The following is a 72089-nucleotide window of genomic DNA, read 5'->3' as shown; positions in this document are numbered from 1 at the left end:
AAATAAATGAAATGTAGTCCCCTTCTCTCAATCCAATTTCTCTTGTGGCTGTCTTTGTACGACATGGCTTTTTTATCTTTACATGTTTTAACTAATCTGATTAGCTTTTATGATAATTTCAGATTCCCTCATTATATTTAGGATTCTCTGCCGGTATATGCTGCCGTAAGCCTTTTTGAAATCTAAAAGTAATATGTGGGCATCTGCACTGAAACCCCGCGCATTCTCTGTTATTTGCCGTAGAGTGAATAAATGATTTAATGTGAATCTGTTTCTTCGGAAATCGCGTTGATGATCACCAGTTAGTTCTCCAGTTATTGGGATCAGTCTGTTTAATAGGTAAATAGCTAGAATTTCTTACATGATATCTACTAAAGTAATTCCTCTGCAGTTATCGGTGACAAGAAGTAGACAAATTAATTCATATGGGTTTATTCGGAAAATTTTTCTGTAAGTAGCTGATATGTACTAAGCCAACTATCACCTCCCAAACCTTGCGCTTGCTGCCTTGAAATTCCCAGTGGAGCCCGGTCAAAGTCATGGTTCAGCACTTAGGAAAATCGCCAAGTCTCGTAGAAGAATAGTTAACAGGATTATAGTACTTCGATTTGCAGTAATAATATTTCTTTCGCAACTCATTCCATCCAAACAAGGCCCCATAAAATTTTATCCACTTTCTGAAGACAGAAGCGTATTCTTGAGCACATGGAACACGTGAAAAGGATTTTCATGTTGTTGTTGTTGTGGTCTTCAGTCCTGAGACTGGTTTGATGCAGCTCTCCATGCTACTTTATCCTGTGCAAGCTTCTTCATCTCCCAGTACCTACTGCAACCTACATCCTTCTGAATCTGTTTAGTGTATTTATCTCTTGGTCACCCTCTACGATTTTTACCCCACCACGCTGCCCTCCAATACCAAATTGGTGATCCCTTGATGCCTCAAAATATGCCCCACTGACCGGTACCTTCTCCTAGTCAAGTTGTGCCACAAATTTCTCTTCTCTCCAATTCTTTTCAATACCTCCTCATTAGTTATGTGATCTACCTATCCCATCTAATCTTCAGCATTCTTCTGTAGCACCACATTTCGAAAGCTTCTATTCTCTTCTTGTCCAAACTATTTATCGTCCACGTTTCACTTTCATAGATGGCTACACTCCATACAAATACTTTCAGAAACGACTTCCTGACACTTAAATCTATACTCTATGTTAACAAATTTACCTTTTTCAGAAACGTTTTCCTTTCCATTGCCAGTCTACATTTTATATCCTCTCTACTTCGACCATCCTCAGTTATTTTGCTCCCCAAATAGCAAAACTCATTTACTACTTTAAGCCTCTCATTTCATAATCTAATTCCCACAGCATCACCCGATTTAATTCTACTGCATTCCATTATCCTTGTTTTGGTTCTGTTGATATTCATCTTATATACTACACTACTGGCCATTAAAATTGCTACACCACGAAGATGTCGTGCTACAGACGCGAAATTTAACCGACTGGAAGACGATCCTGTGATATGCAAATGATTAGCTTTACAGAGCATTCACACAAGGTTGGCACCGGTGGCGACACCTACAACATGCTGACATGAGGAACATTTCCAACCGATTTCTCATACACAAACAGCAGTTGACCGGGATGGCCTAGTGAAACTTTGTCGTGATGCCTCGTGAAAGGAGGAGAAATGGGTACCATCACGTTTCCGACTTTGATAAAGGCCGGATTGTAGCCTATCGCGATTGCGGTTTATCGTATGGCGACATTGCTGCTCGCGTTGGTCGAGATCCAATGACTGTTAGCAGAATATGGAATCGCTGGGTTCAGGAGGGTAATACGGAACGCCGTGCTCGATCCCAACGGAATCGTATCACTAGCGGGTGAGATAACAGGCATCTTATGCGCATGGCTGTAATGGATCGTGCAGCCACATCTCGATCCCCGAGTCAACAGATGGGGACGTTTCCAAGACAACAACCATTTGAACGAACAGTTCGGCGACGTTTTCAACAGCATGGACTGTCAGCTCGGAGACCATGGCTGCGGTTACCCTTGACGCTGCATCACAGGCAGGAGCGCCTGCGATAGTGTACTCAACGACGAACCTGGGTACACGAATGGCAAAACGTCACTTTTTCGGATGAATCCAGTTTCTGTTTACAGCATCATGATGGTCGCATCCGTGTTTGGCGACATCGCGATGAACGCACATTGGAAGCGTGTATTCGTCATCGCCATACTGGCGTATCACCCAGCGTGATGGTACGGGGTGCCATTGGTTACACGTCTCGGTCACCTCTTGTTCGCCTTGACGGCACTTTGAGCAGTGGACGTTACATTTCAGATATGTTACGACCCGTGGCTCTACCCTTCATTAGATCCCTGCGAAACCCTACATTTCAGCAGGATAATGCAAGACCGCATGTTGCAGTTCCTGTACGGGCCATTCTGGATACAGAGAATGTTCGACTGCTGCCCTGGCCAGCACATTCTCCAGATCACTCACCAACTGAAAACGTCTAGTCAATGGTGGCCGAGCAACTGGCTCGTCACAATACGCAAGTGACTACTCTTGATGAGCTGTGGTATCATGTTGAAGCTGCACGGGCAGCTGTATCTCTACACGCCATCCTAGCTGTGTTTGACCCCATGCCCAGGCGTATGAAGGCCGTTATTACGGCCAGAAGTGGTTGTTCTGGGTACTGATTTCTCAGGATCTATGCACCCAAATTGCGTGAAAATGTAATCACATGTCAATTCTAGCATAACTTATTTGTCCAGTGAACACCCGTTTATCATTTGCATTTCTTTTTGGTGTAGCAATTTTAATGGCCAGTAGTGTAGTTTCAAGACACTGTCCATTCCGTTCAACTGCTCTTCCAAGTCCTTTGCTGTCTCTGACAGAATTACAGTGTCATCGGCGATCCTCAAAGTTTTTATTTCTTCTCCATGTATTTTAATTCCTACAGGATTTTCATATAAGTATATATGTTATAACAGATTCGTTATCATAAAAGCATATAAGTATATAAGGAGACGATGTCGGCAACTTTTTTATTCAAATTAAATATAAGTAAAACATTTTTTTCTCTTTTTTACGTTCCTTATGTTATCATGTCTAACAATCATGTTTGCTTGTACTTACAATATTTTATTTTTAAATCTGAAACACAGATGTCTGTATCGACATAAACCTCTTTTCGTGATGACTGGGTGTTGTGTGGTGTCCTTAGGTTAGTTAGGTTTAAGTGGTTCTAAGTTCTAGGGGACTGATGACCATAGATGTTGTCCCATAGTGCTCAGAGCCATTTGAACCATTTTTAAACCTCTTTTAAAAAGAATTCGGATTTTCATTGTGATGTTAATAAATCGCGTTCAGTATTGAAACGAGTTTCATTCGTGTAATTTTTATTACCTAATCAATTCAATCGATCATGTTTTGTACAACAATTGTACAATTAAATAATAAACATTAAACACTTCATTGTTGATCTAAAATGCTATTTTTTCCTGCTATTTATCAGAAATCACTAATTCCGACACACACTTGAGGCTATATGGAATGTAGTGAAACGAGAGACAGGGTAACAGCCTCAGCACAGTGTAACATCATGTTTGAAATGTAGTAGAAAGCGTAGGGACAAACAGCCGAAGCAAACAATCACAGAAGTATGTTGAAAAAGTAACTCTCTAAAATTAAGTCTTACGAATTAATCACCAGTGTCTTCTTCTGAATTTAAGAACATTATGTATCCTCTAAAAAATAAAAGGTCATCTGGTTTTGATGGTATTTCCGATAGATTACTAAAGATTTGTTCCAATATTTTATTTTACATTTCACTATGACCGGTTTCGGCTAATGCCACCTTAAGATCATAAAATATTCTGATTTATTAACGTCAAACTAAACATGTAGGTACAGAGCACTTACTATCTTGATCACATAAATTTTTACATTTCACTATGTCCGGTTTCGGCTACTGCCATCTTCAGATCATAAAATATTCTGATGTGGTATTAATGTCAAACTAAACATGTAGGATACAGCACGTACTACGTACCTACATGTTTAGTTTGACGTTGATACCACGTCAGAATATTTTATGATCTGAAGATGGCAGTAGCCGAAACCGGTCATAGTGAAATGTAAAAATTTATGTGATGAAGACGAACCTGTAAAATAAAGTGCCAAAAATATGATCACGGACTCATTTTCTGACGTTATGACTTCAATTGAATGCTCCAATATAATAAGCTCAGTCTTATCTGAAATACGTAATGCATCAGTAACTCAAAAGATTTTCGAGAGCGACAGAAATATGCCGTTGTTAAACCCCTCTTTAAGAAAAATAAAAAGAGAGACGTCAATAACTGCCGACCTGTTTCACTGCTGACATCATTTTCTAAAATTTTTGAGAAGGTGATGTATTCTAGAACAGAGTCTCACCTTTGTGGCAATAATACCCTCAGTAAATCACATCTGAGTTTCAGAAGAGTTTCTCTACTGAGAATGACATTTACATATTCATTCGCCAAATTTTACAAGCATTACGTATTAAAAAAAAAAATTAGATGGTATTTTCTTTGTGAATCATAGTATTCTCTTAGATAAACTGAAGTTTTATGGGATTGATAATATAGCCAAGCAGTGGATAATGTCACATCTAACCAATGGGTAATTCAACCAGTACAGTCTAGTGACATAATTCTGTCTAGGCAGAAATAATGTTCGGGCTTCCCAAAGGTCCAGTCTTAGGTCCACTACTTTTCCTCACACATGTGAACGATCTTCCACCTAATATACAACAGTCAGAATCAGAATTAGTAATTTTTGTCGATGACACTAGTATTGTAATCAGCTCATGTTACAAAAATAGAAGAAAGTCTGAGGTGAAGAGGTTAGGTCAGGAGAGGAATTCCTCACGGAACGCTTGAAACAGTCAGCAGACTAATGACTAAAATACACTGGTATACAAAGTTAAAGCAACAAACCGCTATTTCCCCATTCTGTTCTAATTCACGATATAATCATGCAAACTGACAACAGGTGTCCATACGATTATGTTCTGGGCGGGAGGTGGCACTCCGGTCAACGGACAACCACGCCAACAATATCGCCAGGACATTTATCAAACGGGGTAGTGTTCGTAGGGTAATCCCTCATCCACAACTGCTGTGTACACAGTCACAGATGGTGCAGTATGGCACAGAGAAGACGCCTACCAGACTCTCGGCCGTGGAGAGCCATATGAAGAATGGAAGCAGGAGTGCAGCAAACTGGTGTGTCCCAATGGCTTAATGTGAATCTTTCTGTCGTTTCTCGGATGCGGCGACAGCTTATAGAGACCGAAACTGTATCCCGAAGACCAGGGCAGGATCGACTATTTGTGAGATCAGAAAGAGAGGACCGTTATTTGGTTGTAAGTGCACGGCGGTACCGCCTCAGTAGTGCACTGCAACTGGCGTCTGACCCCAGAACATCGACTGGCCTTGTGGTATCGAGACAAACGGTGGACAGAAGGCTTCGGCAGAGTGGTCTTTATTGTCGGAGATCTGCTGTTTGTGTACTTCTGACGCGACTACACAGAAGGGAAAATCTACAGTGGATTTGCCGGCATACCGCCGGACGGTCGAACAGGGGGGCCAATGTTCTTTTCACAGATTGTAACGCTGGAAATGCATATCCTCCTATTTCCATCTATTGTACTATAAATTTTTTCCTTATTTTGTTACCTGAAGATATGACATTTCTGTGTCTTTATATATTGTAATTATTTTGCTATTTGTACATATATATGTCGGTGTATAATTGGTTTGTTTTGTAAATATTATTTGTATTTTTAAGCTGGGTCTGGCCTAGGGAAAACTATGCTATCGAACGATTACATCGATAGGTCGTGTGGAGAACCAAAGTGTTTAGGATCTTTGGTAGTGTTAACTCTGCCGCATGGAGCGCGGGCAGAGAGGGGTCTGTCGGGAGTAGGGCGGTGGAGCAGGTGTGTAGAGTGACGCTCCCGCGAGTTGACGCGCTTCCGGTGTTTGGCAGCATGTAATTGCGCTCGACTTGCTTAGATAGTTTCTGACGCGGTGTCGTGGACGGGAAGCATTAGCTGGCGCACATCAAGAGCCCGTTTCGCCTGGTGACCATGTCGAGAAAGAGATGCGCCGACATCCAGCTTCTGCAACAGCGACGGCCGACAATGAGTGACTGTCGCCACCTCCTCCATCGACGGCTTCAAACCTTCAATCAACCAACAAGGAAGACTGGAAGCACGTAAAGTTTTAGAACTGTATGGTAGACCTCAGCTATTCAAACTGTTTCATTTGCATAACTAAAATTACAGCAACTTAGCATGAACATTTGTTGCTCATTGTCCCAATTGCATTACCAAGCAAGGTAATTTTCCGAAATGAACCCGAGGGTCGTTGAAATTCAAACGCCAGCATTAAAGTAATATCGTTACATTTCACTGCTTTAATTTCAAAGTTCAGTTAAAGTATTCATAGTTGGCTACAATATTTAGATTACACAAGCACAAATTAAGAGTGCGAGTTTTGTTACCATATTTTAGCTTACCTGTGACTGCAGCTCAGCTTGGTATGTACTAAATTTTACTATTGTTAATTGTTCAGAATCATTTAATTCAGGTTCAAAGTTAAATATCTTATTTCTAAATTTGCGTAGATTCAAGTAGCTTTTTAAATGATTGTTGAGGTAGCCCAAGACTAACCTTATTTAATTTAATTTCGTAGTGCTTCAGAAACACAGCTCACTATTAATTTCAGTCACTAAATTAACTTTCAATTTTCCGGTTTTATTAATTCTTTTGCTAAATTAAGTCAGAGTGTAGAGAAATTTATTACTTCTGACAAACATTCAGTTTTCACACAACACGTGTCAACCTTCAGTTGCCACGCTTTTAGTGCTAATTATATGTGCATTAATCTTTCATTTTCAGTAATTATAGTAGTTGTCCATAGGACTGGCGACCGTAATTTTCTCCAAATCTCAAATATCCGATTAACGCCAATTAATTGTTAACGTAACGACCGCACATTTACTTTCTTTATTAATTTTACCCTTTTCTCAAAATTAATTTACACAGATTTCATTTGCATTTTTCCTTTCATTTAGATGTAACCCTTTCCTCCCTCTTTACCGACAAATTAACTTCGGTGACGATTGCTTTTCCCAAAATTCCATTAGGTGCTCGCGGTTTAATTTTTCACTGTCATTAAGGTCGATAAGTGAGTGGGAGGTTACAAGATGAGTCCCCATTGGGTCTCGAGAGTGCTTCACGACGGATTCGCATCTGGAGGGAACGTGGAACTCGATTTCGGAACTCACACTTTCTGGAAAGAGACGGACTGATGTGGGCAGGGATTATGTTAACCACGCGTACACCTCTTCACGAAATTGTACGGGTGAACCCGCAAGGTTTAACTGCCATCAAGTATCGTGACGAGATATTAGGACCTCATGTACGGTTCTTGCGAGATGCTGTGGCCACCGACTTCGTATAGATGGACGATAATGCTCGGCCTCGAAGACCACAGGTGGTTGGTGTTTTCTTGGAAACGGAAAATGCTCCACCATGGCGTGACCTGCTCCCTCTCCCAATCTGAGGCCCATCGAGCATATCTGAGGTGCACAAGGAGATGGGTTGCATCACGTCAGCATCCACCAGCCACTCTCTAGCAATTTTGAGCAGCCCTGCAGGAGGAACGGGCGTAATTGCCTCAGTATGATGACATCATACACAGTGTGTCCCGTCGTTGTCATGCCTGTATTGCTGCCGACGGCCGGGGTGGCCGAGAGGTTCTAGGCGCTACAGTCTGGAACCGCGCGACCGCTACGGTCGCAGGTTTGAATCCTGCCTCGGGCATGGATGTGTGTGATGTCCTTAGGTTAGTTAGGTTTAAGTAGTTCTAAGTTCTAGGGGACTGATGACCTCAGAAGTTAAGTCCCATAGTGCTCAGAGCCATTTGAACCATTTTTGGATTGCTGCCAGAGGTGATCACACCCCATAATTTACATATTAACAGTTGTCAGAATGTGTGTACAAACCATTAAAATAGGAAAAAACGAACATTTTTGTCTGCCTTCATGCGTTATGCAGTTGTTTATGTTCTGGATTCTGTACATTGTTTCTACTTTACTGTTACCTGTGCATACTCTTTCGTGGCAAAATAAACGCAAACTTGTAAAATTTCTGTTTGTTGCTCTAATTTTGGACATCAGTGTAAACAAATAAATCAAAATAAAAACAAAAAAGTTGTATATGAAATCTCCCTGTTGCCCTTCATCCATATTTCACAGAATATTGTGCAAGAGTGCAAGAAAGTGAGAAACTCAGTTTTACACGAGTTATGTTTTCTAAATCCATGTTTATTTGTGGCTAGAAGCCTTTTTCCCTCGAGGAAATTTATTATATTCGATCTTGGCACATGCTCAAGAGCAACCGACGTTAGAGATATCGGTCTGTATTTTTGAGGGTCCGGTATTTTAGCTTCTTATGCACGGGAGTCACGCACTGTTTCTTCGAGTGGCTTGGAAATATGGACTGGGCGAGAAATTCTCTTGAAAGACAAACCAAATATACGGGCACTGTCGAAGAGCACTCTCTATATAACCTAATGGGGATTCATTCTATCTGGACCCGGAGAGTTCAGCTCTTTCAGCGGCTTTCAAACGCAAGAGATCCCTATTTCTATGTCATCCACGCACTGTTCTTGTGTCAGTCAAAGTATGGAAATTCTGTAAGATCCACTTACGTGAATGTTTTTATAAACACGAAATTTAAAACTTAAGCTTCATTTTTGCTGTTTTCTGTCGTCACGCCGGACTGGCCTTACTATAGGGGAAAGGGATGCTACGTTGGAATACTTTTCAGACTTTAACCTTTATCCAGCCTTGTAATAGAAGATTAATACATATTCTTGTTCCGTTTGTGAATAGTATCATTCAGATGTTTTGACAACATGGTTGTGGAGTAACAGCGATTGATATAAAATTAACTCAGTACTAAGAAAACAGTCATAATCGCGTATTTTTGGAGCCGACGGTTTTCAGCCCATCGTAGGGACCATCTTCAGGGCGAACATACTGTGAAATACCAATATACAGGGTGGTCTATTGATAGTGACCGGGCCAAATATCTCACGAAATTAGCACCAACCGAAAAAACTTCAAAGAACTAAACTTGTCTAGCTTGAAGGGCGCTATGGTAGGCACGCTAGATGGGGCTGCCATAGGTCAAACGGATATCAGCTGCGTTTTTTAAACAGGAACGCCAATATTTTATTACATATTCGTGTAGTACGTAAAGAAATATGAATGTTTTAGTTGGACCACTTTTTTCGCTTTGTGATAGATGGCGCTGTAATAGTCGCAAATATATAAGTACGTGGTATCACGCAACTTCCGCCAGTGCGTATGGTATTTGCTGCGTGATACATTACCCGTGTTAAAATGGATCGTTTACCAATTGCGGGAAAGGTCGATATCGTGTTAAGGTATGGCTATTGTGATAAAAATGCCCAACGGGCGTGTGCTATGTATGCTGCTCGCTATCCTGGACATCATCCAAGTATCCGGACCGTTCGCCGGATAGTTACGTTATTTGAGGAAACAGGAAGCGTTCAGCCACATGTGAAACGTCATCCACGACCTGCAACAAATGATGATGCCCAAGTAGGTGTTTCAGCTGCTGTCGCGGCTAATCCGCACGTCAGTAGCAGAAAAATTAGCGGAAAATCGCGAATCTCAAAAACGTCGGTGTTGAGAATTCTACATCAAAATCGATTGCACCTGTACCATATTTCTATGCACCAGGAATTGCATGGCGACGACTTCTAACGTCGTGTACAGTTCTGCCACTGGGCACAAGAGAAATTAAGGGACGATGACAGATTTTTTGCACGCGTTCTATTTAGCGACGAAGCGTCATTCACCAACAGCGGTATCGTAAACCGGCATAATATGCACTATTGGGTAACGGAAAATCCACGATGGCCGCTACAAGTGGAACATTAGCGAGTCTGGCTGGTTAATGTATGGTGCGGCATTATGGGAGGAAGGATAATTGGCCATTTTATCGACGGCAATCTAAATGGAGCAATGTATGCTGATTTCCTACATAGTGTTCTACCGATGTTACTACATGATGTTTCACTGCATGACAGAATGGCGATGTACTTCCAACATGATGGATGTCCGGCACATAGCTCGTGTGCGCTTGAAGCGGTATTGAATAGCATATTTCATGACAGGTGTATTGGTCGTCGAAGCACCATACCATGGCCCGCACGTTCACCGGAAGTGACGTCCCCGGATTTCTTTCTGTCGGGAAAGTTGAGGGATATTTGCTGTCGTGATCCACCGACAACGCCTGACAACATGCGTCATGCTCATTGTCAATGCATGTGCGCACATTACGGAAGGCGAAATACTCGCTGTTGAGAGGAATGTTGTTACACGTGTTGCCAAATGCATTGAGGTTGACGGACATTTATCGCATTCATGTGGTATTTACAGGTAATCATGCTGTAACAGCATGCGTTCTCAGAAATGATACGTTCACAAAGGTACATGTATCACATTGGAACAACCGAAATAAAATGTTGAAATGTACCTACGTTCTCTATTTTAATTTAAAAAACCTACCTGTTACGAACTGTTCGTTTAAAATTGTGAGCCATAAGTTTGTGACTATTACAGCGTCATCTATCACAAAGCGAAAAAAGTGGTCCAACTAAAACATTCATATTTCTTTACGCACTACACGAATATGTAATAAAAAATGGGGGTTCCTATTTAAAAAAAAAAACGCAGTTGACCTATTGCAGTGCCATCTAGCGGGCCAACCATAGCGCCATCTTGTTTCCCCCTTCAAGCTAGGCAAGTTTCGTTCTTTGTAGTTTTTTCGCTTGACGCTTACGTCGTGAGATATTTCACCCTGTCACGATCAATGGACCACCCTGTATATCTTAGACAAAACTAATAACCTTTTTATAAGAGTGGATTACGTAAATATAATGTTTTACCCGCTGGTCAACTGTTGGTGGCGTTACGTCTACCAAGGTGTGGCAGGAGACTAAAGAATTTACTTATGCCTGGGTTTATATAGCAAGCTATGAGCACATGAGCGTAAGCAACGCCTCCAGCGGTGACCAATGGTAGAGGTCTAGGCTTAAACATTGAAGTATAAATACAATTTGTGTTGAGTTAACAATTTCAAGAAACCATGTCCATTTTAAAAAACACTGTTATATAAATAAACATAAAAAAGTATGTGATATAACTTTTCAACGTCAAACTTATAAAATAAGGTAAGTAAGTTAGCTTATCTTCATTCGTAATCTACTAAGAGGGAAGGTAACAATTTCCTGTCTGTATTCTATTGACTTTGTGCTTATTTTTATCCTATTTCTATTATTTAATAACGTAGCAAGTTTAAGTGTGCCTATTTGTAATTGTATATACAGAGCCCTCTAGCCAGGTACTATGGACGCCAGTGCTATGGTAGCGGCGCAATATGGCTGCCCCCACTGCCGCGCTGCTGTCCGTCGCCTAGGCAACGATAGGATCGATGCCACACAACAGAGGGAATCCATCATCTTAGTGCAGAAGATATTGGCAGCCTAGATTGTGTATAGAAAATACGAACATTTTGCTTTTATATTTAATATGATTGTATAAACGACATTTAGTGAGTGACGATGTATTGGTTTTTATTTTAACGGACGTCGGTGCTCACCTGCATAAAGCGGCGCAGCTTGACGGCCGTGGCTTGGTAGCGCGCCCGGTGTCCGGCCTTGTCGGGGAACCGCTGGCGAGACACCGCCAGCAGCCGCAGCAGCTCCGTCAGGCGCTGACCGTCCAGCGAAAACGAGAACATCTGCACAGTGCATACCAAAACATACGCATCAGTTCCCACAGACCACGGAACAATCTCCAAAAGCGGTACTGCAATTGTCACGAAACTCGAGCAGCTTTTTATAACACTGCTGCAACCAAAAACACCACAGGTAAAACCAGCCGAGTTGCATTGTTCTGGTTAATGCTGTCACGCCAAGCTGACTGTTGATGCTGTTAGATGTATGTATGCAGACTGAAAAGACGAATGAAAGTTTTTACCAAGGCCGGAATTCAAAACTGCATCTCCTGCTTACTAGGCAGATTCACCAAGCAGTAACCCACCCTCGCACAGTGACACTGCACAGCTGCATGGACTACGCAAACACGCCACAATCCTCAGTCCCAATACCCATTCACAACCACTTGGTATTTCCCCCTTGAACTCCAACAGTATTGTAGAGGCTCTCCAACTATAACGGGGGAGCCTGCCTGAAACCCAGGCATATGTTCCTTAATCAAATGAAAGTGTATGGTCCCAGGGTGGCAGGGGTAAAATACAGGGAGCGAAAGGCTATTTACAATTTGTACAGAAGCCAGTTATAAGAGTCGAGGGACATGAAATGGAAGCAGTGGTTGGGAAGAGAATGAGACAGGATTGTAGCCTCTCCCCGATGTTGTTCAATCTGTATATTGAGCAACCAGTAAAAGAAACAAAAGAAAAATTCGGAGTAGGTATTAAAATCCATGGAGAAGAAATAAACACTTCAACACCGATGACATTGTAATTCTGTCAGAGACAGCAAAGGACTTGGAAGAGCAGTTGAACGGAATGGACAGTGTCTTGAAAGGACGATATAAGATGAACATCAACAAAAGCAAAACGAGGATAATGGAATGTAGTCGAATTAAGTGGGGTGATTCCGAGGGAATTAGATTAGGAAGTGAGACACTTTAAGTAGTAAACGAGTTTTGCTATTTGGGGAGCAAAATAACTGATGATGGTCGAAGTAGAGAGGATATAAAATGTGGTATGGCAATGGCAAGGAAAGCGTTTCTGAAGAAGAGAAAATTTGTTAACATCGAGTATAGATTTGTCAGGAACTCGTTTCTGAAAGTATTTGTATGGAGTGTAGCCATGTATGGAAGTGAAACATGGACGATAAATAGTTTGGACAAGAAGGACTGAATACCACAACAACAACAAGGTGGTCCCAGAGACCTTTTCAAGTCGCAAACAGCTATGATGTATGCATGCAGACTGAAGCGACGAATGAAAATATATATCAAAGCTGGCAATACCAAATGGGCTGAGGCGTCAATGGGAATTTGGACTGAGGAAGGAGACGTGCTCGGTAGTCCATGCAGTAGCGCTAAGCTACTACGCCAGGGTGGCGTAGTGGTTAGCGCATCTGCCTAGTGTACAGGAAACCCAGGTTCGAATCCAAGCCTTGTAGAAATTTTCATTTGTAACTTCAGTCTGCATGAATACGTCGTAAGTTTGAGACTCGAAAAGGTTTCTGGAACCATATAGTTTGATTTGATGGTGTTAGATTATAAGGTAGCAGTTAGGACAAACAGCTTGGTCGAATGGTGACCGTGCACAATTTGTCAGGTGAACTGCGGTAAAGTTCCGTAGCGCAAGTTGGAAGAAGGAACAATCAGCAGAATTGTTTGTCGTTAAATCTTCATGTCGTTCGTAGGCTGTGCAATTAGTTCGCTACACACAGGTTTAGCAGTCCACAAAGTTCAGTCAAGGACAGTCCAGGCCTTCCAAGGGCGTTGTCGAACAATTTTTGCTGATAAACACTTGAAAGAATAAGACTGCGACTCTATCAGTACTTGCTGCACCGAGTGGAAAGACATTTATTTTTCGTTCATCGTAACTTCGTACACTACGTGATCAAACGTATCCGGACACCTGGCTGAAAATGATTTAAAAGTTCGTGGCGGCTTCCATCGGTAATGCTGGAATCCAGTATGGTGTTGGCCACACTTAGCCTTGATGACAACTTCCACTCTCGCAGGCATACATTCAGTCAGGTGCTGGAAGGTTTCTTGGGGAATGGAAACCCATTCTTCACGGAGTAATGCACTGAGGAGAGGTATCGATGTCGGTTGGTGAGGCCTGGCACGAAGTCGGCTTTCCAAAATATCCCAAAGGTGTTCCATAGGATTCAGGTCAGGACTCTGTGCAGGCCAGTCCATTACAGGGATGTTATTGTCGTGTAACCACTCCGCCACACGCCTTGCATTATAAACAGGTGCTCCATCTTGTTGAAAGATGCAGTCGCCATCCTCGAATTGCTTTTCAGCAGGGGGAAGCAAAAAGGTGCTCAAAACATCAAATGGTTCAAATAGCTCTAAGCACTATGGAACTTGACATCAGAGGTCATCAGTCCCCTAGACTTAGGACTACTTAAACCTAACTAACCTAAGGACATCACACACATCCGTGCCCGAGGCAGGATTCGAACCTGCGACCGTAGCAGCAGTGCGTTCCGGACTGAAGCGCCTAGAACCGCTCGGCCACAGCGACCGGCGCTCAAAACATCAGTGTAGGCCTGTGCTGTGATACTGTCACGCAAAACAACAAGGGATGCAACCCCCCTCCATGAAAAACACGACCACACTATAACACCACCGCCTCCGAATTTTACTGTTGGCATTACACACAGTGGCAGATGACGTTCACCGGACTTTCGCCATACCCACACCCTGCCATCGGATCGCCACATTGTGTACCGTGATTCGTAACTCCACACAATGTTTTTCCACTGTTCACTCATCCAATGCTTACACGTTGTACACCAAGCGAGGCGTTGTTTGGCATTTACCGGCGTGATGTATGAGTTATGAGCAGCCGCTCGACCACGAAATCCAAGTTTTCTCACCTCCCGCTTAACTGTCATAGTACTTGCAGTGGATCCTGATGCAGTTTGGAATTCCTGCGTGATGGTCTTGATGGATGTCTTCCTATTACACATTACGACGCTCTTCAAGTGTCGGCGGTCTCTGTCAGTCAACAGACGAGGTCGGCCTGTACGCTTTTGTGCTGTACGTGTCCCTTAACGTTTCCATTTCACTATCACATCGGAAACAGTGGACCTAGGGATGTTAAGGAGTGTGGAAATCTCACGCACAGATGTATGACCAACTGACACCCAATCACCTGACCACGTTCAAAGTCCGTGAGTTCCGCGGAGCGTCCCATTCTGCTCTGTCATGATGTCTAATGACTACTGAGGTCTCTGATGTGGGGTACCTGGAAGTAGGTGGCAGCACAATGCACCTAATATGAAAAACGTATGTTTTTGGGAGTGTCCGGATACTTTTGATCACATAGTGTACCTTCAAGTTAACCACAGATTGTAATCATCTCTAATGATGTGCTTCCGAGTGAGAAATAGGGCCTGCTACCTTTTCTCGACGTGTTATGAGAAAAGCGGACACATTCCAGAGTATATGGGAAACCCACGGACACTGACCTCTACCTCCAAGCCTTCAGTCAGTACCACCAGTCACCATGAAATTCGGGTCTAAAGACTCTGGTTGAATGGGCTCGAACACTTTCAGACAAGGAGAATGGCAACACAGACGAACAGTGTTCCGAAGGAATGGCTACTCATATCGTCAACTTGAGCAGACATTGCAGTAAAATCAAGAACGTCTGAGCAAGAGGTTGAGACTGAGACAGGGAAGGGGAAGCCCAGAATCGCTTATCTACCCTATGCTGCCCTAGTATCCGAAATGACCGGTAACATGATATACTCAGTATTTCGCTCTCATCGACAGATGTAAGAAGTCTTCTTTGTAATGCTAAAGAAGATCTACGTCTCCGAATGGCGGGTGGGTACCACGTTCCGTGAGAATTTGACGTGTCTTACGAGGGGAGAGTAATACGGTGTGTCCACAAATTAATACTTTAAGAACTTGGAAACTATACTATATATTAAAAAATGGCTTTCAACATGTGATAAGATACTGTCCTAAAATTTTTTATCTTCGAAACGCCTCAATTTTAAGTAAAACTGAACTTGAAAAACTGATGAATTGCGGACGCCACAGGGAAAGCTGAGTGTGTGGCTTGGTTCATACAGACGACTTCCGATACCCAAGTGCAACGAAATTTTAGAACACGATATGGAAGGCAAGCACCGTCCCGGCCATCTATTCGGGCTTCGCATAGGTCGTTTATGGAAACAGATAGTGTTCGCTATAAAAAGGGCGGGGAAATCTGTTTCAGGAGCCGACGTGGACAAGATGCGCCAGGCGTTTGCAAGGAGTCCCACAAAATCGATGCGAATGGCGGCCAGAGAGCTGGAAATGAAACGATTAACAATAAACAATGTCTTGCAGAAGAGTTTGCTGTGCAGCTGCTTCAGGCATTAAACCCTACGGACAATCCTCTGCGCGACCATTTTTCAGTGGTTATGATAGGCAAGACTGACGCAAACAATGACCTTTTGGAAAAGACTTGTTTCTTCTGTGAGGCGACGTTTAATGTATGCTGAATTGCCATAACGTTCGTATATGGCATTCGCAGTGTCCTCGTGAAACACATGAAATGGAAAGAGGCAGTCCCAAGGTCAATGTTTGGCACGGACTGATGCACAATTGCCACATTGGTCCATTCTTTTTAATCGAGTCTGCTGTCAACGGTGGTGTTTACCTGGAAATGTTACAAGAATGTGCACAATTGGAAAACCTGCAACCTGATGTCATACTCCAACAGGATGGGACACCGCCCCACTAATTGCACCATCGTCCTGAGGCATAAATATATTTCTATTTCTGGATGATAAGTTCCCGTATAGGTGGTCTAATTCGATGGCCACTACGATATCCTGACCTTACACAACTATTCTTTCTGTGGGGTTTTACAAATAATTTGGTGTGCCGAATTAAGGCTAGAGACCTACAGGACTTGAAAGCACGCATTCACATTGGATCTGAACATGTCACCGTGGATATCTTGGCTCAGACGTGGAGAGAAATATAATTCCAAAACACATTATATATGCCTCTAGAGGTCCACATGTTGATGCGTATGAAAGAGGAAACAAAACTTAATGAGTTATCTTATCGCATGTTGAAAACCATTTACTAATATCTAGTATAGTTTTAAAGGTATTAAAGTCTTAGGGCGGGACGTTGATGAAACACACACACTGTTTCAAAAATGCACCATATCCACAGTTTTGGAGACATGGCATTGAAATTTTGTACCAAGCTTTGCAAGAAAGTAACACATTTACATATAAAATCGTTTGATTATATATATTCAACTTTTTTTAAACGAAATTTGAAGTTTTATTTTCAAAAAATAATGTGTGTTCCTTTTTCTCAGAAAGTATTCAAGAGATTTCTACAAAAATTTCTCTGTTTCATCTCTTTATATGTTATAAGCTTCTCTCATGAGGTTTTTGGAATAGGTCAAATAGGAGAATTTTCATAATTTTTTAATTATAGTACGACAAGCATAATTTTAAATTCATGCAAAATTTCAAGCACTTTGCCCCACATCTCAACTTCCAATCAGAATTTCAAAATTTTCTCTTGAGACAACGCTTATTCGGTTTACAGAAATATGTGTACAAAATTTCATAACTGTAGCATTCATAGAATCTAAGGAAAAGGTACATAAACTTAAAGAAACAAACTTTTCAGGAAATGCAATTTAAAGTTCTACCTAACTTTTTTCCTTATGTCACTTCTTCAGAAAGCACCACATTTGTACTCTGGGTCGTCTTTGCTTTCAGGGCTTCTGGTTTCTTGTTGTCTGTCTTCTTTCCTTTACCAGGTTTTCAACTGACTTTTCAGATGTAGAGACGCGCTGCAAATCTATTTTTATCAGGATGTCTTGAGTAAAATTTCCTATCTTGAAGCCCATTCTTTCTAATACCTTTATCCTCCCGACGTTCCCATCGTTAAATACAATAACTGCATCATAAGTTGCAATTCTGACTACTGTAACAGATGCAAATGGGATTTTAGGGCATCGTTTCCATGTGAGTGAATTTAGAGACTGATTTGGATTTTGGCTTTTGCCCTGAACACACTTTTTGAGAAGTGCAGGATCGGTCAGAAACCTGTAAGTGGGCTTGACGAGATCCAGGATACAATTTGGACGACTCTCCTTGTGAATGGGGTTGTTATCCCTCTGAGCTTGGCGTGGCAGAGAGGCCGCGTCACAATTTTAATTAATTTTCAGGCATTTCGGATGCGATTTCAACATTGAAACTTTGGGAACTTATTGTCCATGAGTTATAATAACAAATAAAATATAAACAAAAAATTGACATTTTTGGTCAATTTCATTAACGCCCCCCCCCCCCCCCCTTAAGTTGTAAAGTCAGTTTATGGATACCCTGTAGAACAGTTGAGGAGAGATAGAAGAATCATCAGCGACCATCCCACTAAAACAACCAATCAAGCCAGCTGTTGCTGGCAGCTGACTCGAACAGAATCAGCAAATGAGACCAGCATCGTAATGTAAACGTTAAATTTCTGAGAGAGCGAAACTAAGGAGTCTATTGAAATAAGCAGGTTGGAAGACCTAATAAACATGGATAGGGATTTTAGTTCAAACAAGTCTTGGGGTCTGGCACTCAATTTATTAGAATCTCGCCAGCCATTATGTAGAACATAACTGACAAGCGCGGAAAGAATGTGTGTTTCGCTCAATATGAGTGCAGTATCTGAAAAACAAAAGAGCATGAAACGACGCAGTCCGGCTGGAGTCCAGACAGCGAGTACACGCGACAGTGCAACTGGAAGAACCAAAAGAGGACAACTGGGTCGGTCGACGAGATGTTGTGCAGAAAATGAATACAAGAACTCTAATGGTCACCTGGAAACACACATGCATTAACCACGTCGAGAAAAGCTGAGAGATACTTACTAACAAGGGAACCTCCCCATCGCACCCCCCTCAGATTTAGTTGTAAGTTGGCACAGCGGATAGGCCTTGAAAAACTGAACACACATCAATCGAGAAAACAGGAAGAAGTTGTGTGGAACTATGAAAAAAATAAACAAAATATACAAACTGAATAGTCCATGTGCAATATAGGAACATCAATGATAGCATGCGCTCAGTAGTACGGTGGTCCCGTGGTTAGCGCGAGCAGCTGCTGAACGAAAGGTCCTTGGTTCAAGTCTTCCCGCGAGTGTAAACTTTACTTTCTTTATTTTCGCAAAGTTATGATCTGTCGTTCGTTCATTGACGTCTCTGATCACTGTAATAAGTTGAGTGTCTGTGTTTTGCGACCGCACCGCAAAACCGTGCGATTAGTAGACGAAAGGACGTGCCTCTCCAATGGGAACCGAAAACATTTGATCGCAAGGTCATAGGTCAACCGAATCCTCCACAGGAAATCACGTCTGATATATTCTATACTACACTGGTGACGGAATGTGCGTCGCATAACAAGAATATGTTGTCGACCCACCTAACTTCTACAATTCGCGAATGGGTAAAAAGATTCTTCTACCTTGCCCGATTTAGGTTTTCTCGTGGATGTGATAATCACTCCCAAAAAAGTGATGAAAACATAAGAGTTTGTCACATAAGCTGCAACAAATGAATGCAACAGTTTCACAGTCGCACAGTTTTCTCTGTGCTCTGTCAAAACATATTTTTAACGTTTTCAAATTTTCCGTGTATAGACCGTCAAATCCTACATATGTCCAAGCAAATCTGAACATGCCCTGGAATTTTGGAGAGCGAAGTTGATTATGTGAAAGTGCTTGAACTTTGATAATTGTCTGAAAATAAAAAAATAAATTTCTCACTCGAGGGAAGACTTGAACCAAGGACCTCTAGTTACGAAGTTGCTCACGCTAACCACAGGACCACGGTGCTCCTCGGCCCATATTACCCTTGATGTTGCCTATCTTGCGCATGGACTATTCAGTTTGTATATTTTGCTTATTTTTTTCATAGTTCCACACAACTTCTTCCTGTTTTCCCGATTGGTGTGTGTTCAGTTTTTCAAGGCCTATCCACTGTGCCAACTTACAACTAAATCTGAAGGGGGTGCGATGGGGAGGTTCCCTTGTAAGGAAGAACCGTTAAGATTTAATGTCTCAGCGACGATTAGATCGTTAGAACACGGAACGAAGATTAAGGTTTAACAGCCTATCGACCGCAGGGCCAGTACACATGGTGCACTAGTTTAGCTTGACGAAGGACGGGAAAGGAATTCGGCCACGTCATTTTCAAAGGAACAAAACTAGATTTCGCTTCCAGTTCAAGGTTTTATCTACAGTCGTCAAAATATCAGTGTCTTAACCGCGGTGTCAGCTTGCTCGGGTGAGTTACGAGGAATAAGATGTGGAGCACAAGCTCAGATAGGGAAGGAAATCAGAAGTGGCCTTTCCTAATGAACCACCCTGGACAGGAGCCATTACATTTCCGACGCGTTAAGGCTGGCGGTTGTGCCCTATCTTCGAAATCTGCGTGGCGTTATCGCTCAACGAAATAACGCAGCACTGCGTGTTACCCATGTTGTTCTCACCAGAATGTGTTCGACTGTCATCCTGTTGTGCACGTTCTACAGATCTGTTATTCAATTGGAACATTTCGTCATGGGGAGTCGCTAGACAGACACGTCATCACTCGCGAGCCACTGTGATTCATGGCAACATGGATCCAACGACGTATCTGTCATTCAAGCTCAGTTCGACTCGACATCGGGCAGTGTTAGAGGCTTCGTTGCTGCCAGAACCGGTAACTATGTATCAATTCTCACACCTTTTGTTCCTCCAAGCGACCCACAAATTTACTTACGTATTCTTTCTGCAGTACTAGAATAAGTAATATTCGTTACTTGCTGTCTTTCATTGTGTAGTTTTAATGGCAAGTAGTGTAGTTGCCATTATCATAACCATTTCTAGCCCTAATCAGTGCTTCTGCTCCTATAGTTAACGATATCCAATACTGCTCCAGTTTCATTACTGTTTCTGTAGTCTGTTCAAAATCCATTGTAATCTGTGTTAGTAAATTTTTTGTAGTTCAGTCCTCAAAAGCACTTATATTCCATAGACACATTCTAGTAATTCCTTGGGCTTTATGGAGGGCGTTGTGGTGTGATATGCTTCTGTTCGTCTCTTCTAGTAGCTTCATGCTTGTAGGAGATGATACCCCCGTTGGAAAATGCATCACTATTGCCCGTACGGAGCTCCGTCACTTTCCGACCATCATCACATATATTTTTTGTCTTTCGGGTGGTGAGAGTCCAGCCTAAAGCTGCATTTCCGCCCTGTAGTTGCAGTTATCTGCGCCTAACGTGCTCTGCTAGTTATCGGTCTCCGCCAACTGTTACCCTCAACATTCGTCACACACTTGTTTCTCGGTCTTAAAAGGCAAGTTTCCGCAGTTCATCGGAAGTGACTGGGTACAGACGTCGGGCAACGCAAACAATTTTTCGATGTGGCACGAGCAATATCATCCAACGACAAGGCGATATAGTAGAATATAGAACACACAAGACTTCACGAAGTGGGTGCATATGTAGGCCAGCTTTCGAGAGGTACATATATTACCACTCGTCATAGTTGAACATGTGTGCAGGATTCGTGCATGCAATAACTTTACCAGCCAACACGACCAGGTCAGGTGACTGGGTTCGTAGATTAATTTCTGAAGTGTGTACCTCTTTGTTATTGTATCCATAGAAATGTTGTTCTTCAGCAGCATCCACAGTTGATTTTATAATTACCTGTCATTATATAATTACTAGTTGACAAGCCAATTTAAAAGCGGCGTTCAATAAATACCGCAATATATTTTCTCCTGAAAGCAGTTTGGTTTTACTCAGGTTTCTAATGCACCGTATTATTCCTCACTCTTTTAGCTACAAAACCCTATTTTTCAACGTACACTCCATTCAAATCAAGGGCCTTGCGCCACTTTACTCAGACGGCCTGTATGTCGGCACGGTACCAGTCTACTGGTGGACGTCGGAGCCAATGTCTTGTTGCATTTATTACTTCCCCTTCAGCCACGTGCTGCTTCCCACGGAGTGTATCCGCCATTGGAACAAACAGATGGAAGTCAGAAGGTTCGAGATCCGGTCTGTAGGATGGATAATGAAGAACAGTTCAGTGAAATTTTGTGAGCTTCTCCTGGGAGCACAGACCTTGCGTTGTCATGGAGATGGAGACGTTCGTTTGCATCACCTCGTATGAGAGTGGCCACACGTTCTGATATTGCAGGCGTTACAGCTGTGTGTGTGTGGCCGGCACGTGGCAGATCAGGTAGGTTTTCACGACGTGGTTGCGATGATGACTAATCATTATTTATTTCTATTTTCTGCTACCAGTCACTTTTTTATTTTATGTTTATTCTAACATAATACAACGCGTTTCGAACATGTTCTGTTCATCTTCGGGCGTATATACATACATACAGAGAAATGTTACTTAAAAAGAAACAGTCTTAAACTAGATTAATCTAGAACTCTTTGTCCATTGTTTGTTACTGTAGCGGCTGGTGTGTGTGGCATTTGGGGGGGGGGGCGGGGGGAGAGGAAGGGGGCAGTGTATGGTTGGAAAATCGAAATGTCTTCTGCTGGTTTTCTTCCTTGTGCTTGACTATGTGTGAGATCACAGGCTGTATAGGTTGCAGATAGATTTGCATCAGTTATATGCTACGAAAATAGTGTGAAAGGCTTTTATATGACGGTTGATCACGATTTCATCATCTTGCTGCTTCACTTGGATCACTGGTGTAATGGCGGAGCTGTTGACTGACATTACACTATTGCACATTGTATTTTGTCACTGATTGCCAACGTAATTCATTGCACAGATTGCTTCGACGTTATGCACATAACACAAGATGGCGGACTGTAGCATGTGAGTCTGTATCGATTATCGAGGTTTTGCATCGATATTCTTGGTACTGACAGATTTGTACTCAATTATTTACATTGACATATCTAGAAGCTATTGAGTTACAACTGGCTTAAGACAGCTGAAAAATGTTGAGTTTTTGAATTCGGTTATTTCATTAACAATGTTGTCTCCATGCTTTGTATTATGTATGAAAATATCCATTTCTTCCATGATATCCATTCTTTTACTTTTTTCTACTTTGTGTAAAATTTCGAGCTTGTCTTCGATTTTCAAAGGGTGGTCTGTGTCTTTAATGTGAGATGCTACTGCTGATTTGTTACATTTATCAAGCCTGTAGCAGCCTAAATGTTCTTTGAATCGGGTTCTGAAATTTCTGCCTGTTTGGCCGATATAATATTTATTATATTGGCTGCAGGTAATTTTGTAACTGCCAGATGCATTAATACTTGTATCTGGTGGTTTTATATTGTGGATAAGCTTCCTACTTAGGTTGTTGTTGGTGCTGAAGCTGATTTTTACTTCCGTGTTTTTGAATAGTCTTGCTTATTTGTCAGGTACTATTCCAAGGTATGACATTTTAACATATTTGACTGCTGGGACACTGTCAGTTGTGAGTGTAGTTTGATGTTGTTTGTTTAGTTTATTTTTTATCTGTTGTGATATGGTTTTAATTAGAAAAGGGTCATATCCATTGTCTATTGCAGTATATGTTAGGGTTTATATTTCTTGTTGGAGTTCTATATGTTGAAGTGGAAATTTGTGTGCTTTGTACAGCATTGATCTAATCATACTTTTGTTCACTGCCAGGTCCTCGCAGACATTCTACAAGTGCCTATGAATATCTCTGATGCTCCGATTTTCCTCCAAAAGAAACTCGATGACAGCTCTCTGCTTGGAACCCATCTCCGTTACAGACGCCATTTCGAACGCTACGTACAGCGCAGCCACCTTTTGGAAATTCGTCAAACTAAAGCGGCTGGAGTGGGGCTGTTCCACGATGTCCCACAATAAATACCACGTTTTTTCGACCGAAACTGCCCGAGAAAAAAGTGTTGCGTTACTTATTGAACGCCTATCGTATGAATGTTGTATATATGAAACGATCAGCAAATCAGCAGAGGATCATTTGGATGTGCCTACAGTGAGTTGTACCGTTACCTTAGAGAGTGAAAGACTACACATCTCAAGAGTGTATCGCATGAACTACAAAATAACAATTGTCTCCTTTGACATGGGATGAGCCATGTGCTCCACCTCGCCTATCGCATCCGCCTACCATCCCCCACGCGGATCCCCTACAACTTAATTCCTTTCCCACATCTCCTCCTTTTCCTTGAATGGATACGGATCCTTTACACCTCCTGCAAACCTAATCCCCCTCACCCCTTTGTCTCTCCCGCCCTTTATCCTTTCCCATCCCCATCAGCTGCCGCGCCTGTACACCTGCATCCCAACCGCTCTCCAACTTACCACACTCCATACCCTAGCCCAAGGTGGCTTCCGCCAACTTTCACTCCCGGATGATGCCCTCGCCCCTCCATCTACCCCCTACCAGATTTAATCCTTGGCAGGCCGGTGTAGCCAAGTGGTTCTAGGCGCTACAGTCTGGAACCGCGCCACCGCTACAGTCCCAGGTTTGAATCCTGCCTTGGGCATGGATGTGTGTGTTGTCCTTAGGTTAGTTAGGTTTAAGTAGTTCTAAGTTCTAGGGGACTGATGACCTCAGAAGTTAAGTCCCATAGTGCTCAGAGCCATTTGAACCATTTAATCCTTCCCCTCCTCCTCCTGTGTTTTTCCTCCTGGGCACCCTCTTTCCATTCTCTCCCTCCTCACTTTCTCCCTCCTCTCTCCCTGTCCTCCCCCCTCTCCCCCCTCCCTGGGCTTCCACGCCCCCGATACCCTGTCCCCTCTCTCTCCCATCTTCTCCACCTGGCATCCATCCCCCCTCCCCCCTACCCTCCTGTATTTCTCTGTAGCAACCCCTCCTCGCCTTTTTTCGTGCAGCAGTGTGTTTATAGTGCGTCGAAGATCGTCATCACTGTGTTAGTGTTTCTCTTCGCCTTAGTGCAACAGTGTTTCTTCATAGTGCTCCTACGTTCACGTGTTCAACCGTCTGTCTACGTTTGTGCACTGAGCTGACCTTCCCTGTGCGACCAGTGCCTTCCGTGAACGACTTTCTTTCTTTTTCATTTGTCTGTCTCCTATTTTTATCCTACTTGTACATCTGTCTTTATGTCTTCATGTGTCTTGTATGGTTTTTTCTGTGGCCAAAGAGCGGCGTGGATAGGCCACTGCCGGGCTACCTTTTGTAAAGGTATAAAATAACAATAAAGTAAAAAAAACGTGGAATGAGATCTCAAAATGAGCAAAACAGGCTCTGATTAAGCAAGTCGGAAACGTAGTAAAGAGGAAGAAGGAATCTACAACTGCGTTACTTACTTTGCAAGTGAGACCAGCGTCAGTGAGGCAGTTGTAGGCTATGAAGGAGAGCTGTGGAAGATCGCTAGGTGCGTCCATGACGATGCAGGCGAGGGCGCCGAGGAGGAGGGCGATGTGTGAAACCATGACGAAGGCGAGTGCCAGACGGTGGCGCAGTCGGTGGCCTGGGGGCGGCACCCACAGCCCCAGGAGTCGCAGCTCCCCCAACACCGATGACAGTGGCCACAGAAGTTCCGAATCCTTCACCTCCATCTGCTGGTCAAACCACTCATCTTAGAAGTCAACTCTTTTTTGAAGCAAAACACTGTAGCAACGTAGTTACCTTTGTGAAGAAGATGAAATGCTATCTGCTTCTAGAGTCGAGATCCTTACGACATTCTACACTCATGCTCATAATTGAAGGATAATGCTGATACATCATAAAACAAAGCTCTAGTGGGCGGTTTGCGGGTTTAAATCACCTCGGGGTATGACCATGCGGTGCATTTGACCTGCGGTCGTCGCACAGTGGCGCTGACAGCAGTCCACACACATAGAGGTGTGTTGGTGCATGTCAGAGTACGGTGCAGCGGGTAAGTGTGCAGACGATTTCAGACGTGATAATGGTGACTGTGCGTAGAAAATGGCTCAAAGAGCACATATTGATGACGTTATGAGGAGTAGAATACTGGGGCGACTGGAAGTTGGTTAAACACATCAGGTCGTAGCACGGTCCCTCCCTGCGCCACAAAGTGTGATCTCAAGATTTTGGCAACGATTCCAGCACACAGAAAACGTGTCCAGGCGCTACAGTACGGTGTGTACAACACCACAAGAAGACCGATATCTCACCATCATTTCCCCCAGACGGCTACGGAGTACTGCAGGTAGCCTTGCTCGGGACCTTACCGCAGCCACTGGAACAGTTGTCTCCAGACACACAGTCTACGGACGACTGAACAGACATGGTTTATTCGCCTGGAGACCTGCAAGGTGCATTCCACTGACCGCTGGTCACAGGAGAGCCCGTAATGCCAGGTGTCAAGAACACGGTATTTGGTCGTTGGAACAGTGGTCCCAGGTTGTGTTCACAGACAAGTCCAGGTATGGTCTGAACAGTGATTCTCGCCGGGTTTTCATCTGGTGTGAACCAGAAACCAGATACCAACCCCTTGATGTCCTTAAAAGGTACATGTTGGAGGTCGTGGTTTCATGGTATGGGGTGGGATTGTGATTGGTACACATACACCCCTGCATGTCTTTGACGGAGGAACTGTCACAGGTCAGGTGTATCGGCACGGCATTTTGCACCAGTATGTCAGCCTTTTCAGGAGTGCAGTGGGTCCCACCTTCCTCCTGATGGATGATAACGCACGGCACCACCGAGCTGCCATCGTGGAGGAGAACCTTGAAACAGAAGATATCAGGCGAATGGAGTGGCCTGTCTGTTCTCCAGACCTAAATACCATCACATCTGGGATGCTCTCGGTCGACGTATCGCCGCACGTCTTCAAACCCCTACGACACTTCAGGAGCTTCGACAGGCACTGGTGCAAGAATGAGAGGCTATACCCCAGCAGCTGCTCGACCACCTGATCCAGTGTATGCCAGCCCGTTGTGCGGCCTGTGTACATGTGCTTTTTTATGTCGGGGTACATGGGTAGGAAATAGTGGCGTTTTGTAGCACATGTGTCTCTGGAAGGTTTTCTCAACTTATTACCAACACCGTGGACTTACATATCTGTGTCGTGTGTGTCCCCTATGTGCCTATGCTATTAGCGCCAGTTTTGTGTAGTGCCACGTTGTGTGGCAACACATTCTGCAATTATCCTTAATTTATCAGCATGAATGTAGAATAGCCGACATGTATGGAGGACGCTGAGGGGAAAAGTGCATTGTGAAAAACACCGTACCACGCACGCTTCAGTCAATAGCTTCATCCGAGAATTACACATGCTGGAGAAGCATTACTGATAGTTTCAACTTTTAGCATTCATTTTCATGTTACAACACATAGGGGTACGACTATTATTGACATGAAGAATGCGGTATCACCACCCTATCGGCGTCAAAATTGGCAACAGAATTGCAAGTTTTCCTCAGACGCCGATAGTGGTCGCGTGGGATCTGGCAGACACAATGGCGGGCGTTCCTGAAGCACGCCTCCAACCGCTCTGGAGTACAAGCACCCACCGTCGCGGCAATATAGGACGGCCGGTAAAAGCCAATCGTGCTCACAGCCACTTCGCTATGCAGACGCCACCTAGGAGAAGCGTCGTTCATGCTTAAGGGGAGGTTTACTATCTTTTGGTTCAAAAAATCGTTTTTTTTTTAAATTGCATTTTTGGATCCATCAAAATGTTCAGAACCCACCCCTGAAACGGTTTTTCCGAAAACAGAACGGAAATGTTTGTTATTCGCGGTTGAACGAAAAAAATGCACCTGCCTGAAATCGACCTTTTTCACGCACCAGTTTTTTTCTTTCGGAGGACGAGTTATTGTACCGGTGCTTGGGAGGAAACACACAAAATTCAAATGAAAGTTTGAATGCGTGTGTTTGGAAGTTATCCCCCAAGCATTTGCATTCAGTTGCGAAGACTTTGGAGATTGCGACTTTCGTGGCAGTGAGCAGCTTCAACGAAGGGTATTCAGCAATTCTGAAGACCATGACAACGATGGACATCACCCTGGGACTCTATTCGACGCAGTTCGCTAAGCTTTCGGAGGACTACAGGATTCAAGCGGCCGAAAACCGCTTGTCACCGGCCGTATGAGTGGCTCTGGAGCAGCGCAGGATAGCCCAGATCAAGCAGAACGCCCTCTTTGAGGAAGAGTAAGGACTAGTTTATGGACCCGGAATAGCAGATTGAAAGTAAATTGCATAATATTGCATTTATATGTAGTCAAAAATTCAAACGCGTTTTTCTCGAAATGAATTTTTTTTATCGCGCGTTATGGTAACTTCAAATCTACTGAACCGATTGGCATGATTCTTTGTTTCCGACTTAGCTAACTAAATTGTCTGGGAGTTGTACCACTTTTATTCCGATCCATCAACTATAAAAATTTATACTTTGCCGACGAATTCGAAAAATCGATGAAAACAACCCTATTTTTTTTCAAATGGCCACCATTTTGTTTCCTCTGGTCCAAATAACTTATGCGAGGTACAACTCCTAAAGAATCTTATATACTTCGCTAACGTCAACTCAATTTTGATTTCAGAAGAGCCATCTGACTTGAGACATACCGCGCGTGGAGGCCTACACCGAAATTTTGTTTCCTTCCGACGGCACTTCCGCCTTTGCTCTTCGACAGTTGCAGTCGAAAAAATTTCAATTTGTAGAGGAAATATCATTAACATTTTGACCAAATTTGACATTGATATCTATAACACATCCCGAGAAAAAATTCTCGAAGAACATGCTTTTATCGGGCCAAAGATAGTAAACCTTCCTTTAATTCGGAGAGCCTCATCCTTGTTGATATTGTGGTAGCTGGACTTTGTTTCTTGCTGCAATATTTATAATGAGTCTTCATACACTTAGAGAAAAAGAATAAAGTAAATCTTCTGTTTACTGCGTTAAGTTGTTGGCAAATCATTTCTGCTCCTGTCCAACTTTCCTAGAGTGAAAGTCGCCGAAACCCAACTCTCCTTACAGTTGCGTACGAAATCATTCTCAACAAGGGACACACAAGAAAAGTGTAACGATCTTAGGGACGGTGGTTGAGTCGTGGGGGCTCGCAGTAGACTTCGCGTGTCTTGATTTTGGGCGTCATTCAGTGGTGCTACCACTGGCGCCGCGAATCAATCGCTGATTATTCATGGCAGAGCGAGTGCCAAAGAAGGCCTTGAGTGGTGCTGGATGGGCAGTAAGAGCGAAGCAGCGAAGGACGCCGAACTAGAGACTGTCGCAGGCTGAGTTCAGGACATAATGGGTCAGTCGGCCGATGCTCTGTTTATTTGAAGAGTTGGTGAAGTCGGAGTTATGAAATTCTGCTGAATACGGCGTCCTGAGCCCTCTGATTTGTCCGGCTTTGATATTCCATGCTGTGCAGGGCTGGGTGCTGGGAGCCGCACTGAAAAATTCCAGGATTATCAAATATCTGCCACATCGTGCGTTGATGACAAGCAATTCTCACACTACGATACGTCCATCTCTATTGCCTGCGCTTGGTGGCTTGCTGAAATATTTGTTTGATTGTAATTGCCTGAGTTAAGGTTCAATTGCTTCAGATTATTTGCATTTTTTATCAGCCGAATATTTGGCTCTGTATGTAATTGCGCCTGCACCAGAACTGCTGCAAGCAACTGCTGATCACGTCGTTTTACGGATGCAGCATATCGTCAACGTCTCCGGTACTCGTATTGAACAATTTCACATTTTCTGCCCACGTCCAGTTCCGAATTTCTTACAAGACATTTCTACACCTCTTTCTCGCATTAACAGCGCCAGACTGTCACATCATGGCCAAAACTGGAACTACTTTTTTCCAGAGTAAGTCAATACCGCATTAACGCATTACAACACCTGCCAAGTTTCAGTGCCACATCATAATTGACGCCAACACTGAGCTTCTGTGTCTAGCTGCACTTTAAATATAACCACCCGGCAGTATTCCAGCCTTCCTTTCCCCGTAATACACATGTATTGCTCTTCCACTTCATTTTTATTCGTATTAGCAGATAATGTTGTCTGTTGAAGTGCTAAGAGATTTGTCTTCCTCAGTATTGTGCCAGTTACTGCAGAGCAAATAAAAATATTTCAAGTAGTGCAATGCTGTGTCACTAAGAGAGTCTAACGAGGAAATGTATTGTTGAATCTCAAGAGATGTCTTCTTTCATTCATTTGTTCACTATGGATTAAATTTTCTTCCCCTGGCACTTAGTTTTATTATTATTTGCCATAGAAGGTAGAGCATCCAACGTTGCACGATTCAAGCACTGTCAATTTTTGATTCTATATTTAATTCCTCTATCGCCACATCAGATTTCCTAGAAAGAATGTGCTCCCTGTGGTCATTATCATTGTCGCTATTATCTGCTGGTATTTCAGACTCCGTCTCCTTATGAATAGCCATCCGACAGATATGAAGATTCAGGAAACACTGTCAACACAGTGTCGTTTCCTTGTGCCATAGGCGGCCTGCGTGGCCGAGCGGTTCTAGGCGCTTCTGTCTGGAACCGACGGCCGCTACGGTCGCACGTTCGAATCCTATCTGGGGCATGGATGTGTGTGATGTCCTTAGGTTAGTTAGGTTTAAGTAGTCCTAAGTTCTAGGGGACTGATGACCTCAGATGTTACGTCGCATAGTGCTCAGAACCATTTGAACCATTTGAACCTTGTGCCATAGAAGGACTGTGCATTTGTTTCCTTCTGTAAAAACCGATCACAGATCGGCAACGTTGCCTACAATCAACATGCTTTTTACGATCGCAATTAACAAAAATTTATCATAAGTAAACGATGTTGCCCACGAGGAACATTCATTTTGTGATCAATTTTATGTTCTTTACACTACACAGCCACAAGATTTTTAGCATTACAACTCACTTTCAAAACTTCTGCTACTAAATAAATGCAAATATTATTGTGGATCAGAAGGTACAATAAGTAAAAAAAAATATGTTCGCTGACACCTGGTACAGCCTATAGAGGCAGCTATGCAGAGACAGGTAACTCGAAAGTTTCCTGCTGACACTTTTTGCAACTAGAGTGTTAAATATCTCTGAACCACATAGAGTAAACGTTGCTTGAATGCATCATTGCCAAAGAAAGGGCCGAAGAACGCATTCATCTCTCTAAACCACCCTTAATTTCTTTGTTGCTTCAGAGCAACATCGCTTAATGAAGGTTTAATATGTGGGCTTTCCCGGAATAACTAGCGTATCTCTGCTGGATTCCGTTAATTTGTAATTTCCAGAATTTCCGTTTGGCTCTGCTGCGGGTGAAACAAACAGGTGAACGTTCGTACCGTCCTTCTCTGTGTGCGTTTAGTATCACCTGCTGGTGAAATTTGATACGTGTCCCATACAGTTGAGCAATGCTCTAAAATGTGGTGCACAACTGATTTCCAAACGGTCATCTTCGAAGACTAACTATATTTTGCAATGTCAGAGGACCGAACTGTGGCACCTGCCTTACAAAGGACTGAACCTGTCTGATCGTTTCACACTCCAACAAAATGTTATGCTCCCGTATTTGTAAATTGACTGATTAAAATTTTCAATCATTAAAATCATTGTCATAGAATATTTAGTTTTCTAGATATCTAAAGAACATAATTCTACACTTCTGTGTATTTGTTGCAATCTGCTAACGTTTGCACTGTTTTGAAGTCTTATCAGGACCTGGCTGAATATTTGAGCAGCTCTTTCCTAAGAGTATTTCAGTGCAGATAAAGGCATCATCTGGCAGAAGTCTCAGATTGCTGGTGCACAGAATGACCGCGTCCGTCAGGCGAACGAAGATTTTGAGTACTGCATTCTCAAATTCGATCACGCGGATGCAGAACCAAGATCTCTATCCAAAATGAGTAAAGAGGGTTTGCTGTTGTAACGTAATATGAGAGAAAGTTAAGATTTATATTTCACTGGATGTGTGATACTTGGGATTTTTTACAGTTGCAGTAGTGCCTTTTTAGTGTAGTAATCTAGAATTCTTAGGTAGCAGATATGAATATATTGAAAACACGTCATTGCACTTCCCACGTTATGCGCTGCGAGGCTAGAGTTACTGTCTATACACGAAAAAGTGAGTGAATGGGTCTAGTTAAAACCCTCCAACTATTAACTTCTTCCGCTGTTGTAATCACACAGGAAAAATGTTACGCCAACTGCTGCAATGTGAGTTACTCTTGTGTAATGGTTCCTAGTTCACCTACTCGGTGAACAGATGTCGTGCTGAGGCTATTTCTGAAAATAAAGTTGTAATCGGTCCCACGTAAATATAATGAGGTTTTGATTCACTACAGGTTAGATACTTACATCACCAGCAGAACACTCTTGTATTGATTTCTGTTTAAAACTAAATGGCTTAAATCGAGTTTTACAAGTAAAGAAACCCTCTGCAATCTGATTAATCAAATGGAAGAACTAATTACTTGCACTATACTTAAATTTAACCTTAATCATGATACATTTGTTATTTACATTCCCCTGATATAAATGTTTCAATGCTTAATGATCTTTCCTTCCTAAATGTTTTAAATGAAGCCCTTTTTCGTGTCCGCAACCTCACAGGAGGCAGGACATTTCATTTGTCCATCAAAAAAACTCGAGAGTATTCTTAATAATAAATATAATAAATTAATACATCACCATATTAAAGAATAATATTCTTTTTTATAGTTATATCTATGCCGCTCATTAAAAAAAGTCTCTGACGCTCCTTGGGTTTCCTCTCTCGTGCACAGATGTCACTCTCGTTGACAGCTGAAGTCCTCTCTACAATCCCCAACAAATGGCAATACTCTCGTCTGTCGTAGATTGTGTCTCTCACGACCTCTGTCGTTTGCGGCATGAGAAATTTAACAAAAAAAATTTTAACTACAACTTCCTCATGACCTACCTAATTTAAAACATTTCACTTTATTTTCATTCCATTTCTGCGCTGCTAGAAATCATCTGCATTTCATGGCGTACAAAATACACAATGCTTGTGAACTAAACTCGTGTGAAAATATATACGCGAAAATTTGTTAGCTTACAAGGTTGCTATTAACATTGTCTGCCAGGTCGTTAATGTACGACAAGAACAACAATCGTGCCAACACACTTCTCTGGTGCACACCTCAAGTTACTTCTACTCACCGAGCGAGGTGGCGCAGTGGTCTGCAGACTGGACTCGCGTTCGAGAGGAAGACGGTTTAAATTCTCTTTTCCGTTATCCAGATTTAGGTCTTCACAAATTGCCTAAATCGCAGCAGGCAAATGCCAGGATGGTTCATTCGAATGGGCGTGGGTTTGTTTCCTTCCCCATTCTTAAAACAGGCCGCACTCCGTCTCTAATGACCTTGTTGTCGGCGTGGTATTAAACCCCATTCTCCCTTCCTACCTTCGATGAATCTACACCCAAGATTATATTGTTGCGTCGTAACTGCGAAGGAATCATCAACTCTTCAAAAATTATGGTATATGCCGGCCTTGGCCAGAAATAAAAGACACAATTGGGAGTTCCAGATGGCAAAACATTTAGAAAAAATACTGCTCGGGTGAGGCATGAGACACTTACGTTAGCGAGGATTTCGGGCAGCGGCTGACGGAGCGGAAAGAGTGCAGAACAGTAAAACGAGGATCGTGGGCCCTACCCCCTACACGAAAAATTTTTTAATTTTCAATTTTTTACCCTGTTTACTCTGCAAATAAACCGAAATAATGTTCAGTATATTGTTTTTATTTACATTTCCATTAAAGGCATGAAAAGGAAATGCGAAGGAAAAGTTGAGATTACAAATAAATTTCCAAGGAAGAATTGTACTTACAGCATCCACGAGGACTCTGCAAAGATCTTTGAAGAAGTAACTGTAATGTGTAGAGGACTTTGTTTTATTTCGAACTTCACGCAGCCCTCGGCAGCTGTACACGAGTAGTAGGTTCCAGCTACACCTAAAATCGGTCCCTCGGCCGTTGGATGATAATGATGATTTGGTTTGTTGGGCACTGCCGGCCGTGGTGGCCAAGCGGTTCTAGGCGCTTGAATCCGGAACGCGCGACTGCTACGGTCGCAGGTTCGGATCCTGCCTCGGGCATGGATGTGTGTGGTGTCCTTAGGTTAGTTAGGTTTAAGTAGTTCTAAGTTCTGGGGGACTGATGACCATAGATGTTAAGTCTCATAGTGCTCAGACCCATTTTTGTTGGGCACTCATCAGCGGTGTGGTTATCAGCGCCCGCACAAATTTCCCATGTTTTACATTCCAGTCTCGCCACTTTTCCGAAAAGATGATGAAATCTACATCTAAACCTACATGATACTCTGCAATTCACACCTAAGTGCCTGGCATAGGGTTCCTCGAACCATTTCGATACTACTTCTCTACCATTCCACTCTCGAATGGCGCGTGGGAAAAAGGAACACCTGAATCTTTTCGTTCGAGGTCTCATTTCTCTTATTTTATTATGATGATCATTTTTCCTTACCTAGGTGGATGTCAACAAAATATTTTCGCATTCGGAAGAGAAAGTTGGCGATTGAATTGGCTCTGAGCACTATGGGACTTAACATCTATGGTCATCAGTCCCCTAGAACTTAGAACTACTTAAACCTAACTAACCTAAGGACAGCACACAACACCCAGCCATCACGAGGCAGAGAAAATCCCTGGCCCCGCCGGGAATCGAACCCGGGAACCCGGGCGTGGGAAGCGAGAACGCTACCGCACGACCACGAGACGCGGGCTAAAGTTGGCGAATGAAATTTCGTAAATAGATCTCGCCGCAAAGAAAACCGCCTTTGTTTCAGTGACTGCCACCCCAACTCTCTTATCATATCAGTCACACCCTCACCCCTATTGCGCGATATCACGAAACTAGCTGCCCTTCTTTGAACTTTTTCGATGTCCTCCGTCAATCCTACCTGGTAAGGATCCCACACGGCGCAGCAATATTCCAGCAGAGGGCGGACAAGTGTAATATAGGCTGTCTCTTTAGTGGGTTTGTCGCATCTTCTAAGTGTTCTGCCAACAAAGCGCAGTCTTTGTTTCGCCTTCCCCACAGTATTATATATATGGTCGAATTGACAGCCTTTAGATTTGTGCGATTTATCGTATACCCAAAATTTATCGGATTTCTTTTAGTACCCATGTGGTTGACCTCGCACTTTTCTTTGTTTAGTGCCAATTGCCACTTTTCGCATCATACAGATATTCTCTCTAGATCAGTTTGTAATTTGAATTGATCGTCTGATTATTTTACTATACGGTAAATTAGAGCGTCATCTGCAAACAATCTAAGGGGGCTGCTCAGATTATCACCTAGATCATTTATGTAAATCAGGAACAGCAAAAAATGGCTCTGAGCACTATGGGACTCAACATCTTAGGTCATAAGTCCCCTAGAACTTAGAACTACTTAAACCTAACTAACCTAAGGACATCACACAACAGCCAGTCATCACGAGGCAGTGTCTTAGAATCATAAACTTTGGCAAGAAGCAAGGTTTCACAGTACAAGCAAAAGGAAAAATAATCTGCAACTCGTTAAACTGTAAAATAAAATGTCTTTTCCCATTTGAACATACACTGCATTCCTCGTACATCAGAAGCATAAGAGACGAACGTTACTGCATGCAAACATAAAATGTAAGTTGCTGTCACGTTTCAGTACGTAAAGAAAAATGGTTTTATTAAATTTTCTCACTCCACATATACAAACTGAAACCCCTGTACGCTTCTTTTCGTACTTTCGGGCTAGTCTGAGAACTGTGGTGATTTTGATGCGGTCCTGAAATCTCTGGGACCAATATCTTACCAATATCTATATCGATAAAAGGCAAAAGTCATTGATATTCTCGAATCCCAAGATGTATGAACTACATATATACAAAATTAAGTTTGTAAGAACTTTCAGTACGCGAGTGTTACGCGCACTTGGCCATTTTTTTCTAGCCTCTCCTATTTCTGTCACTTTCATTTTCGTCGATGCCCTGCACGTACCATAAATTTGGACGAAATCTCTGATGACCAGTTGGCACGGTCCCCTTCTCAGTGACAATTTCGTTTGTTAGTCAGGTACTCGCAAACTGAAGCTTAAGGGACCAGGCGTGAGTGGATTCGGGTATCTCAGATGCAACGAATGGTACTGGATAGGAAATAGTCCGGCTTCGTGGTCCGACTTAAAGCATAGTTTAAATCCTTCCAGAAATCCCATGGTTAACTTAGTAGCAAGTCTGCCTCTCCACGTCCACATACAGCCTACCTGTGTGCCTCGAACGACAGAACAATTATTCTGGCAGCAGCTGGGTCTCTTAACGCGTCCAGACGTCGGTGAAGAATCTGAGTGGTGGCATTGCTGCGTGCTGTTAAAAAGGAAGGGCTGCCCACGTTACGACACAATCCTGTCTCCGTTCGCGTGACCCTCGTAGTCTTTAAAACACGATGTCATTTCAAAAGCTTGCTTTGACTCTTGTTACTTGTACGTCGCCTTGTCCCTCCAGAACTTAAAAATTTTATACTGAGATTCCGCCGGTTACCTTGCCTCTGATCAGAAACAGTCGTTCTCGAATTGTCATTCCGTTGTTTATTATGTACGGATCTGATTTCCAACGTCCCACCTGTGTTGCGAGAGACCGCCCCTTGTTTCCAAATCGAAAGCGTGCCGCACGAATTGTTGTTGCCGCCCGAAAGTCTCGTCTGTTCGTTTCTAATCACATAACCTCGGGAAAAAAATCTATAGTTGTTTGTTCAGCGTCCTTCTCCAGCAATACATTGCGCAACTAAACGATACAAAATCCAGGAGGAAATGAGAAATTTTTCATTTGGTGATAAGGCTTGCTACTAGTGACACAGACTAGAGTAAAGAGCACGTTCTTTCTGTGTACTGAAAAATTCAAAACATGGACTTAATCCCACTTCCCCACAAAGGAGTCCAGTGTAAGAATAGTCTTGAAATAACTCCTTTTTCTACATATGTAGTCTCTGCACCATTGATGTTAAACCACAATCACTTTATACTAAACTATACGTATAAAAGCTTAGTGGAGGGGCTAAGTTACTATATCAAATAAAGTTTCAAGAGCAAATAACAATAAACTAATTGACAATCAACTAACAATGGACAAAGACCTAACAGAAAACAGGAAAGCTAGACAAATTTAAAATAGGACAACATTTCAAACAATCTGTACGTTAGAGTTCTCCCAGTGATATGCAACTCTCTTGCTAAAAGGTTATCTACGGTGGAATCACAACAAAGAAGAAGCTATATAAAATACATTTGTCACTCAGTAATCACTGCCATACTTGTAACGTGGTGGACAACTTGCCACACAAGTTTTATGAGAAGAAGACTTCAAGAACTGGTTAAGGACCAGTGACGGAGTACAGAATTTTGAGTGTCTGTCTCGACTTCCACTCCCACGCCGCGTGCTAAATGTGAGGGTGCGGAACGTTCCTCCCTCATCTGACGTGAAGTGGGTGTAGGAGCATTCTCCGGGTCACCTCCATGCTCCACTAACGCGGCCTGCTCTTGCATCAACACGTCCGTGTCACGCTCCGAACTCAGCAACACCTCCCGGCGGGCCACAGACACGTACGTCATGAGCAGTTGCGTGGGAACTTCTCGCTGTGACGTTTCTCGACATCCTCCAATATACAGGGAGGTCCATTGGTCGTAACCGGGCCAAATATCTCACGAATAAGCGTCTAACGAAAAAACTACATTGAACGAAACTTGTCTAGCTTGAAGGAGGAAACAAGATGGCGCTATGGTTGGCCCGCTAGATGGCACTACCATAGGTCAAACGGGTATCAACTGCGGTTTTTAAAATAGGACCCCCCATTTTTTATTTCGTATTCACCTTATACGTAAAGAAACATGAATGTTTTAGTTGGACCAGTTTTTGGCTTTGTGATAGATGGCGCTGTAATAGTCACAAACATATGGCTCACAATTTTAGACGAACTGTTAGTAACAGGTAGGTTTTTAAATTAAAATACAGAACGTAGGTACGTTTGAACATTTCATTTCGGTTCTTCCAATGCGATACATGTACCTTTGTGAACTTATCATTTCTGAGAACGCATGCTGTTACAGCGTGATTACCTGTAAATACCACATTAATATAATAAATGCTCAAAATGATGTCCATCAACCTCAATGCATTTGGCAATACGTGTAACGACATTACTCTCAACAGCGAGTAGTTTGCCTTCCGTGATGTTCGCACATGCATTGACAATGCCCTGACGCATGTTTTCAGGCGTTATCGGTGGATCACAATAGCAAATATCCTTCAACTTTCCCCACCGAAAGAAATCCGGGGACGTCAGATCCGGTGAACGTGCGGGCCATGGTATGGTGCTTCGACGACCAATGCACCTGTCATGAAATATGCTATTCAATACCGCTTCAACTGCACGCGAGCTATGTGTCGGACATCCATCATGTTGGAACTACATTGCCCTTCTGTCATATAGTAAAACATCTTGTAGTAACGGTGGTGTCACCGCCAGACACCACACTTGCTAGGTGGTAGCCTTTAAATCGGCCGCGGTCCGTTAGCATACGTCGGACCCGCGTGTCACCACTGTCAGTGATTGCAGACCGACCGCCGCCACACGGCAGGTCTAGAGAGATTTCCTAGCACTCGCCCCAGTTGTACAGCCGACTTTGCTAGCGATGGTTCACTGACAAATTACGCTCTCAATTGCCGAGACGATAGTTAGCATAGCCTTCAGCTACATCATTTGCTACGACCTAGCAAGGCGCCATTATCATTTGCTATTTATCTTGTGATGCATGTACCGTCAGACCGATGTTCACCAATTATGGATTAAAGTTAAATATTCCAGAAGCTATTTACTATTTTTGCTACTATAAAGACCTTGTCCTGTTCCAGACCTCCTGCGTGAGCTTAAACGCGTGCCCTTCGGCCTCCCGTCCTAGTGGATTGGCTGTCTTGCCAGTCCACAAAAGTAACATTCGTAGAAGATTACGAAGGAAATCACCATACATTGCACCATTTAGATTGCCATCGGTGAAATGGGGGCCAATTATCCTTCCTCCCATAATGCCGCACCATACATTAACCCGCCAAGGTCGCTGATGTTCCACTTGTGGCAGCCATTGTGGATTTTCCGTTGCCTAATAGTGCATAATATGCCGGTTTACATTACCGCTGTTGGTGAATGACGCTTCGTCACTACATAGAACGCGTGCAAAAAATCTGTCATCGTCCCATAATTTCTCTTGTGCTCAGTGGCAGGACTGTACACGACGTTCAAAGTCGTCGCCATGCAATTCCTGGTGCATAGAAATATGGTACGGGTGCAATCGATGTTGATGTAGCATTCTTAACACCATCGTTTTGAGATTCCCGATTCTCACGCAATTTGTCAGCTACTGATATGCGGATTAGCCGCAATAGCAGCTAAAACACCTACTTGGGCATCATGATTTGTTGCAGATCGTGGTTCTACATCTACATCTACATCTATACTCCGCGAGCCACCTTACGGTGTGTGGCGGAGGGTACTTATTGTACCACTATCTGATCCCCCCTTCCCTGTTCCATTCACGAATTGTGCGTGGAAAGAACGACTGCTTGTAAGTCTCCGTATTTGCTCTAATTTCTCGGATCTTTTCGTTGTGATCATTACGCGAGATATATGTGGGCGGTAGTAATATGTTGCCCATCTCTTCCCGGAATGTGCTCTCTCGTAATTTCGATAATAAACCTCTCCGTATTGCGTAACGCCTTTCTTGAAGTGTCCGCCACTGGAGCTTGTTCAGCATCTCCGTAACGCTCTCGCGCTGACTAAATGTCCCCATGACGAATCGCGCTGCTTTTCGCTGGATCATGTCTATCTCTTCTATTAATCCAACCTGGTAAGGGTCCCATACTGATGAGCAATACTCAAGAATCGGACGAACAAGCGTTTTGTAAGCTACTTCTTTCGTCGATGAGTCACATTTTCTTAGAATTCTTCCTATGAATCTCAACCTGGCGCCTGCTTTTCCCACTATTTGTTTTATGTGATCATTCCACTTCAGATCGCTCCGGATAGTAACTCCTAAGTATTTTACGGTCGTTACCGCTTCCAATGATTTACCACCTATGGCATAATCGTACTGGAATGGATTTCTGCCCCTATGTATGCGCATTATATTACATTTATCTACGTTTAGGGAAAGCTGCCAGCTGTCGCACCATGCATTAATCCTCTGCAGGTCCTCCTGGAGTACGTACGAGTCTTCTGATGTTGCTACTTTCTTGTAGACAACCGTGTCATCTGCAAATAGCCTCACGGAGCTACCGATGTTGTCAACTAAGTCATTTATGTATATTGTAAACAATAAAGGTCCTATCACGCTTCCCTGCGGTACTCCCGAAATTACCTCTACATCTGCAGATTTTGAACCGTTAAGAATGACATGTTGTGTTCTTTCTTCTAGGAAATCCTGAATCCAATCACAAACCTGGTCCGATATTCCGTAAGCTCGTATTTTTTTCACTAAACGTAAGTGCGGAACCGTATCAAATGCCTTCCTGAAGTCCAGGAATACGGCATCAATCTGCTCGCCAGTGTCTACGGCACTGTGAATTTCTTGGGCAAATAGGGCGAGCTGTGTTTCACATGATCTCTGTTTGCGGAATCCATGTTGGTTATGATGAAGGAGATTTGTATTATCTAAGAACGTCATAATACGAGAACACAAAACATGTTCCATTATTCTACAACAGATTGACGTAAGCGAAATAGGCCTATAATTATTCGCATCTGATTTATGACCCTTCTTGAAAATGGGAACGACCTGCGCTTTCTTCCAGTCGCTAGGTACTTTACGTTCTTCCAGCGATCTACGATAAATTGCTGATAGAAAGGGGGCAAGTTCTTTAGCATAATCACTGTAGAATCTTAAGGGTATCTCGTCTGGTCCGGATGCTTTTCCGCTACTAAGTGATAGCAGTTGTTTTTCAATTCCGATATCGTTTATTTCAATATTTTCCATTTTGGCGTCCGTGCGACGGCTGAAGTCAGGGACCGTGTTACGATTTTCCGCAGTGAAACAGTTTCGGAACACTGAATTCAGTATTTCTGCCTTTCTTCGGTCGTCCTCTGTTTCGGTTCCATCGTGGTCAACGAGTGACTGAATAGGGGATTTAGATCCGCTTACCGATTTTACATATGACCAAAACTTTTTAGGGTTCTTGTTTAGATTGTTTGCCAATGTTTTATGTTCGAATTCGTTGAATGCTTCTCTCATTGCTCTCTTTACGCTCTTTTTCGCTTCGTTCAGCTTTTCCTTATCAGCTATGATTCGACTACTCTTAAACCTATGATGAAGCTTTCTTTGTTTCCGTAGTACCTTTCGTACATGATTGTTATACCACGGTGGATCTTTCCCCTCGCTTTGGACCTTAGTCGGTACGAACTTATCTAAGGCGTACTGGACGATGTTTCTGAATTTTTTCCATTTTTGTTCCACATCCTCTTCCTCAGAAATGAACGTTTGATGGTGGTCACTCAGATATTCTGCGATTTGTGCCCTATCACTCTTGTTAAGCAAATATATTTTCCTTCCTTTCTTGGCATTTCTTATTACACTTGTAGTCATTGATGCAACCACTGACTTATGATCACTGATACCCTCTTCTACATTCACGGAGTCGAAAAGTTCCGGTCTATTTGTTGCTATGAGGTCTAAAACGTTAGCTTCACGAGTTGGTTCTCTAACTATCTGCTCGAAGTAATTCTCGGACAAGGCAGTCAGGATAATGTCACAAGAGTCTCTGTCCCTGGCTCCAGTTCTGATTGTGTGACTATCCCATTCTATACCTGGTAGATTGAAGTCTCCCCCTATTACAATAGTATGATCACGAAACTTCTTCACGACGTTCTGCAGGTTCTCTCTGAGGCGCTCAACTACTACGGTTGCTGATGCAGGTGGTCTATAGAAGCATCCGACTATCATATCTGACCCACCTTTGATACTTAACTTAACCCAGATTATTTCACATTCGCATTCGCTAATAACTTCACTGGATATTATTGAATTCTTTACTGCTATAAATACTCCTCCACCATTGGCGTTTATCCTATCCTTGCGGTATATATTCCATTCTGTGTCTAGGATTTCGTTACTGTTCACTTCCGGTTTTAACCAACTTTCCGTTCCTAATACTATATGCGCACTATTTCCTTCAATAAGAGATACTAATTCAGGAACCTTGCCCTGGATACTCCTGCAGTTTACCAATATTACGTTCACTTTTCCTGTTTTTGGTCTCTGAGGACGGACATTCTTTATCAACGATGATAATGTCCTCTCTGGTAAGCCGTCAGGTATTTTATCGTTTCGCCCAAGGGGGGGTCCCTCTAACCTAAAAAACCCCCGTGTGCACGCCACACGTACTCTGCTACCCTAGTAGCTGCTTCCGGTGTGTAGTGCACGCCTGACCTGTCTAGGGGGGCCCTACAGTTCTCCACCCAATAACGGAGGTCGATGAATTTGCAACCATTATAGTCGCAGAGTCGTCTGAGCCTCTGGTTTAGACCCTCCACACGGCTCCAAACCAGAGGACCGCGATCGACTCTGGGCACTATGCTGCAGATATTAAGCTCAGCTTGCACTCCGCGTGCGATGCTGGTTGTCTTCACCAAATCAGCCAGCCGCCGGAAGGAACCAAGGATGGCCTCAGAACCCAAGCGGCAGGCGTCATTCGTTCCGACATGTGCTACTATCTGCAGCCGGTCACACCCAGTGCGTTCAATAGCTGCCGGAAGGGCCTCCTCCACATTACGGACGAGACCCCCCGGCAAGCACACCGAGTGCACACTGGCATTCTTCCCCGACCTACCCGCTATTTTCCTGAGGGGCTCCATAACCCGCCTAACGTTGGAGCTCCCTATAACTAATAGGCCCGCCCTCTGTGACTGTCGGGACCTTGCCGGAGAATCGGCCACTGGCCCAACAGGCGAGGCACCCTGTGGTGGCTCGGAAACGATGTCATCACCACTAGGAAGCACCCCGTACCTGTTAGAAAGGGGTAAGGCAGCTGCCACGCGGCCAGATCCCACCTTCGCCTTTCGGCCAGGCACGCGCGAGCCCACCACTGTCCGCCATTCACCCTGGAGTGATGGCTGACCGGTAAGATGCTCACTGCCGGAAGACGCAGCGACATCAGGGGTTCCATGTGATTCCAAGGCCACCGAAGTAGGCATAGGTCTCACCACAGTTGCCCCAACGCCACTACGAGCCGACGCCTGCGCCTCGAGCTCGATGAGCCTAACAGACAAAGCCTCCACCTGCCCCCGAAGAGTGGCCAATTCTCCTTGCGTCCGCTCACAACAACCACAGCCCCTACACATGACTATGTTTACCCTACTCTATACGGTGACAAATTCCCAAGATAATCTTCTGATGAGCTACTCTGATAATCAAGAAACACTCACTGAAATACGAGACGCGAAAACTACGCTAGGTTTTCCCAGAAAAACTATTTAAAAGCTAAGCGCAGCAAATAAGTACAAAAACGCTTTATACAAACAGTACGTTTCACATGTGGCTGAACACTTCCTGTTTCCATAAATAACGTAACTATCCGGCGAACGGTCCGGACACTTGGATGATGTCGTCTAGGGTACCGAGCAGCATACATAGCACACGCCCGTTGGGCATTTTGATCACAATAGCCATACATCAACACGATGTCGACCTTTTCCGCAATTGGTAAACGGTCCATTTTAACACGGGTAATGTATCACGAAGCAAATACCGTCCGCACTGGCGGAATGTTACGTGATACCACGTACTTATACGTTTGCGAGTATCACAGCGTCATTTATCACAAAGCGAAAAAAGTGGCCGTACTAAAACATTCATATTTCTTTACGTACTACACGAATACGTAATAAAAATGGGGGCTCCTATATAAAAAAAACCGCAGTTGATATCCGTTTGACCTATGGCAGCGCCATTTAGCGGGCCAACTATAGCGCCATCTGGTTTCCCCCTTCAAGCTAGACGAGTTTCGTTCATTGTAGTTTTTTCGTTTGATGCTTATTTCGTGAGATATTTGGCCTGTTCACTATCAATGGACCACCAGTATAAATACGAAGGAATAATGTTTGTTAAGGACGATCCGCACCTGTCGGACGCCATTTATCGCGGGATGGGTGCTAAGACTCCCCGAGAGTTCAGGCGTATGACTGAGTACCGTTCCATATAGTCACAGCGATTCAAATATCCGAATGACCGTCACACCCAAGCCTGAAGGAGCTACTACGGCCATCGGAGCCTCGAAATTTTAATCCCTTTTGAGCAGCGGCGAGAGTTCTTTCACACGCAGCTTCTTCAGTCATCTTGACGTACATTGTACTGCTTACAGTGGATTGGTATATTTCAATTAGGTCTGTAGTAGGTAAACGAAATACTTCGCTCAAAAAACGCTCTATTTCGAAAGCCCTGGGCCTGGCATATTTGTTGTTAAACGTAAATTGGAGCGTAGTTGAACCGTAAAATTACTACAAGCACACCAAAGGTTATTAATCACAATTAATACACAAAATGTAAAGTGGAAGTAGGTGCCAAGGAATAACTGGTGAAATTACACACACTTTTCAGTAACACTCTTTATTCAAATTTGGTGCAAGACCTTATGATATTCTAAAAAAACCAACGATCATTTAACGATTAAGTCACAATGTACGATAGGAAAGGACTTTTAAGTTATTAAATTATTATAAAAAATTTCACGCCAGTAAAAGGTACGTACAGGCAAGCAATAGAACGTATACAATGCGACGCTGTATAATATTTCAAGCGCATCTAAATTACAGGTGAATTTCACTCCATTAATAAATGAAATATAATTTGAATGTATGACTTCACTTTTGGGCAGACAAATTTCCCATTTGGTTACAACAGCCGTAGCTACGGTCGCCCACAACAGCCTTACTAGAAAAACCAAAACGCATGAGTCATGCAGACGGGAGGGGGGGGGGGGGGGGGGGGGGCGGACCACTCACAGTTAATAACATTAACATTTCCAAAATATATAAAACAACAAATTTTACAAATTTCTGCCAGTTAACTTACGGCAAACACACACGCTCGCAAAGTAGAACTTGCGAACTTTTGCAACATTCTCCTTTCAAGGCAACAATTTCTACCCGTAATGAAATGGCAAATTTTTGCATGGCAAGAAAACACACTAATAACCAACTACCTGTATAAAACACATAAGCACATTGAGTAAAAGCCTTAAAAGGTACTGAATTGGAAAAAAAAACACACAGCAGTTTATGCTGACTAGAAACAATACAAAAAATCCACTACGCCGTACATTAACAACCTAGCTTGATTATAGCCAAATATACACAAACACAAATTTACGTACGTTACAGCTTCCAGATGAGCAGGAATTTGCTATGGAATTGACTAGTTCCTACCATGAGGCAAAAGGAAATTTTCTTCCTTCTTAGAGGACCTTTTACACGTAAGTCTAGTAATACTAGTTATGGCAGGCGAGAGAATGGATCAGGTCTTAATGCCTTGCATTTTAAACAGTTCAGCCATTGGTGCCTTCGACTTTCACAGACATGGCAGAGGCTAACAGTCGAATAAACCCGTAGGTAAGCTGGGAGGGTAAAGAAGCAATCCGAACCACAGATTGACTCCTCCCCCCTCCCCCTTTCGTCCTCAGAAGGGGACAAACGGACCACCCTTTCTAATATTACCACCTTCCCGCGGTTGGGCAGACGAGAATGAATGGTGGGAAACCCCAAAATATACGGCTGGTATAATTGACAAAAATAAGTAAATTGAATTCAGTTAAACTTGATAAAATCTGTTAACAATCAATACTCAACTTCTGGTGCGTTACGACTCCCAGGACTGAACCAACGCAGCACCTCCAAATGCACTCTCGAGCCGCCCGGTGCCAGCCGTTTCAACGGACGCAGGAAGGCGCGCCGATTTTCAGAACCTCCTCGCCGGTCGACAGCATACGGCCTAGGCCTAGGCCCCTCGCGGACCCACGCTCAGGAAGATTCGTTTCGCGACGAACAGTTAACGCCCCATACCACGGAGCCGCTGCTTGCGTCGCTTACGCTGATGCCGCGGTCTGCGCGCTGTCCCTCTAGCACCGGTAGAGAAGTCGCTTCTTGATGCCTCGACTGCCAACCCTCCACGAGAGCCCATACAGCCACTTCTTAAACCCACGCGAACAGCCCACTTTTCCCCTTTCCCGCTAGAGGGAGACACCAAAGCCTTCAATTGCGACAACGGCGCACCGCCAGGAAACGGAGGGCGACTGCTTCACGCTACGCGCTGCGGCGCGCTTTTCAACACTAACTTTACTACGGCTCAGTAGTCTCTCTGACATTGTGTGCCATGGCGATCTATTCAGACAACAACACGCGCGTTTCAGTACAAATATGAAATACTGATTTCTTTACGTGAATACGATGAAAACATATTTATTTTCATGAGTAACAGTGAGATTCGCGGGAAAGGGTTACAGCTTAAACTGTGTAATGTAAATGACAAGCTCTAAATTACACACTCTTCACTTAAGTTATAGTGACATTATTACGCCACAAAAAGGAATCATTAAGTGTGTGTGACAGGTGGAAAACCTGTAAAAGGCACAAAGTATCTTACAGGCTTTTGTTTGTTTTGGTTAGTATAGCTCAGTGTCGGATAGACTGTCATAGACAGAGCACCTTGTCTTCCTGCTTCTAATAAGGCGAGTACACTGTTCGTTTGTTACATATTTTTACGAGCTTCAAACGGGTGCGACTGCAGTAATGGATAGGAACTGTGATTGCTGTGTGTAGATCCGAGTTGAGTTAGCGACCCTTCTCTCACAGCTCCAGGCTGTGTTGGCTTCCGTCACACAGCTTGAGGCTGCTGCCAAGGGGCATCACTATATGTGGTCGGACGCCGGGATGCGAGGGACGTCGAGTACTTCGCACATGTCCCCCGATTGGTCCACTGCTGTGGCAACCCCAGTTACTGCCTGCACTGAGGTTGACGCCTCACCTTTTGTTGAGTGGGAGACCATTCCAAAGTCTGGCAGGCGACGAAAAACTTTCCGAGGGGCCGATAGCAGGGCCTCCCTAGTTCGTTTGACGAACAGGTTTCGGGCGTTGTCTGTCACTGACGATGTCCCTAAGCCGGATGCAGTCGTCCGCCCTGTTCCAGAGGAAGCTTCTCGGTTCACAAAGTTTGGGAATTCGCAGAGAGTGTGTTTTCTGGTAACTGGGAGCTCCAGCGTTAGGCGCGTAATGGAGCCCCTTAGGAACATGGCTGAGAAGGAGGGGAAGGAAATTCTCTCTGGATTCGGGCGGCTAGTGGAAGTGGTAAAGGTTGCCATTCTTGCTTGCGAGATTAAGGCGGAGCTCACCATCTGCAGCATCATCAATAGAAACGACTGTGGTCCTTTGGGGCAGAGCCAAGTGGAAGATCTGAATCAGAGGCTCAGGCGGTTCTGTGACCGTGTAGGCTGCAGATTCCTTGACTTGCGTCATCGGCTAGTGGGTTTCCGGGTTCCACTTAATAGAGGCCACTATACACAGGAAGCGGCTATGTAGCAGAAACGATCGGTTTTGTAGTTGTTAACTGTCGTAGCTGTGCTGAGAAAGAACCAGAGCTCAAAGGCCTCATAGATAGCACTGATGCTCAAATAGTTACAGGTACATCGGAGCGTGGAATGTCAGATCCCTTAACCGGGCCGGTAGATTAGAAAATTTAAAAAGGGAAATGCATAGGTTAAAGTTAGATATAGTGGGAATTAGTGAAGTTCGGTGGCAGGAGGAACAAGACTTTTGGTCAGGCGAATACAGGGTTATAAATACAAAGTCAAATAGGGGTAATGCAGGAGTATGTTTAATAATGAATAAAAAAATAGGAATGCGGGTAAGCTACTACTAACAGCATAGTGAACGCATTATTGTGGCCAAGATAGACACGAAGCCCACGCCTACTACAGTAGTACAAGTTTATATGCCAACTAGCTCTGCAAATTGAAGAAATGTATGATGAAATAAAAGAAATTATTCAGATAGTGAAGGGACTGGAATTCGGTAGTAGGAAAAGGGAGAGAAGGAAACGTAGTAGGTGAATATGGATTGTGGGTAAGAAATGAAAGAGGAAGCCGCCTGGTAGAATTTTGCACAGAGCACAACTTAATCATAGCTAACACTTGGTTCAAGAATCATAAAAGAAGGTTCTACACATGGAAGAATCCTGCAGATACTAGAAGGTATCAGATAGATTATATAATGGTAAGACAGAGATTTAGGAACCAGGTTTTAAATTGTAAGACATTTCCAGGGGCAGATGTGGACTCTGACCACAATCTATTGGTTAAGAACTGTAGATAAAAACTGAAGAAACTGCAAAAAAGTGAGAATTTAAGGAGATGGGACGTGGATAAACGGAAAGAACCAGAGGTTGTACAGAGTTTCAGGGAGAGCATAAGGGAACAATTGACAGGAATGGGGGAAAGAAATACAGTAGAAGAAGAATGGGTAGCTTTGAGGGATGAAATAGTGAAGGCAGCAGAGGATCACGTAGGTAAAAAGACGAGGGCTAGTAGACATCCTTGGGTAACAGAAGAAATATTGAATTTAGTTGATGAAAGGAGAAAATATAAAAACACAGTAAATCAAGCAGGCAAAAAGGAATACAAACCTCTCAAAAATGAGATCGACAGGAAGTGAAAAATGGCTAAGCAGGGATGGTTAGAGGACAAATGTAAGGATGTAGAGGCTTATCTCAATAGGGGTAAGATAGATACTGCCTACAGGAAAATTAAAGAGACCTTTGGAGAAAAGAGAACCACTTGTATGAATATCAAGAGCTCAGATGGAAACCCAGTTCTAAGCAAAGAAGGGAAAGCAGAAATGTGGAAGGAGTATGTAGAGGGTCTATACAAGGGCGATGTATTTGAGGACAATATTCTGGAAATGGAAGAGGATGTAGATGAGGATGAAATGGGAGATATGATACTGCGTCAAGAGTTTGACAGAGCACTGAAAGACCTGAGTCGAAACAAGGCCCCGGGAGTAGATAACATTCCATTAGAACTACTGACAGCCTTGGGAGAGCCAGTCCTGACAAAACACTACCATCTGGTGTGCAAGATGTATGAGACAGGCGAAATACCCTCAGACTTCAAGAAGAATATAATAATTCCAATCCCAAAGAAAGCAGGTGTTGACAGATGTGAAAATTACCGAACTATCAGTTTAATAAGTCACGGCTGCAAAATACGAATGCGAATTCTTTACAGACGAATGGAAAAACTAGTAGAAGCCTACCTCGGGGAAGATCAGATTGGATTCCGTAGAAATATTGGAACACGAGAGGCAATACTGACCCTACGACTTATCTTGGAAGCTAGATTAAGGTAAGGCAAACCTACGTTTCTAGCGTTTGTAGACGTAGAGAAAGCTTTTGACAATGTTGACTGGAATACTCTCTTTCAGATTGTAAATGTGGCAGGGGTAAAATACAGTGAACCAAAGGCTATTTACAATTTGTACAGAAACCAGATGGCAGTTATAAGAGTCGAGGGACATGAAAGGGAAGCAGTGGTTGGGAAGGGAGTGAGACAGGGTTGTAGCTTCTCCCCGATGTTATTCAATCTGTATATTGAGCAAGCAGTAAAGGAAACAAAAGAAAAATTCGGAGTAGGTATTAAAATCCATGGAGAAGAAATAAAAACCTTGAGGTTCGCCGATGACATTATAATTCTGTCAGAGACAGCAAAGGACTTGGAAGAGCAGTTGAACGGAATGGATAGCGTCTTGAAAGGAGGGTATAAGATGAACATCAACAAAAGCAAAACGAGGATAATGGAATGTAGTCGAATTAAGTCGGGAGATGCTGAGGGTATTAGATTAGGAAATGAGACACTTAAAGTAGTAAAGGAGTTTTGCTATTTGGGGAACAAAATAACTGATGATGGTCGAAGTAGAGAGGATATAAAATGTAGACTGGCAATGGCAAGGAAATCGTTTCTGAAGAAGAGAAATTTGTTAACATCGAGTATAGATTTAAGTGTCAGGAAGTCGTTTCTGAAAGTATTTGTATGGAGTGTAGCCATGTATGGAAGAGAAACATGGACGATAAATAGTTTGGAAAGAAGAGAATAGAAGCTTTCGAAATGTGGTGCTACAGAAGAATACTGAAGATTAGATGGGTAGATCACCTAACTAATGAGGAGGTACTGAATAGGACTGGGGAGAGGAGAAGTTTGTGGCACAACTTGACTAGAAGAAGCGATTGATTGGTAGGACATGTTCTGAGGCATCAAGGGATCACCAATTTAGCATTGGAGGGCAGCGTGGAGGGTAAAAATCGTAGAGGGAGACCAGGAAATGAATACACCAAGCAGATTCAGAAGGTTGCATTAGATACTGGAAGATGAAGTAGCTTGCACAGGATAGAGTAGCATGGAGAGCTGCATCAAACCAGTCTCAGGACTGAAGACCACAACAACACAACAGAAAGCTGACTAAATCCGGAAATAAGTTCAGCCGAATTTTTTTCAAACGATCTAACAGTGTTCAGAATGGATAGATTAAATACAGTTGGTGGTGGAATATTTATTGCTGTCAGAAATAGTTTGCCTTGTAGTGAAATTGAAGTAGATGGTTTCTGCGAAATAGTATGGGTAGAGGTTATACTCACACTCGGACTAATTGGGTCGTTTTATCGACCCTCCACCGCCCCCCCCCCCTCCGCCACCCTTCCTTCGTCCACGCCTGGTAGCTGAGTGGTCAGCGCGACAGAATGTCATACCTCACGGCCCGGATTCGATTCCCGGTTGGGTCAGAGGTTTTATCCGCTTGGGGACTGGGTGTTGTGTTGTCCATATCATCATCATTTCATCCCCATCGACACGCAAGTCGCCAAAGTGGCGTCAACTCGGAAGACTTGCACCAGGCGAACGGTCTACCAGTCAATGAGACAAAGAAAACGCGAGTCTTATTTCAAATAGGTACCGCACCCATTCAGTTATGGTCGGTGGTGACTTCAATCTATCGTCGATGTGCTGGAAAAATTATACGTTTAAAGCGGCGGCAGGCATAAAACATCATCCGAAAGTGTACTGAATGCTTTCTCAGAAAATTATTTTGAACAATTAGTTCATGAGCCCCCTTGAAGCGTAAGTGGTTGCGAAAGCATACTTGACCTCTTAGCAACAAATAATCCTGGACAAATAGCGAGTATCGTGATGAATACATAAGGCAGTTGCTGCTAGGCTGAATGCCGTAGCAACTACAACAATAAAAAAGAAACACAAAGTGCCTCTATTTACAAAAGCTGATAAAAACGCTCTTAACGCCTTTTTAAGAGACAGTCTCCACTCATTCCGATCTGATTACGTAAGCGTAGAAAAGATGTGGAATGATTTCAAAGAGATAGTATCGACGACAATTGAGAGATATATATCACATAAATTAATGAGTGATAGTACTGATCCCCCATGGTACACATAAGGGGTCAGATCGCTGTTGCAGAAGCAGCGAAAAAAGCATGCCAAATTTAAAAGAACGGAAATTCCTCAAGACTGGCAAGTTTTGTAGAATTTCGAAATGTAGCGCGTGCTCCAGTGCGAGATGCTTTTAATAATTTCCATATGAAACTCCTGCCTCAGAATATAGCACAAAACCCAAGGAGATTCTGGTCATACATAAAGCAAACCAGTGGCAAGACGCAATCAATACCTTCACTGCGCGATAACTACGGTAAAGTCACTAATGACAGAGCCACTAAAGCAGAGTTACTAAACACGATTTTCCGAAACTCCTTCGCCAAAGAAGACGAAGTAAATATTTCTGGATTCCAGTCAAGAACAACTGCCAAGATGAGAAACACAGAAGTAGACATCCTCGGTGTAGCAAAGCAGCTTAAATCACGTAATAATAAATGCAAGGCTTCCGGTCCAGATTGTGTAACAGTCAGATTCCTCTCAGAGTATGCTGATACAATAGCTCCATATTTAGCAAATACATACAACTGCTCGCTCACAGAAAGGTCCGTACCTAGAGACAGGAAAATTGCTCAAGTCACTCCAATAACCAAAAAGGGAAGTAGGAACAATCGGTTGAATTACAGGCCAATATCACTAATATCGACTTGCAGTATGGTTTTGGAACATATACTGTATTCGAAAATTATGAAGTACCTCGAAGAAAACGATTTATTGACACATAACCAGCACGGATTCAGAAAATATCGTTCTTGCGAAACACAACTAGCTCATTATAGTCATGAAGTAATGAGTGCTATCGACAGGGGATGTCAAATCGATTCCATATTTTTGGTTTTCCACACCACAGCTTTCGACACCGTTCCTGACAAGCGTCTTCTAATCAAACTGCGTGCCTATGGAATATCGCCTCAGTTGTGCGACTGGATTCTTGATTTTCTGTCGGAAATGTCACAGTTCGTAGTAACAGACGGAACGTTATTGAGTAAAATAGAAGTAATATCCGGCGTTCCCCAAGGAAGTGTTATAGGTCCTCTATTGTTCCTGATCTATATTAAAGACACAGGAGACAATCTGAGTAGCCGTCTTAGATTGTTTGTAGATGATGCTGTCATTTACCGTCTTGTAAAGTTATCAGATGACCAAAACGAATTGCAAAATGATTTAGATAAGATATCTGTATGGTGCGAAAAGTGGCAGTTGACCTTTATAAAGAAAAGTGTGACGTTATTCACATGAGTACTAAAAGAAATCCGCTAAATTTCGATTACGCGAGAACTCACACAAATGTGAAGGCTGTACATTCAACTAAATACTTAGGGATTACGATTACAAATACCCTAAATTAGAACGATCACATAGATAATGTTGTGGGTAGAGCAAACCAAAGACTGCGATCCATTGACAGAACACTTTGAAGGTGCAACAGGTCTACTGAAGAGACTGCTTATACCACGCTTGTCCGCCCTATTCTGGAGTACTGCTGTGCTTTGTGGGATCCGCATTCGGTGGGACTGACGGATGACATCGAAAAAGTTCAAAGAAGGGCAGCTCGTTTTGTATTATCACGAAATAGGGGAGATTGTGCCACAGACATGATACGTAAATTGGAGTGGCAATCATTAAAACAAAGGGTTTTTCTTCGCAACGAGGTCTTCTCATGAAATTTGAGTCACCAGTTTCTTCTTCCGATTGCGAAAACATTCTGATGGCATCCACCTACATAGGGAGAAATGATTATCACGATAAAATAGGAGAAATCAGGGCTCTCCCAGAAAAATTTAAGTGCTCGATTTTCCCGCCCGCCGTTCGAGAGTGGAACGGTAGAGAGACAGCTTGAAGGTGCTTCATTGAACCCTCTGCCAGGCGCTTTATTGTGAATAGCGGATTAATCATGTAGATGTAGATGGTAGGTGTAAAGCGGAAGTGAAATCCCTTGTTTGGTACGCGTTATTGTCTGTAACTTGAAGATTTAGGGAACACGGACGTTTAAGAAGAAGGTGAACACTCTGCTTGCCTGGAGTTGATTGACTGAGCAGCTGGCTGGCTGTAGTTTATTGTGTGGAAGAGGGATATGCTTGGAAGATCCAGCAACGAATTTCATATCAACACACTCACACGGGTATCTTAGCCATCCTACGCTAGTTCTGAAGAACTTTTGGTTGCTTCTGCGTCGGGCGAACCTTAACGACAATCCCAGCTGTGCAATACAGACTTCACTGTCGAGACAGACTGTTGCCTGCGCGGTGACGTTATGAAGCCGGCCTGAGTGGCCGAGCGGTTAAAGGCGCTACAGTCTGGAACCGCACGACCGCTGCGGTCGCAGGTTCGAATCTTACCTCGGGCATGGATGTGTGTGATGTCCTTAGGTTAGTTAGGTTTAAGTAGTTCTAAGTTCTAGGGGACATGACCACAGCAGTTGAGTCCCATAGTGCTCAGAGCCATTTGAACCATTTTTTTTTTTTTTTTTTTGACGTTATGAAAATTCAAATGATGTAAATAGAATGAGCAAAAAGTGCAAACTTAATACAGACATGAACTGCGCCTAATGCAAATTTTCGTAATATGTTACATTATCCAGATATTTCTTGTGTAGTGTGATTAAAAAGAAATTCGCATCACTGAATAAAACTGAGCGCATCCGCTACGATATTATAGAATCTCTTAAATTCGCTTAGGATTTACCAAAATTTATGTCTAAATGTGTGTATATCTATCTTCGTCCTGTTCTAGGAATGGAAATCTTGCTCCCTCTGTACTTTAAAACCTTTATTTCGGCACAAGCGTCTTGAGTAGTGCAAAAGCATCACTTATTCTATCGGACAAGTGTTTCATGTTCGTGGCCGAGCGGTTCTAGGCACTTCAGTCTGGAACCGCGCGACCGCTACAGTCGCAGGTTCGAATCCTGCCTCGGGCATGGATGTGTGTGATGTCCTTAGGTTAGTTAGGTTTAAATAGTTCTTAGTTCTAGGGGACTGATGACCTCAGATGTTACGTCCCATAGTGCTCAGAGCCATTTGAACCATTTCTTTCATGCTCCCAGCCGATGTGGGAGATTTGACGACTACCTAAATTACGTTCTGGTAGAGCCGTGACGTCCAGGAAAAGTACGGACAAGAAACTCGTCTCCTGGATCCCATTCCACTAAGTGCACTCGTAGGGTTGCCATCCGTCGTGGTATATCGGGACCGTCACCGTTAAGGACCTTCTTGCCCCGACATCCCGACAAGACACAATTTTGTCCCGATTTTGCAATACACTGTTACGAGCTTGGCTCAGGTACTGAAGTAACACCATCCGTTAACGCAACATGTAAATGTAGGCCTCAATTTTATTTATGTCAACAAATTTATGTTCACAAGGTCGTCACACAGATGTTGTTGCATGTCTTATAAATACGTAAAAGGGAAGAAAGACCTGCACAAAAGGTGAAATCTTCCGGAAAATATGGTGCACCAACTACTTCTGCCGCAACAAGTTGCATGTAAGTGTGCTCTAAATAAAATATTAAATAAATTTTTACTTCATTTCTACACCCAATCTTTGAGTGTCCCGACGAGGTCGCAGCTAGATATGTGTAGTAAATTTGGTTTTTTGGTAGGTAGTTTATTTTTTTAAGTTTAGGGGGATAGGAACTCGTGAATGACACTACCCCTAATTTTTGATCCGAAGTAAAATTGCCAAAAGAAAATTTATTTCTATGTGAACAAATTTCTATTAAAGTTTTCTAAGTCGCCAAAAGAAAGTGTTTTTAATGCAGTATTGAGAATGTAACTTTTCACGACCGTATCGGACAATATGGGTCAATTTACTACAGAAATAACAACCTTAGATAATTTTTGAGATTTAACAGAGTGAATTTGCTTTTAGAATCCCTTTTTACAGTAGGCTGCGTATATCTTCGTTTTCTCTTGATAGCTGCTGGTCAGGCTATTGTCTCCGTTGATTTTCTCCCTCCGATTCTTGAAGTAGGTAGGTATGGAAATGATTTCTTTCTAAGTCTTGATCTTGCTGTTTTTCATATTCATTTATTGCTTGTACTTATTTACGACCATACGAAATTGAGTTGCAATGAAATCTGACATTATCGAATCTTCAAACTGGTCAATATCACTTACAAGAATACATCAGTCACTTGCACTGTTGCTATGAACTGCTCTACGTGTTATCACAGTAAGAGATCTTAATAGCAACTCCTGCCGCTCTCGACTGGCGAACGTCTATCAACGCTACCGCACCTCTTTGGTCAGAGATAGCAATGCCTCGTCTTCGCTGCTTCCGACCAAAGAGCGCGTTTACAAGAAAATTTATTTATTTATTTTAATATTAATTTATAAAAATGATAATTTAAATAATTAATTGCGTAATTTCATTTGAACAAAAAAAAACATTTTCCTTTTTCGTCATTTGCGTCAGTGGGGAGGGGTCTGTTCCACTACATATGGCAATTCAGCCTATACGGAACAGTCCGCCAACCTCCATCGACTCCTGTCATCTGACTTTCCCGGGAATGTGGTCTACCTTTTCATCGATAAGTGATAAAAGAAGACTGTGTCAATTAGTCTAATATTCTTAAATACTGAAACGTGTTAAGACACGAAAAACTATTCATTCAAAAGAAAATTAACATTTTCCTGTCTACATGAACAATTTCTAACTAAATGAAATCAGTATATGTGTTACTTTGTGTGTGTGATAAAATATACTAAGTGTTATATGTGAGTTCAAGGGAAAGAGGGAATGAATAGACATCATATAGTGACATGCTGAGTGGCGTTGTCAAATGCATTGTGAAAAACTGTACCTACGTCACGGAAGAGGGCTGTGTAATCCCACAGTTAGTATCACAGCTTCCTTATCGCAGAGACGTTCTGTGATTTATTTACGTTATGATTTTGTTTTATGAAACATGCTAGTGTCTCAGTATTGTCTTGTACTCCCTTTCTTCTGTCGTAGGCGTCTCAGTGAACGGATGTAATAAAAGATTGTGTCTTACGATATCAACTTAGATAAGCAAAATTGGAATATTACAAATTTACTCCTTGTCCTCATTTAACAATTTTTAATGTTTTTCAGCAAATACTCGTTTCGAGTCGCCTTAATACGATGATGCAATAGACAGGCCGCAGTTGTCGCCAATTTAAGTGCTCACAGTACGTTCCAGTAAACAAACCTACCCTCATTCAGTTTCATGAGAATGACGTCCCATGGCGATTTATAAGCGTCATTCTATTCCAAAGCTAATTATGACACACAAAGATGATCAATCATGTTTCTTCGGTTACGCACCATCGTGTTAAAGACAGGCCTACAACACAGACTTCTCCAATTTACGTCATTCGTCCCATCGTTAAAATCGCCATTTATCTCTTCCGACATTTATTTTTACTTGAAACAATATTAACAGGTTACTAAACTGAAAGAGCGATTACACTGCCTATGCCTCAATGAAATTTCTAGGATACAAAATAATTTGCATTTATCCAGATAGAGCAGACATTATTAATCAAGTCCCAAGACCATGTAATGTTAAGGCGGAAGTTCTCAATGATTTACATCGGAATGGATGTAAATTCAGTTGGTATCCTTCCGAGGAAGACTGTATCATACACTAGTTTTGAACGAACTGTGACAGAAGCCTCAACAACAGGGGACTGACTACCAGGAAATAGTGAACTGATCATGGCTAGGCACTAGCTGAAATCTAAATTTGCCTAATGAAACCTGAAAGAGAAGGACGACTGACTGCTGTGCTCTATCATTTGAAAGCCATATCACAGACGCTGAGTGCATCCACATTCTTAATGGAAGATAAACTGATGGAAAGATATATTTTGGTTTGTATGGATGCATTCACTAGGTTTGTGTGGTTGTTGCGCACTAGGGGGGGGGGGGGGGGGCAACAGTACAAATTGTAGTCCACAACTTCAGCGGAATTTTTGGGACCATTGTACAGCATAGTTGGTAGCGACAGATACTTCTAGTTGATTCATCATTCATCGCGAATAGTTTCTGGCATTTTGTCTACGGATGTTGGTGTAGCATATACTTATGGAAACATATTACTCAAATCCCTCCAATGCAGAACACATTAACTGAAACCTCAGGTCAGCCCCTATTGCTTGCTGTAGTGGGGCTGTCACTGTTCACTTCGTTGCTGACCATGGCATTCAACAACACTCACCATGACAGTCACAAATCGACACCTGCCAGGTTACTTCTGGGGTATCAAGTGGCCAATCCACTTTTGCAATTTATGGTCCATAGAGGACCTCTCGCCTGAAAGCAAGGATCTCCATCAGGTGATTGCCCAGTGGAGGTTAGTCAAGGCAAACATTCGAGAGCCTGACAGGAGGGAAGCTATGCGATACGATAAAGAGTGTCACCCATGTTCTTACCCGAAGTCTACATTAGGAACATTCAAGGCGTGAATAAGGTCTCTGAAAGAATTACTAAAAATTGTTACTCAGATATAAATGTGCCCTCCAAATTAAGAAATGTCTCACCCCGTTTACGGTGCTGTTAGGTGACCCACGAACGGTGATGAAGTGAAAGCTCACCTGATTCAGATAACGCCTGGTGCTAAAGGCCAAGTGGTTTTTTTGGCCGCTCGCCGAAGTAAATGGGGAGAGTGTGTCATGGTTGGCAGTGTTCCAGCTAGTAGTGTATTACCCATCCTGAGCGTGACTGTCAGGTTGACAGTCTGATAATATCCCAGCCACATAACCCAGCCTTGTCATAACGACAAGAGTGTACGATTTCTCTCCTGCGTAGCAGCTTCCTCCAATTCAATTACTCCTGAATGTACTTTGATAATTCAGATAAAATTATGAAATGTGTATAACTTTATGAGGAAGCTGAAGGAATTTACAGACATAATTTTTAGCTAACCAAAAACCAATCATCTCTGATGTTAGCTCTCTCCAACGAATTCAGCATCAAATGCAAATTACTTCCTCTAATCTACGTCCAATTGCAAAATCTATTCGTCACCTTAATTGTGCGACTTATTTCCCCACCAAATTGATCAGACTGACATGTTTTCACAGCGTCTCAATAACCAGCGATTGGCAGAATATCGTTTGATTACTATTCTCTGTAGTTGTTTCAAAATTAGTTACGGAATGTGCGTGTACTCACTGAGACATTGTGGCGAAGTCCACATTAATAATATAAAAGAAAGTGTTACTGCAGTCTTTTAGTGAGATCAACGGCATTTGATGAAGCAATAAACTTACCATTCTCCAGCAAATGAAATTAATCAGTGATATACAAGTTGCAGAAAATAACGAATCGACATTCAAATGTAATAATACGAAGAAAAGAAACTGAAAAAAAGTTTAAAAACTCCAAGAGAGGGTAATAAAGTAAGGAAACACAAACCAACAAATAAGACCGTCTATAACACTACGCTATAACACTACGCATTCTATGGAATTCCCCGAGATCTGGTGCAAACAGTGCGAGCAGCGAGGACATCTTCTGCAGGAGCTACAGTCCCTCCCTGGGCGCTCGCAGCAGCTAGCGTTGACGTGATTGCGGAAGGGGAAATACAACACATGAGACACTGCAACGTCGGCACACAGGATGAGCTGGTCAATGTGATTTTGAGCTTTCAGCACTCTCTGGCGGCAGTTGTCGACTTTACTTGGCTCAAAAACCACACAGTCTGATTACGAAAATTGGCGCGAGTAAAATTGCTGCGTTAGCTCTATGGAATCGCACGTGTCCTCCCTTGTTCATATGCAACTCACTACTGACAGAGGGTTCACTTACATTACATAACATCAAATATTACAGAAATCATTTATGTTAATTTAATAAAAAAGTTCCACAACCTTTTAGGACACGCAAAGGCGAAAGAAATTTGGATACAGTGGGACACGAACTTCATAAAGTGGAACTCCTATTAACTGCACTAGGCTAATGTTCTGCAATGAGCGACCTTGTATTTTATATTATATATTATTAACAGATATTCAGTTATAACAAATCCTACCATGAACGACAGTTTCTTGATGAATCTTCAATCTGCCGTTGGCTTAAAACGGCGTGTATTCGTAACACACAAGTTGTGACTCTGAAATACGAGAATTCTTTAACCGCCAATATGACGTTTCCCGTGGTTGTATTACAGTAGTTCGTAACACTAACGACGCAGTCTCGAGAGTTGTGTTGCTTAGCAATAGCACGTATTCATAGGATGTAAGTTTAAACACATTTGGGTTTTCTGCTCAACACGAGAATTACAATACGGTATCTCGAAAGTTCTGTTTGTAACGTGGGGAGCATTCTTGCTCCGTATTGGTTCTACTTTACACGGAACATTGCCGAAATACCGTAGATCTTCTACACGGCACATTGCCCAGATATCGTAGATCGTATTGTGTGTTTCTTGTGACTAAATGACTCCTCACCGTGAAATAGCAGGAAGTGACGTCACAAAAGTAGTTAAGCGCCACCTCAACGTTGAATAGTCAGGCCCGCGGGACGGCGGATTTAGTGTGGGATGTATACAGAGAGTGTCTTTTTCTACCGTTTACAAACTCAGAGCCTTTCAAAAATACCATAGTCTACTTTTACGGTGAAAAGCAGCACATCACTAGATCGGGGAGCCCTGTCAGAGATTCAAATCGGTAGCGCTAAAGCTGTGTTTGCTATCATACATAGCCGGCCGGAGTGGCCGTGCGGTTCTAGGCGCTACAGTCTGGAGCCGAGCGACCGCTACGGTCGCAGGTTCGAATCCTGTCTCGGGCATGGATGTGTGTGATGTCCTTAGGTTTGTTAGGTTTAATTAGTTCTAAGTTCTAGGCGACTGATGACCTCAGAAGTTAAGTCGCATAGTGCTCAGAGCCATTTGAACCATTTTTTTGCTATCATAAATAGTTATACAGCACATTAGCTGCCAGTGTACACTGAAGTGGCGAAGGTCATGCGATAGCGATATGCACATTACACAGATGACGGTAGTATCGCGTACACAGGGTATAAAAGAGCAGTACACTGGCGGCGCAGTAATTTGTACTCAGGTGAGCCATTTGAAAAGATTTCCGACGTTATCATGGCCGCACGACGCGAATTAACAGACTTTGAACGCGTAATGGTAGGTGGAGCTATACGCATAGGCCATTCAATTTCGAAAATCATTGCGAATTCAATATTCCGAGATCCATAGTGTCAAGAGAGTATCGAGAATACCAGTTTTCAGGCGTTACCTCTCACCACGGCCAACGCAATGGCTGACGGCCGAGAATAGCGGCGTCTTTACGCACAGTCGTCAGTGCTAACAGACAAGTCACACTACGTGAAATAATCGCAGAAATAAATGTGGGACGTACGACGAACGTATTGTAATGCTATTGTAAATATAATACTGCCATTAATGTGTATATTTTAAAATTTTTGTTCCATAAATAATTTTGAAAAATTAAGAAAATACCATACCAAGAGTAAGCCTTTGTTAAGTGTAGTTTATCTATTTGAAATAACCTCTTTGACGTAGGTGGAATAACTGTATTAAAACATATTTTGTAAATAATTATGTAATATTTCAACTACAATTGTAATTAATTACGTCAATTTTGTATGTATATGCTGTCATGCAATTGTAGATGGTTCATACTTAGGGTTTTTGTAAGCAGAAGTGTAAATTGAAAAGGTGTACAGATCATAGGTAGAACGGAACTCCGTTCTGTGGTGGAATGGAAAAGGTGGTGGAGCGCACGAGTGAGATTTGGCGCGCAAGTGGCTCATACAGTCGGTAGCTGCTCTGCAAGTAGTGAACACGAATTACGTTGGCCAAGCACTAGAGGCCCCGAATTTACCTGCAAGACTGGGTTTTGGCCTCGGATGTGATCTACGTGATTGGCCCAGTACGGCAATAAATTAATAGCTCAGAAATTTGTAATTTTATCGTCGCCACCAAGAGAAAGACAGAGCTATCTACATCAAGAGCCGTACCTGCGCAATATTACTACGCAGCACCGCCTCACGCCACCTTCGACATCAGTAACAGGCAAAGTACTTTATTTAGAAGTGTATCACAGTGTGAACCATTCATCTTCAGTAAGTGGAATATAAGTGTTAAATGTACACTTGACAGCAAAAAAAGTGGGTCACTGCCGAATACAACCAACATAACGTAGCTGTGTTGCAGGTCCTCTAAACACCAAAACCCCGTGGGGTACAGTCGTTTGACTACACACAATGGGTACCGCAAGAGACTACTAAGAGACCAAAGGTCTTTATAGCAGTCAGTCCAAGCATCAACTAATATCGTCATACAAAACATATTAGAAAACACGTTCTTAGCGATGAGACACCCCATAACACTCATAAACTAACCTTAACTACAACAAATGACATTCCAAAAGTTCTGAGAAAACGGATTATTTTACATATATCGTACAGTAATCCTTAGTCAAAATTAAATACTTGAGACAATATATGGAGTTACAAAGCTGTACGGCAATTGGAAATAAGTTTTTCGCTCTCTAAAAGGTTTTTCATCCACGTGCTGAAGGTCGCTCAACGGCGAGTGGATCTGGAAACTGGGTATTGGACGAACCAGTGGAAAAACTCTAAGGAAATCTCAGCATTAACAGTGAATCACCAGTAATATCATTGTTCTCGTAACACATCAACAGCTACGTGTACACAAATTTGAACTTTAAATAACATGACTACCGTCGTCGTTCTGGACCTGGATTCAAACCCAGCACCTATAGCCATTGCTAACTAAGCTAAGCTTTGTTTGTGCCTTATTGAGACCGGGTCACTAGGCATAATGAGATGTGAAGCATAGACGTTTGAACCGGTATCTGTTAACAATTCAGATCCTAAAAAAAAAAAAGGACGAAAATGTTTGTACTGAACTGGGAATCCTGTCATAACAGTTATCGTCCTGGGAACTACCCCCAACGACGTCTAATATGGTGTCATTCACAAGGAACAACGTATGCTCATGTTTAAAATAGAAATGCCATCATATAAAGCTTGTAACAGGGATGCGAACCCAGCACCTAATCGGATTGTTAACGAAGCAAAGTCTCGCTCAAAAGTATCCGAACGACCTGGATTGCATTTCGCCTGATTCCCATGCAACCCACATAACGCATCTGTCTAGCAGGTCCTCTAATCGCTCATTGATACAGTCGTTTGACTATTGAAAATGGTTCCAACAAGTCACCACTAGAAAACACTGCTCTGTATCGCAATAACTCAGGATGCAAAGTAATACTAAAAATAACAGGGAACACCTCATGACGGATAAGACTGTCCTTAAGGCTTGTAAGCTCGCATTTATTGCAATAATTGACATACGTCAAATGTTAGCACTCTCATTATTACGTCAGATAGGTAATGCACGTAGTAAGTTCGTCGTATTCATCATTTCCTCTTCAATCTAACATACTATACCTGTTATTTAACACAAAATGCCATTAAAAGTTAACGTTATTCACGAGCAGCTAGTTGAGAATATGTATGAACTTCAAATGACACGACGAACCGACTCGTTCTGCATATGGATTCAAACCCAGGTCATGCAAACTAAGATTTCGTGACTGACGGAAATTAACAGTCATTCCTGACTAGGCATAAAGAAAGTGATATATCTCGATTTTAGACAGTATCAGTTAACAAATATCAAGTTTAAATTACATAACGTAAACATTTTTAACGGTCGCGAATTCCTGCCAAGTATCTATTGTCCCTGTTAACGAACTACGAGAGATGTTAAATACTGCTTCTTCACAAGTAACTTACTTGAAATGCAGTGAGGTAAAGCTTTGTGTTGGACAGGGAGTCGAACCCAGAACCTAATCGGATTGTTATCGAAGCACAATCAACTTTGACATATCGGATTTTCGCGGCAGTAGCCAGATATATTAAATGAAATGACGAGACGAAACATTAATTTTTCCTTCCCAGGACTCCAACCCGGCACGTATCGCTGTTATATTCTAGAGAAAAGGAACGTTAAGTATGGGTCTGTTACACCAGCAGCGACATGTGAGCATGTTTCAACTAGGAATAAATATGACGAAGTGTTCAATGCTGACTGAGAATCGAACCTCAAACATATCGTTGTTGACTACACGCAAAGAGACAAAACTTACCGAATTTTTCTCCACCAGCAGCTCGGAATAACATCCTTGAACTTACAGTGTCCTCGCAAATAGTTCGGTGTCTCACTGGTAGTCAAAAACGGCAGATGTCGTTAGTGTTGACAACGAATGAAAATGCATTAAAAATAAAAATCATTATCTACCAGCAGATAGGTGTTCACATGCTAGAGCTTGATAATACATAGTGAAAAGTATAGTGCTGGGCCAGGATTCCAACCTATTCATGCGCAATATGTGGAGATGTTGAGGAATCTGGAGTTTTGAACAAACAACAAGTTGTAGTCGAGCTGTATTGTCACGTAGGGATCAAATTCCGCGTTACGGACGGTCTGAATTGCATTCCCAGTTCAGAACCAATTTTATCGACATACGGAAGCTCAAATAAAGGACGGAATAAGTGTCCTATGACCATACACAGGGTTTGTTTCGTCACTAGAAATAAATAACTAGTATAAGAAAGGTTACTGGTGATAGAGTCTCTACGTGTCGCCACTCCTTACTTTATTGTGGTTCCACCTAACGTCTACTTGGTAGAGAAGGAATATCATGTTTAATGTGATTTTCAGACCACAATGCCATTATAACTTCTTCACTTGGCATAGCCAGAAGAGAATAGAATCTGCCTCTCCCTATCAAAACACATCAGCAGAAGCTGGAATCGAACCGAGACCATCATTCTATGAAACTATGATCAATCCAACTTACCACCAAACCCTCTGCTCTGCGACTAAGTTCTCTATCACAACACCGTTGCGGCACACAAGATGAGAATTCTGACACACAGGCTCCCTGTAGTGCTTTGCAGGATGTTCAGTACATTCATTTACTTGGTTGACCGAATCGCCATGAACTAGCTGCCTTGGCTACCCAGTGCATACATTCGACTCTATTTCGTAATCACCGAAATAAAATAACGTAACTGCCACCTACACAGAACTGCCAACAATGTAGGATGCAGAAATTTAAATAGGAAGTGTTGCTATCCATTTGAGCTACACTATTGCGCTATCTGTTTGTTGAAACCATCGTGTAGAGCAAAAGAAATGCTGTAACTGTCTGTCTCTCAGAAGTCTAGATCCGGCCATATGCATTATCTCACAGCACTGTGGAATGCCGAAGTTCTGGAGGAACTGTTGTTCACTTTCAGAGGTTCTGTAGCTACGTCACAGTTAGTAGCGTAACGGTAAGCGTCGCGCACTGTTGATAAGACGTCGCGTGTTCTATTACATTCGCTACCACATTTTTTAAAACGCAATTCTGCTGTCTGCCCTAAGTTATCAATAGTTGCATGTGGAAAAAAGGCTAACTTCTGCGCCATTTTGTTCTTTTCAGGTTTAATAGATGGCCAGGCAGCAGATGCGTCTCGAAGCTCTTGCATAATATATGGGGAGAGTGCATCGTGCCAAAATAGTCAGAAAAGTATTTTCTACATTAGCTTTCGTCTGGCAGTTCCATTTTATTCTTCTTCAAACCTTGTTTGTCAGCTTTAACTCGGAACATGTTTTCTACATGCATGTAATCAATAAACTGCATGTGCATTGTCAGACTGTTATAAATAACATCAGAGAATTCGCATATATAGTTAATGATTAGTTTTTCTCTCATGTTTAGTATTGTTTTAACAGCACTGAAAGAAACCTTACGAAAACTGTGCACTGTATTGTAAGAAATGAAATAAAACTACTCACAATAACTTTACGACGAAAGTAAGTCTGTTTTAACAAAACTGAGTATCTTTACACAAGCGTGCCTCTATCTACACAAATTAGTAAAATACTGCTCACTTAGATTGCGATTGGGTCTGTGTTTAAATGGTATGCTGTGTCATACTCAACAGGTATGCAAATCTGGCATTTCATAAATAAAGTTACGTATTCCTAGAAACCCAAAATTTGCTTGCCAGCAGCGGAAAGAGGCGTTACCTGTTGTGCAGCACTGTAAGTTTTTCACCATTGCACTTTGAGCTGAAAGTATTTTCTTACGATTTGCTTCTCGATGTTTGATCTGACTGCTTGCAGCTCTTACACAGAAGGGATAAAAGGAGTCACAGTCAGCGAGGCTGCAACCGCGAAGCATAACAGTCACCTTTCCACAGGTCAGCACGTCAGCACAGAGCAAGCGGATAAATATGGTTTGCGCCTTCCTCTTGCGAGGCCAATAGTGGCTAGAACTCGTAAACCGCTATTTACAGGACGAGATTAGTTGCGATTGCCACGTTCAATGACTATTCTGGGCTGAAAACCGTAAATTTACAATCTTCTGTTACACCTCAAGCGATAACAACTCAGGTTATTCAATGGAAGTGACATGAGAAATCAAGTGAACTTTGAGGCTTAATTCCGTGCACACCAGGAAGTAACTTGTCCATCACAGAGTTGCCAAACATACCTTGCGTTGTTGCCAAATCTCAGTTACATTACCACCAGGAAGAAGACGAACCGATGTGATCCTACAGCGGGCTGGGAAGAGACCATAGCTGACGCCTCAAAGACGCGGCTGCTACGGCCTGGAATGCGTAATGCGTCTGATTCGCATTTCTGTAACTAGGTTTAGGGACTGGAGCTTATTTACTAATAATACTCAGAACTGACTGCTACTAAGCATCATAAATCAGTAATTCTCATAGTTGTTTTTATATTTCTTTCGTAACTGTACTCAAAACTAAGAAACTCATTCACGGACGTTTTCGTGCCTCGCCGATAGTCGAGCGCAGCAAACAAATAAAAATAAAAAGAGAATGTGTGTGTGTGTGTGTGTGTGTGTATGTGTGTGTATGTGTGTGTGTGTGTGAGAGAGAGAGAGAGAGAGAGAGAGAGAGGGTAAAAATTTGTTGCAAAGAAATTGAATAATGGTATGTAAAGAAATCTTTCATTACAATGACTCGTTCCACATCATTACGAAATGTCGTATTCATGATCTATGGAACAAGTATTAATCTAATCTAATCTAATCACATCATATTGCTGACTATCCATGAAGAGTCATGAAGTACCGAAATTTTCGCCTATATCAGTAACCAAATCTAAACTTGAAAATAAAAGACGACAGTTTCTGTAATAAACCGGGACTCCTATCAAGACCCTTTCATCCCTGTTAACTAACCATGAAAGATGTTTGATATGCCTCAATTCAGAAGTAACGAAGTGTATATGAATTTAAAGATGAAGCGCATGATGTGAAGTTCTGCGACGGAGATACGAACCCAAGACGTAATCGGATTGTTAACTATGTAAAATCAAATGTTACGTATCGGTTTTTCTTGCCGGCTGCTAGGTGTTTAATCTAAAATAAGGACACAAATTTTTGTGCCTGAGCGACAATCGAACCGCACTTCTATAGTTCTTCTTTATTGTCCACGAATATTGCTTAAGTATTGTAAGTAGGCTGTTTAGGTTGTCTTATTGGTAACGCCACGTAGCGCTCTGTGTGAGAATCACTGGCTGTGCTGGGTGCAGTCTGTGGCTGGTTTGCATGGGTGTCTGCCATTGTAGTGTTGGGCAGCGGCAGCTGGATGTGAACAGCGCGTAGCGTTGCGCAGTTGGAGGTGAGCCGCCAGCAGTGGTGGATGTGGGGAGAGAGATGGCGGAGTTCTGTAATTTGTCATGAACTGCTATATATATTATGACTAGTAAGGTAAATACAGTGTTTGTTCTCTATTAAAATCTTTCATTTGCTAACTATGCCTATCAGTAGATAGTGCCTTCCTTAGTTTGAATCTTTTATTTAGCTGGCAGTAGTGGCGCTCGCTGTATTGCAGTAGTTCGAGTAATGAAGATTTTTGTGAGGTAAGTGATTTGTGAAACGTATAGGTTAATATTAGACAGGGCCATTCTTTTGTAGGGATTATTGAAAGTCAGATTGCGTTGCGCTAAAAAATATTGTGTGTCAGTTAAAGCACAGTCCTGTATAAATTGTTTCAAGGGGACGTTGCAGTATCAATTGCGTACTCACCAACAGTACGATGTGTGCGTCTTTGTTCAGAAATTGTTGGCAACATGAACAAACATTAAAAATGCACGTTAATTTTCACTAGCAGGCCGGTGTGCACGTGATAGGGCTTGAAATGAAATTATGCATATTTTTGTACTTGATCAGTATTCGGACCCACATATTTACCTTTGGAGGAGACCTAGAGAAGACTGCAGTCTTGGGAAAAGGAATGAAATGATTGAACTATACTGTTCCGAGAGATTCAGATCCTCGAAAGAGGAGATACGAATTCGAATCACAGTACAGCATCAAATTTTTCAGCGTCTCTAGTTCAATCAAGTACAAGTAAAATAAGAGCCCTGTTCCTTAAGACGGCTATCAGTTCATCAAATAAAATAAAATTTTCTAATGTAAGTAAGTTTACTGGTGACAGTATTTCTGTTTACCCTGACCTTCACCTATGTCATTTTCCATCGTGATGACTGGGTGTTGTGTGATGTCGTTAGGTTAGTTAGGTTTAAGTAGTTCTAAGTTCCAGGGTACTGATGACCATAGATGTTAAGTCCCATAGTGCTCAGAGCCATTTGAACCATTTTTTGTCATTTTCCAACGTAAACCGGCTCTGCCCAGTTTGGAATGAAGGAACGTGATGTTTAATGCGGATTCTGGATTATAACAGCTTTCTCTTGAGGTTACCAGAGGTAAAGTAAATCTGTTTGCGCCTCTTTAAAGTAAATGCCTGAACCCACGAATTGCACTTGTGATAGTTCGTTCCACCAGACTATTGTGGCCACATTACCCAGCCCCAGGAGTGTGCTGTAATGGATGATGTGCTTAGCTTACTAAACTAGTCACGGTGAAAAAAAACGCGAGTCTATTAAATGGTTCAGTAGAAGCAAGCTTCTGACGTGGAGATTATGCTATTCTCATGTCAGCAGGATGTAAAGACTCTTCTAGGCGTTATAGCCTCGATTTGAAGCTATTTTGAAATTATCACAAATTCAGGAAATTTCTTAGTTCGAGAAAATCCACTGTGAAGTGTGAAGTTACCGGATAATTCGGTTATCACCGTCATTATCACTATCATTTTCTTCATACCGCTGCTGGAACACATGTGCTTGAAGATCATGTAAGTCCTTTTGGTCATAATAGAACAAGTTCTTTCCCTGTCTACGGAATCCTTTTCATGTTAATATCAAACAACAGCAATTACTCGTAGATCACATTAAAACTAAAGTAATTGATGAAGGCGTTACTTGATAACGAAAACATGCTGCCCTTCATTTACTTGCGCCTAGATGTGGCTGTCGAATACTGCCAAACCAAAAGCCAAGGGATCTTACTGCCTTCCAATATACGCCGCTGTCGGTTCTTCCATATGATTTGGTCGACGTAACCTGTTTCAAGTTGTGTATGACACAGAATGTTTTAGAAAATCAATTGTTTTCCTTTGTAATAAACAGAAAGATTTTCATTCTAAGCCATCCAAGTCCAAAATTTTCGCAATATTAGTTCAAATTTAATATTCGCTTCCATAATGTAAGGAAAGTATTTCACAGTTACAAAACCTGCATCCGACTCACTGTCCTTACACTTAGTCGCTGGCCATAGATTCTAGCTCAAAGTGACGGCAGTTTAAGTAACCCAATGTAGCGAAGACTGTTTGTCAGTGCTCTTTCTCACCGGAAAATATACAATTCACTCATTGGGCTCCATAAGTACACTGTAACAGTAATTTCTGTGTGTATGCAATGCATACGGATTGTAGAATTTAGTGGTGCTCTCAGTTCCACTTCTGTGTACAATATGCCTGACCTAAAGGGGCCCTTTATCATTACAGGTCCTGGGTGGTGCAACATCGTATTGACAACAGTAATGTGCTTATACTGACAACCTCATTGTTCGTTTTACCCGATTTTGTAATCATTTAAGTAAAACTACATGACCTTCGAGTGGGAGACGTTTCGTCCCCCTTTTCCTTCTGTGAAATTTGACAGTAAGCTTTTTGCCTTCGACCAGCGAAATGCGGCAGAGTACGGGTGTAAACGATTTACAAACCACGATTTAGTGCCATTATCACGATTTCTTTAAACATTGGCGTAGCTGAAGGAATTTATTTTCTTCTTTAATCGTCTTATGCAGCAACGTTCACAGATTTCTCAAATAGGAAAAGCTCTTTATCCAGGTACGAAGGTTGTAAAACAAACTTCCCACAGTTTCTGTCAGGTTGATCTTTTCGTCTGATAGCACTGCGTAAGTATTTTGTGTAAGAGGTATTAAAGTAGTGTTCCTGTAGCTGTGGGAATCATTGGTAGAAAACGAGTTTCGCACCAATGGGTACAGTACTGATAAATATTCAAAATGATTATCAACCTAAGTCTGCGTTCATCAACATACTGAGGCGTATTTGTAATATTGAAGCTAGACTAGGTATCCTTGTCTTCCTTGAGTGGACATTGGAAGGCGTTTACACACACGTATACGAGGGTAATCCCAAAGGTAAGGTCTCCTAAGGAACACGCAAGTGCCAACGCAGGCACAAACGAGAGGTCCTTTAATGGCAAGCAGAACCCACAGTGTTGGCTGCATGGTGGCAAGGTGATAAAGAGCAAGACTATGGATACGAAGGTCTCAGGTTCGATCCCGCACCAGTCCCACCATTTTTATGTTCCGTTTTACACATATTTCCCCTGGGGCAGTGTTTGTTGATGCCGAGTTGCACTGTAGTCCGAAAGCCACGTAAAACTGTAGGTTCCCCTATTAACTGGCTCAAAGGTCGGATGCAAGCAACAGCATACCACCTCCAACAAGGCCGTGCCTATTAAAGCACTGTGGCGTTCAAACCACTCTTGCGACTGCATTACTTTCTATGGGTTCCAAAACTAATGATCTACGCGTTATTAACATTTTTGTGTTTTCTTGCTGTAGCTTTGACACCAGTAAACGTAAGTAACCGGCCGAGCACTGTCACCGTTCGAGTTGTCAAGGTGGTAGACGACGATGCTGTCGACCCCAGTTACAATTTTGATCATGGCTATGTTTCAGTCGAATACCTCTATGGGCCTTTCTGCGTATTTCAAGATATACTTTTATACACTTGGTACGCTTCCAAATTGATATCTGATAGAGCTGTATTTAGCAACATGAATCAGATTATGTTTCCCGTGCAATATATCGGACAACACGTCAGTGCAGCGAGATTTCGTTTATGTGTTGCGCATGGTGCAAGAAATATTTGTGTTTTGCTTGCTTCTGTGATAGGTTTCACCCCACTGAATGCGAGCAAGCTCACGAATAGACTGTCAATAACTGGAATTACGCAATAATACACTTAAAAGTTGTATTTTTACATTATGTATCCCGATGAAAATAACTGTAAACAAGTTATCTGTCTACTTGCTTATTATCGCGCTTCTCGATGCTTTCTTCAAAAAATTAAAATAAAAATAAAAAGAGACAGAGATACAGAGAGAGAAAACAGAAATGTATTTCAAATATCAGCTCAGTGACGCCATGTTCGTCTCGTGACGTAAAGCAAGGATAGTTGATAGGTAATATCCCGTTGTACTAGCGATATGTATGGTTACGGAGTTCTTTGTTTTCTCTCTGCAAACAACTAGAACAGAATTGAGTAACAAAGTGGTAAGAACACTTACTCGGTGCGCCAATTAAACACTCAGCCATTCTTGGTTATTTTGTTAATCGTCTGTACTGCAGTATTGATTTGTAATTACTACCATTGTTATTGTTATTCGTCACCCCACAACAGCTTTCCTATCACTCATTGCCGCCGATCCACGTAACGAAAAGATCAGGATGAATGGAATGTGGGATGTTTCGTCACGGAGAATATACACATTTATCTCGGCGTCTTGTGTCAGGGTAATATGAAAATCTCAATAAGAAAAGACGACAATAACACCCAACTATTTCTGTCCACTTAACACCATGACGACAGACAAATTGCCGTCTCACTGTATTTTGATTATAAATCTTTAGCCTTTTTGCGACCTCATTTTAATACCTCGTGGGAGCAGGCATAATATTTTGCTTTTTGAACACCGAACAATAATACGCAAAGATAGTAGATGGAAGGATACAAAGAAAAAATCAGACTCATGGGTGTGGATCCAGTTAATCATAAGAAGACTAAACAAGAGGGAAACATTACGAAAGCAATGAATACGCTGGTTAGTATACATTATTTATATAGATCTGAAGATGAAAAAGCGCAGATCTGCACAATGCCCGCATCTTCACTTTAGTTTCTGTCTTAATGGACATAATTTTTAGTTTCTTCTCTTCTGAATTATCAAATGAATTGATTATTACGTGGTACATAATAATTAGGTAACTGTGTTTCTTACAGCTTCCATTCGCACCAACATTTTTCTACATTCTCGTGCAATTCATGAAATTCTACTTGTATCATCACAAGACTGCACATAGATGCAATCGATTTCGAGGTGCGAAGTGTTTGTTATCTCACTTTTCGTGACAGGTTGGCAAAGCTGATTTCCAAAGACTTTTTATTGTACTGAAATAATCTTTTGTAACAAAGTAAGAAGGTAAGTGTTTTATTCGTATATATTGTAGGAAACTGTAATCGTGATGGAAGATTACACACCTGAATGTTTGACACAGCTGGTAGGAGAAAACGCTGCATATTAACCAAACCCCGCGCCTCCTCTCCGTGTACTCCTATGACACGAGCACAGGA

This window comes from Schistocerca americana, chromosome 8, assembly GCF_021461395.2.
Source record: "Schistocerca americana isolate TAMUIC-IGC-003095 chromosome 8, iqSchAmer2.1, whole genome shotgun sequence".
In the NCBI taxonomy this organism is placed as follows: domain Eukaryota; kingdom Metazoa; phylum Arthropoda; class Insecta; order Orthoptera; family Acrididae; genus Schistocerca; species Schistocerca americana.
The sequence above is the reverse complement of the archived record's forward strand: the minus strand, read 5'-3'. Positions refer to the sequence as shown.